Raw genomic sequence first — 72,089 nt, 5'->3', positions numbered from 1 at the left:
ATCTAACACCAGAAGAATCACTTTACTTCTACAATACTCTTGTGTTTATAGTATTTCTAATTCTCCCGTGTCTCTATATTGCTATCTGCATCGATATACACGGTTTGTAATTTTGGGGTTATTATCGGAGTTTATATTCTTCATTATTTTTCGGAGCTTCATGCTTTCGTTTTCTCTTCCCGACTTCGAGTCAAGCGAGTAATGGTCCGGAATTCGTAGATATGAAATTCAGAATGAACATAGCTAATGCTCTAAGAAGAAAATGGTAATAGAACGATTTTGATTTATTAAATTACCAGAATACCCTGGAGAAGACCGAGTCATCCAGAAAAATATTCTCTTGATATGTTTAGAGATTAGATAGAATGTAAGAGTCGTGTAAATGGCACATGATGACGGTACTGTGAATCATCATGCTTCATTAGAAACTCAGCATGACTTACTGTAATATAATGACGTTGATCAAGTGTCATTATATTATACTAATCCATGCTTCAGTTCTCAACACTACTTCAAAACATTCATATTTTAAACTCGAAGGTTTCAGAATTTAGAAACTAACACATTTTCTTTTATGTTGCAGATATTACGGAGAGATAAATGATCTTAGATAAGAATAATTGTGAAAATATCGCCAGAAATATGGAGGATATTTATAATAGAACATACGAGAATATCTTAGAATTTCTAATATCAATGGATGATGAAGAAGATTTGTCTGTGAAGGTTTAGAATGAGAAATAAGATGTTTGCTAACGATTTCAGCAGGCACAGAATAATTTAGATTCTTTGAAGGCAAACTTATTCTTTGTGATTTGTCCACGACTTTCTTCATAGTTTCGCATAATCCGCTTTTTGGTACTAAATTTTCTATCTAGCGTTCCTAACACTCCTTTCTTTATCATCAAACTTTTGGCCATTAAGATCATCTACAACATGCTGCTTCGTCAGCATTTTCAAAGTTAACTGATCTGGGTCATCGGTTATCAAACCGAGGTAGTTTCAGGAGAATTGTGTTTTTAGAATGATTAATCGCTGATGGTAATATTGTGGAATATAAAAGGTTCCCCAGTAACAATAAAGAGTACGCATATATATCGCGGTTATAATAAAGTTGTTTCGGATGAAAAGTCGAAGTTGACTTGCTGGAGCTGTGACAAAATTAGCTACTTTGAGAAGGGATTGCAAAACGATCTTCGGTAATAACAATGTCAAAGGAACTAGAACAGATACGTGTCAAACGTTTACTCAGTTTCCGAGGGTTTTTTTGCAGGTGCATAACTATATGCATCAATCTTTTCTTCCGTAGATGAAGTGCGGTTGGTTTATCCTCTCGATTGAGGTGTTTTTAAGAATCATGATAGATTTGAACGCTGATTGTAATCATCGAGATACAATGAGGTTTAAGATGAAATCAAGTGGCAATCGTGAAGAAATGTTTAGTTTCATATGTTATAATCAATATTTTAATTCATTTTAATTGTCCAATGTCATTAGTCCACAGTAACAGTCCAATAATTCATATATAGTTTAATATATAATATACGAATTAATTAATACGTGTCGTGACCCGTATACGTCTCAGACTCGATCACAACTCAAACTATATATATTATTGTAGAATCAACCTCAACCCTGTATAGAGAACTCGATCATTACTGCATATAGAGTGTCTATGTTGATTCCAAATAATATATATAGATGCGTCGATATGATATGTCAAAACATTGTATACGTGTCCCGATATTTAAAGTGCGTAAAATAATTACAGAAATTAAATGACGATAAATAAAAGTGCGATAATTAAATTGCGATAAATAAACTGCGATAAATAAAATGTAATCAGTTAGCTAGAAACAGTTAGCTGGAACAGTTAGCGTGGATTCTTAACAAAATTTTTCATAGTTAATTTGTTTGTTTCTAACAGATTTTATTTTGTCATATGTTTTCTTCATATGCCACTTGTTGGATTCTGGGAAGTCAAAATCCAAATATGAAATTGAATGAAAATGGCTATTCTGCGGTGAACGGATACGTATATCGGTGGTTGTAAGTAGGATAGTAAATGACTGTTGAATCAGCTTCGACGAATGTACAATGTAACTTATTAAGATGAAATCTAATTATTCCTCAGGTATTACCTACCCGTTAAAAAAAAAAATTTTCACCATTAATGTTTTGTACAAAAGAACTTTTAATTACAATCTTTATGAAAACATATATACATATATATTTTCTTCAGATGAAATCATGAATTTAATGAGTTAATATGATATTAATCTCATTTGCTTTTCGGTTTGAGCTAGAATAAGAAATCTCTAAAACTTTTTGAAACCACATATTTTTCGCAGAATATCAATGAAGTTATGGATCAATACTTCATCGTTCATTATTGTTGGTACTCCTTGGTATCTATGGTGCGTATGATGTTGATGTTTGTGGGACAGATTATGATGTCGAGACGTGTGATGCGGATGTTGTTTGTTAGTGGTGATGATGGTATTGTTGATGTTATTGATGGTGGTGCTGATTATGCTGCTGGTGCTGCTGCTGGTGTTTGCAACCTTCGTACCATGTTCTCCAAAGCCGTCACGCGAGCGCGAAGTTCGTTAACTTCTGCTAGTACACCGGGATGATTGGCGGTTGGAGCGAGCGAATGAACAAGATTTGTAATATGGGATAGTATATAATCGTGACGAGATACTCTAGAAATGAGAGAGAAAATGGTGTTTCGAATAGGTTCGCCGGTAAGTGCTTCAGGTTCATCGCCAAGAGGGCAATTTGGTGGATGGAATGGATCACCTTCTTCTTGTCTCCAGTGATTTAGTATATTACGAACCCATATCCAATTCATCCAGAATAGATGATGGGAAATTGGTTGATCCATTCCGATGACGCTGCTTTCGGAGCCCGAATGGAAATCCATATCGGCATAACTGTCGGAATCTGAAGAATTCGAACTAGATGCGGAATCCATCTTGTATAATGGGGAAAATGAATTTTTGGTATGGAATAGATTATAGGAGTTAGATTTGGTACTCTTCAATACATAATTTACATATGTATATATAATACCAAAATCCCGTAAATTAGGGAGAATCTTTGAAAAGATATCAGTCAAAGTTCGCAATAACAGATATGCTAAGATAAGAATTCGTCTATACACTATCAATGCAGTAAATGCAGTAAAACGTGTCTAGACTTATGAATGATAAGCAGGTAATTTCCTATGGATGATAAGCAGATGATTTCTGACTAGAAATGATAAGCAAAACTTTTGACATGTAGACACGGTCGAAGTCCAGACTCATTAATGCATCCTAACAACTACTAGTTAGACACACTAATGCAAGACCTGGTTCGCTACGACCACCGCTCTGATACCAACTGAAAGGACCCGTTCATATACATTATAAACGATTCACAATAGTTGATTACATCGCGAGGTATTTGACCTCTATATGATACATTTTACAAACATTGCATTCGTTTTTAAAAGACAAACTTTCTTTACAACGAAAATTGACGGTATGCACACCATTTCATAATATATCCAACTATAATTGACTTAATAATAATCTTGATGAACTCAATGACTCGAATGCAACGTCTTTCAAAATATGCCACGAATGACTCCAAGTAATATCCTTAAAATGAGCTAATGCACAGCGGAAGATTTCTTTAATACCTGAGAATAAACATGCTTTAAAGTGTCAACAAAAAGGTTGGTGAGTTCATAGGTTTATCATAACAATCATTTCAATATATTAATAGACCACAAGATTTTCGTTTATAAATATATGCACACTCGCAAGTGTATAAAAGTATTCTATAAGTTGTAGGCACCCGATAACAAGCCTTAACGTTTATGTTTTACCCTCTGAAGTACACCAGATCAGGTGTGTTTAAAATAATCTCGAAGTACTAAAGCATCCCATAGTCAGGATGGGGTTTGTCAGGCCCAATAGATCAATCTTTAGGATTCGCGCCTACCGTACATAGACAAGTAGTTTAATGTTACCAAGCTAAGGGTATATTTCTGGTTTAAACCCACGTAGAATTAGTTTTAGTACTTGTGCCTATTTCGTAAAACATTTATAAAAACAGCGCATGTATTCTCAGTCCCAAAAATATATATAAAAGGGAGCAAATGAAACTCACTTTTGCCTTGAAGGTATTTAATTCGACTTGGTCTCCGATAGATATCACGAACCTAACCATATATATAATATATCAACATATTTTCTTTTTAAGTAATCGTTATATATATATATATATATATATATATATATATATATATATATATATATATATATATACTTTTAATATTTTCTTAGTCCGTAGTTAGCAGTCCGATGTTAGTGGTCCACAATTAGTTGCTTAAATAAAATAAATAAAGACCCCATCGTATTCGTATTGATCAGAATTAATCTCGACCCATGGTACCATGTTGTCAAATGACGTGTTGCGTACATAAAGTACCGTGTTGTCAAATGACGTGTTGCGTACAATCATGAGGTCTTATGATTAATCTTCTCGTGTTGTTTACGGGTGGTCCTGAAATATATAAAATCAAATCATAAGTAATTATATATAAAATATCATATTAATTAGAAAAGATATGATTAATTTACTTTTTCTCCAAATATTTTCGTAGCTAAACTAGCTTCGGATACCCAATTTTATTTTAGTCGTAGTTTCTTCATTACAACTCCGTTTTTGTTGGTTCAACTTGCCACTTCCTTGGATCGAGTCAAATTTTAAGAATATGAACTTAAAATATCTTAGTTTGTATTCGAAATCATAGGTTATAGGTCAAACTTTGGTGAAACTTATGAAAGTGATCATTTTCCATCATAAAAATAACATTTAATGATCATTTTTCTAAAAATACTTACACTTTGAGTTAAACCATGAAATTTTTATGTGTTAACATATTCATAAGAAATATCATTTTTCCAGAACATGAACTTCCAATTCAAAGTTCAAGATGGTTTTTAATTATCCAACCCAAAACAGCCCCCGGTTGCACTCCGACGACGTAGATTCAGTTTTTAAGATGTTCTTTGTAAAACCAAGTTATATCTTGTTAGGTTAGCATATCATTATAATATATTACAGGTCTTGAAGTGTTTTAAAAGTCAAGTTAGAAGGATCTATTTAGTTTGCGAACAAGTTTGAAATCATTCAAACTATGTTCTTGTTGTTAAAATTTTATACCACAAAATAAGATAGCTATATGAATATGAATTGAATAAGATTATGAACAAGGTTACTACCTCAAGTTACTTGGACAAAGTTACTGCAAAAGATAAGAAATAATCTTGGAATCAAAGAGTGGTGGAGTTAGATCAAAAGGTTGGAAGTAAACTTCTTCAAATGGGTGGTTATTTTTATATGTTCTTGAAAGAGTTTTCTTATGGTGTTTAAGGCTTGTAATTGAAGCTAAATGATGGGGAAAATGCTTGGAGATGATCAAGTATGAAGTTAGGAGTATTTTGAGAGAGAAATGAGGGTGTAGGTATGAGAAAATGGAGTGAAGAAATGGTGTTCATTTATAAAAACGTTTTTAGTTTATAAAGAAAGAAAAGGATTCCTAATTTTGTTTTCTTACTAATAATTCATACTACTTGACAAATCCTAGTTACCTCATATCTAGGGCAGTAATAATGTTGATTAGGATGTTGATTTTATGTGTATATACCAATAGTAAATACATATAGAAGCTGGGTATGATACGGGTACATATACCCTAGATATACGTATAGAAATCTTGAGGAAACGGAACGAGAATTCAAATATAGCTATCTTTTGTGAATATACTTATATTGTTTTATGTATTTAAGTCCTTAAAAAGTGATTAAATACATTATATATATGATACATGTATAAGCATTATAGATTATAAGTATATATATCAGAGAATGTTACGTATAGTTATCGTTTTGAAAACTTAAGTTAGTAGTTTCAAAATATACTTATAACTCATTGTCATTAGTACACAATGAGATGTTAAACCATCCTTAGATCATGTTAAATATATATAAATACATATATATACACAAACGTATAATTATCGTATGTTATATAGTTCGTGATATCATCGGTCATATTGGACGGTCAAACGTTGTGTAAAAATCTTTTCAAAAACACAAGTTTCAACAATTTAGATTGCTTATCATGTTGGTATAGTTTAATTTATGTAAATATTAATCTCATAAGTATAATTTGGTCAGAAAATTCCGGGTCATTACACATAATATATTAGCATATATGTATTATACAATATAAGTTAGCTAGGATATGATTAATATAGATTTGTTACCAATTTTCACGTAGCTACAACAAGCAAAATTTTCCAATCTTGTTTTACCTATAACTTCTTCGTTTTAAATTCGTTTTGAGTGATTCAAGTTGCTATGGTTTCATATTGAACTTAAGTTTATGAATCTAAACAGAAAAAGTATAAGTTTATAGTCAGAAATACAGGTTACAATTCAATATTATAAGAGGTAGTCATTTCAGTCGAAAGAACGACTTCTTGATGACCACTTTGAAAAACATACTTCTACTTTGAGTTTAACCATGATTTTTGGATATAGTTTCATGTTCATAAGAAAAATCATTTTCCCATAAGAACAACTTTTAAATCAAAGTTTATCATAGTTTTTAATTAACTAACCCAAAACAGCCCGCGGTGTTACTACGACGACGTATATCCAGTTTTACGGTGTTTTTCGTGTTTTCAGGTTTTAAATCATTAAGTTAGCATATCATATAGATATAGAACATGTGTCTAGTTGATTTTAAAAGTCAAGTTAGAAGGATTAACTTTTTTTTGCGAACAAGTTTAGAATTAACTAAACTATGTTCTAGTGATTACAAGTTTAAACCTTCGCATAAGATAGTTTTATATATATGATTTGAATGATGTTATGAACATCATTACTACCTCAAGTTTTGTGGATAAACCTACTGGAAATGAGAAAAATAGATCTAGCTTCAAAGGATCCTTGGATGGCTTGAAAGTTCTTGAAGCAAAATCATGACACGAAAACAAGTTCAAGTAAGATGTCCACTCGAAATAAGATTGTTATAGTTATAGAAATTGAATCAAAGTTTGAGTATGAGTATTACCTTGAATTAGAAAGATATCTTACTGTAAATAAGAAAGATTTCTTGAGATTGGATGATCACTTGAAATGGATTTGCAAGATTGAAAGTAAGCTAGCAAACTTGGAAGTGTTGTTGGTGTGTTCTTGAGTAGTTATTTTGTAACTTGGTTTATATATGGATTTATGAACTAGATTGAGCTAGATTTTGATGAAGATGATGAAGAACACTTAGAACAATGGAAGAACACTTGAGAGAGTTTAGTTTGATGCATAAAAATTGAAAAATGAAAGTGTTTATGGTGATGATTGAAAAGTGATGTAGTTACTCCATATAAGGTCACATTAGTTTGTAATTTTGTGTAATCATTCATTCTAGTTGCCAAATTATGGTTCCCACATGGTTAGGTGACTCACATGGGCTGCTAAGAGCTGATCATTGGAGTGTATATACCAATAGTACATACATTTAGAAGCTGGGTATTGTACGAGTATGAATACGGGTGCATACGAGTAGAATTGTTGATGAAAATGAACGAGGATGTAATGGTAAGCATTTTTGTTAAGTAGAAGTATTTTGGTAAGTGTATTGAAGTCTTTAAAAAGTGTATGAATACATATTAAAACACTACATGTATATACATTTTAACTGAGTCGTTAAGTCATCGTTAATCGTTACATGTAAGTGTTGTTTTGAAACCTTTAAGTTAACGATCTTGTTAAATGTTGTTAACCCATTGTTTATTATATCTAATGAGATGTTAAATTATTACATTATCATGATATTATGATGTATTAATATATCTTAATATGATATATATACATTTAAATGTCGTTATAATGATAATCGTTACATATATGTCTCGTTTTGAAATTCTTAAGTTAGTAGTCTTGTTTTTACATATGTAGTTCATTGTTAATACACTTAATGATATGTTTACTTATCATTTATCATGCTTAAATATAGTGTATCAATATCTTAATATGATTCATATGTATTTAATAAGACGTTGTTATAACGATAATCGTTATATATATCGTTTTCGAGTTTCTTAATTCAATAGTCTCATTTTTATGTATATAACTCATTGTTAAAATACCTAATGAGATACTTACTTATCATAATATCATGTTAACTATATATATATATATATATATATATATATATATATATATATATATATATATATATATATATATATATATATATATATATATATATATATATATATATATATATATATATATATATCCATATATATGTTATCATATAGTTTTTACAAGTTTTAACGTTCGTGAATCGCTGGTCAACTTGGGTGGTCAATTGTCTATATGAAACCTATTTCAATTAATCAAGTCTTAAAAAATTTGATTGCTTAACATGTTGGAAACACTTAATCATGTAAATATCAATTTCATTTAATATATATAAACATGGAAAAGTTCGGGTCACTACAGTACCTACCCGTTAAATAAATTTAGTCCCGAAATTTTAAGCAGTTGGAGGTGTTGACGTATCTTCTAAAAATAAGTGCGGATATTTCTTCTTCATCTGATCTTCTCGTTCCCAGGTGAACTCGGGTCCTCTACGAGTATTCCATCTAACCTTAAAAATTGGTATCTTGTTTTGCTTAAGTCTTTTAACCTCACGATCCATTATTTCGACGGGTTTTTCGATGAATTGAAGTTTTTCGTTGATTTGAATTTCGTCTAACGGAATAGTGAGATATTATTTAGCAAAACAATTCTTCAAATTCGAGACGTGGAAAGTGTTATGTACAGCCGCGTGTTGTTGAGGTAACTCAAGTCGGTAAGCTACTGGTCCGACACGATTAATAATCTTGAATGGTCCAATATACCTTGGATTTAATTTCCCTCGTTTACCAAATCGAACAACGCCTTTCCAAGGTGCAACTTTAAGCATGACCATCTCTCCAATTTCAAATTCTATATCTTTTCTTTTAATGTCAGCGTAGCTCTTTTGTCGACTTTGGGCGGTTTTCAACCGTTGTTGAATTTGGATGATCTTCTCGGTAGTTTCTTGTATTATCTCCGGACCCGTAATCTGTCTATCCCCCATTTCACTCCAACAAATCGGAGACCTACACTTTCTTCCATAAAGTGCTTCAAACGGTGCCATCTCAATGCTTGAATGGTAGCTGTTATTGTAGGAAAATTCTGCTAACGGTAGGTGTCGATCCCAACTGTTTCCAAAATCAATAACACATGCTCGTAGCATGTCTTCAAGCATTTGTATCGTCCTTTCGCTCTGCCCATCAGTTTGTGGATGATAGGCAGTACTCATGTCTAGACGAGTTCCTAATGCTTGCTATAATGTCTGCCAGAATCTTGAAATAAATCTGCCATCCCTATCAAAGATAATAGAGATTGGTATTCCATGTCTGGAGATGACTTCCTTCAAATACAGTCGTGCTAACTTCTCCATCTTGTCATCTTCTCTTATTGGCAGGAAATGTGCTGATTTGGTGAGACTATCAACTATTACCCAAATAATATCAAAATCCCTTGCAGTCCTTGGCAATTTAGTGATGAAATCCATGGTAATGTTTTCCCATTTCCATTCCGGGATTTTGGGTTGTTAAAGTAGACCTAATGGTTTCTGATGCTCAGCTTTGACCTTAGAACACGTCAAACATTCTCCTACGTATTTAGCAACATCGGCTTTCATACCCGGCCACCAAAAATGTTTCTTGAGATCCTTGTACATCTTCCCCGCTCCAGGATGTATTGAGTATCTGGTTTTATGAGCTTCTCTAAGTACCATTTCTCTCATATCTCCAAATTTTGGTACCCAAATTCTTTCAGCCCTATACCGGGTTCCGTCTTCCCGAATATTAAGATGCTTCTCCGATCCTTTGGGTATTTCATCCTTTAAATTTCCCTCTTTTATAACTCCTTGTTGCGCCTCCTTTATTTGAGTAGTAAGGTTAATGTGAATCATTATATTCATAGCTTTTACTCGAATGAGTTCTCTGTCTTTTCTGCTCAAGGCGTCGGCTACCACATTTGCCTTCCCCGGGTGGTAACAAATCTCAAAGTCGTAATCATTCAACAATTCAATCCACCTGCGCTTCCTCATGTTCAGTTGTTTCTGATTAAATATGTGTTGAAGACTTTTGTGGTAGGTATATATAATACTTTTTACCCCATATAAGTAGTGCCTCCAAGTCTTTAATGCAAAAACAACCGCGCCTAATTCTAAATCATGCGTCGTATAATTTTACTCGTGAATCTTCAATTGTCTAGACGCATAAGCAATTACTTTCGTTCGTTGCATTAATACACAACCGAGACCTTACTTTGAGGCGTCACAATATATCACAAAATCATCATTCCCTTCAGGTAATGACAATATAGGTGCCGTAGTTAACTTTTTCTTTAACAATTGAAATGCTTTCTCTTGTTCATCCTTCCATTCAAATTTCTTCCCGTTATGCGTTAATGCAGTCAAGGGTTTTGCTATTTTGGAAAAATCTTGGATGAATCTCCTGTAATAACCAGCCAGCCCTAAAAATTGGCGTATGTGTTTCGGAGTTTTCGGGGTTTCTCACTTTTCAATGGTTTCAATCTTTGTTGGATCTACCTGAATACCTTCTTTGTTCACTATGTGACCGAGGAATTGAACTTCTTCCAACCAAAATGCACACTTTGAAAACTTAGCGTACAGTTTTTCTTTTCTCAGCAACTCTAGCACTTTTCTCAAATGTTCTTCTTGCTCTTGATCATTCTTCGAGTAAATAAGTATGTCATCGATGAAAATAATGACAAACTTGTCAAGATATGGCCCACACACTCGGTTCATGAGGTCCATGAACACAGTTGGTGCGTTAGTCAATCCAAACGGCATAACCATAAACTCGTAATGACCGTAACGCATTTTAAAAGCAGTCTTCGGAATGTCATCCTCCTTCACCCACATTTGGTGATATCCAGAACGTAAATCGATCTTCGAATAAACCGACGAGCATTGTAGTTGATCAAATAAGTCGTCGATTCTCGGTAATGGGTAATGGTTTTTGATGGTAAGTTTGTTCAACTCTCGGTAGTCGATACACAACCTGAATGTACCATCTTTCTTCTTGACAAACAGAATAGGAGCTCCCCATGGTGATGTACTTGGTCGAATGAAACCACGCTCTAAAAGTTCCTATAACTGACTTTGTAATTCTTTCATTTTGCTGGGTGCGAGTCTATATGGAGCACGAGCTATTGGTGCAGTTCCTGGTACAAGGTCTATTTGAAATTCAACGGATCGATGTGGGGGTAATCCCGGTAATTCTTTCGGAAATACATCGGGAAATTCTTTTGCGACGGGAACATCACTGATGTTCTTTTCTTCAGGTTTAACTTCCTCGATGTGTGCTAGAATGACGTAACAACCTTTTCTTATTAGTTTTTGCGCCTTCAAACTACTAATAAGATTTAATTTTGCGTTGTTCTTTTCTCCGTACACCATATCGCATTTTTGTAACAAACGACCTCTGCTCTCACCCTTTTCAACCAGTCCATGCCAATTATTACATCAAAACTCCCTAACTCGACTGGTATTAAATCAATCTCAAACGTTTCATCCCCCAGTTTAATTTCTCTATCCCGACATATATTATCTGCTGAAATTAATTTACCATTTGCTAGTTCGAGTAAAAATTTATTATCCAAAGGCGTCAATGGGCAATTTAATTTAGCACAAAAATCTCTACTCATATAGCTTCTATCCGCACCCGAATCAAATAAAACATAAGCAGATTTATCGTCAATAAGAAACGTACCCGTAACAAGCTCCGGGTCTTCCTGTGCTTCTGCCGCATTAATATTGAAAACTCTTCCACGGCCCTTCCCATTAGTATTCACCTGATTCGGGCAATTTCTAATAATGTGGCCCGGTTTTTCACATTTATAACAAACAGCGTTGGTATTACTTGCTCTGACACTATTCGTTCCGGCATTACTTGTTCCGACACTATTTGTTCCTTTATTTCTATTAAACCTTGGTTCGTAGACCTCACACTTTGTCGCGCTATGACCATTTCTTTTACGCCTGTTGCAAAATGTCATGCAAAACCCCGGGTGATTTTCTTCACACCTATGACATGACTGATTTTGGTTTTTGTTGCCGTTGTTGTTATAGAGGTTGTTGTTGGGATTGTTATTGTTGTTGAAACGGTTGTTGTAGTTATTGTTGTTGTTGTTGGGACGTTTGTTGTAGTTATTTTTAGGATTGCGGTTATTGTTGCGATTGTTGTTGTGGTTGTTGGGATAGTTGTTGCGATTGTGGTTGTAATTGTTATTGTTGTTGTACTGGTGACTCTTATCACCATTTTCCTCCCACTTTCTCTTGAGTTGTTTTGTGTTGGCTTCTTCGGCCGCCTGCTCTTTAATTCTCCCCTCAATCTGATTTATGATTTTATGAGCCATTCGACTTGCCTTTTGTATGGAAGCTGGCTCATGTGAACTCACATCTTCTTGAATCCTTACTGGTAACCCTTTTACAAACGCGTCGATCTTCTCTTCTTCATCTTCGAACGCTCCGGGACATAATAGGCACAACTCTGTGAATCGTCGTTCATACGTGGTAATGTCGAGCCCTTGTGTTCGTAACTCTCTAAGCTCTACCTTGAGCTTATTGACCTCATTTCTAGGACGGTATTGCTCGTTCATCAATTGCTTGAATGCCGACCACGGTAGTGCGTAAGCAGCATTTTGTCCTACCTGTTCCACCACCACGTTAACGCAGTACCTGTGAAGGTATGCGTAGCGTATTTAACTTTGTCATCTTCAGTACACTTACTTATGGAAAACACTGATTCGACCTTCTCGGTCCACCGTTTCAATGTAACAGACTGAAACTGGGGTTAGAAGTTAGATTACTTAATTGCCCTTAGGTTTATAGTTGTGTTTAAATATGCTTTTATTTTAATAATATGTGTATTATCAATTGATTATGTAGTTAAGACCAGTTTGTGACAAGGGTCACAGAACAGGTTCGTTTGTTTAATTTGGACTTCATTAGGGCCTCCTAACGAGGTACGAAAGATATTTGATAACTGGTAAATACCCCTGTGTTATGGGGTATGGGATTATAACCCATTTAGAGTGTAATATCTGCTTTATTCTTCTCATTTCTAAAGAATTCCCAAAATAAATACGTACCTTAACTCTTTCACTCTCAAACCCTAATCTAATCCAAAATAGAAATTGGATTGTAAGGCTTTAAGGATGGATTTATATCATCTTTGTGATCATTAATCCAGGTTTGTGTGCTTGAATTCGTGGTTTAATTCTTAGAAATTGGGTTTGGGGTGCAAAGTGAGTTTTTGATGAAATTAAGCTTGAATCTTCATATTATGTGTTTGTTATTCTTAATTGATGTTAGTGATAGTTGTTATATAGTTTATATGATGTTTTTCAAGTGGTTTTGGTGTTAGAACTTGCGAAAATCGAGTTTTTGGGCCAAAAACGCGAAAATCAGCGTGCAGGAGCTGTTCTTCAGGACCCACACTTTTGACAGGTCACTCGTATGAGTGACCACACTTTTGAGGCTCAACCATGCGTGTGAGGACTCACTCGTACGAGTGAGGCCTCTGTCACTCGTGTGAGCACGGGGTCAGATTTGTGGAAACTTGTTTTGGTCATAACTTTCAAACCGTAACTCCGTTTTTGATGAATCAAGTATCGTTGGAATCGTAATGAAAAATCCTTTCCAATGGTAAACTTTTTAGAAGCTATATCAGAATGTATTTGGTTCAAAAATAGAGATATTAGCGTGTGTGTCTAGTGTGCATGCGTTAATATGTTATTATGGGTTGAATTCTTGATATAGGCTTATGAATGATTGAATATATGATGAATATAGGTTGGAAAATGTTATTACATGTTGTTATTGATGTTCCTTATCACTCGTATAAGTGAGCCTTCACTCGCACGAGTGAGCTTTCACTCGTACGGTTGAGGCGGTCAACCGCATGGTGAACCGCACGAGTGAGTGACTACTTGAACTAGTATATTTGAAAGTTGGATCGTACATTTGAGATGTGACTCGTACGAGTCATATGTCACTCGTGTGGTCAACCGTACGGATCCACTGTTGTTTAATTAGATAATTGGCCAAGGATCAAATGTGCGAGTGAGGTGTCAACCGCACGGTTGAGGTTCCTCAAATGTGCGGGTGAGTGTCACTCGTACGGTTGATTGGTCGGGTGATTAAGTGTTCAAGTGTTTATATATTGATGTTATTGTCTTGATGCTGAGATGATATCAAGACATAATTACTGACTTGGTTATGTTTATTCTCAGGTGAAAAGGATAAAGAGAAAGCTCAGTAGTTAGAATCTGAGCCGTTGCTGGTAATTGGTGAGTGGGTCTATCTTCGAATAGAGTTTAAGTAGCAAATCATGCTACTGTGGATTACTCTGATTACCTCGTGTAGTGTAGTGATTGCCATGCTAGATAGATAGTTGCATGCTATGTGATCTATACATATTGTATATGTGCACTGTGCTTGACACCAGCCATGCCTAGGGCGGTTGGGGTCTTTCAACCATGCCTAGGGCGGTTGAAGTTCGTGTGAGGTCAACCATTCCAAGGGAGGTTGAGTCCAAGTCCTACAGTTTGTTAGTATAGCATAGAAGAATGCATGTGTTGTGTTTGGATAGTTATGCAGAGACTTGGTAGGAAGGACTATCGGTAGACTCTAGTTCGATCGGCTAGGATTCGTGTGCCCGTACAAGCCGCCGAGCCTCATATTGTCGTTGTTTGTATGCTTGATGGTTGTAAGCATGTTAGTTAACTGTTGTATGAGGGATTGCTTAAGCTTAATCTGTAGACAGATTCCATTCACTTAGCAATGCGCTAATCTCCCACATTCCTCCCCCTGCAGGTTTAGGTACTGTTGATGGGATCGGAACTTGATGTAAAAGACATGTTTGACTAGCAACTCTGATGTGGACATTTGTAACCGTGTTTGTAATAAAGTAACATCGTTTGTGAAAGTTAAACTTAAGCTTTTGTACTAATGTAATTAATGTGGTGTTTTATTAACTAACACTTCCGCTGTGTTATAAAAAAAATGGCCGGTGTTACAAGTTGGTATCAGAGCATAGGTTTGACAGCAAGTACATACGTGTATCTTGTTCTCAAACCCTGAGTGTAGTCAAACATGTCCGTGGGTGGGGTTAAGTGAATGCAGAATAGTATGTGCGTTAGTTGTGATTGAACTAACCTATTATCTACTAAGTTTTTGTGTGAAGTGATGCGATAAGACAGGTATGAAGATCGATCAAATCCTGCAGATGCCCCGTTGACCCTCAGCATTGTCAGAGATCCGTTGATGACATCAAGATTGATTTTGATTAGCCAGGAGTGTCGCATTAAAGTATCAAGTGGATAAAGATGGATATGAATTGCAGTGATAAAGGAAGTTACGAGATACAAAAAAAAAAAAGATAAATGACATGGAACAATGACAATTAAAATTGATTCTGGCTACCATTGCTGCAGTGATTGTAATCAATAGTAGAGTGGGTCCGGGGTGCAGGCGGGATCGATGTGTTGATAGATAAGAAGATGTCTTCTTTCTTATGAAGGTGCGTTCTCATTATATTGTTGTAATTAGTAGTGTAATATTGGATTGTAAACATGTGGTTATGTGTGCTTGTAATCTGTTGTAATTAGTGGGGATCATGGTAATGTAATTGTTATTTCTATAACAAAAATAGTCGATGGTTTGACGGTCCAGTTACCTTAGATATGTCTGGAGCTACCATCAACATTATCGGGATCTTGTTCCCTTTGATGTGGTTTCATGCTTTTTGTGATGGACATGTTCTCTGAGGCTTGTCAGATGTGATTGCATTAGACATGCTTACCATGATTAGTGAAAATTGTTGGTTTTATATTGGGATAGTACATTTTAATGGATGATTAATTTGAACATGGCGTTCCGTTGTTATGTTTTATGTGATTGCATGATATGTCGGTCGGAACTGAACTGCGATATGTGATAAGTGCCATGTTGTGTAGTTATGCATGGGATCTAATTTAAGTGACATGTTGCCATGCTTTTAGTAAATTGTCCATTAGTCTAAGCCTGACATATTGTTATGTGTGTCCTGATAAGTGTTGCATAGGGCTTATATGAAGTGTTGTTCCATTATAGTTGACGGGTGGGAAGTACGTAGTGACTCGTAGGGACTGATTAGGGTAGTAGTCCCCTTAATTGTTGACCAGTGATTGGGATTCTATTAGGTGACTTTATGAGGTGATTAGTCTATATGCTTAATAGACCGTGACTGAATCACTGAGTGTGACTAGTTTAGTGATATCATAGTATGATTGGGCTTATTGTGTAGGACCCGTAGGGTTGTCCAAAGGATATGTCTTCCTTTCGTGGCCTGATATGACCTTTCATGTGGTTCTTAGAATAAATGTGGGCGACTTTCTTGAATTGGTCTCTTGGGAAAATAGAGACGAACTTTGACCTAACTGAGGACCGAGTTTTTGGGTTTGTGTTGACCTTGAGTCTCGGGCGTGAGTTAGACTAAGATTAGGATTTGTGAGTAGTGTTCTGTGGGTTATCTTTAGATAACATGGAAACCCTTGATTTAATGGGGGTTGGTATTGGGTAGATGCTAAGACCCGAAGATAATGTCGAGTGTTTGACCCCGTTTGGAATTGTGATCAGTATGTCAATAAGCTGGAATGACTTGACATGATAAATTCTTATGTTATGGGAGTCGTGTAACAGCTTCAATTGATGGTTGAAATCTTTTGGAAATTAACTTGTAGTAACTGGTTAATTATTGCATTATTGAACCTTAAAAATCGGTAAATCTAGGTTCGACGATCATGGAATTATTGATGTGAGCGTGTGACTGCAAATAATAATTGAACCTATTTTGAGATAGTATATGTTTATGGGTTGATTGTGTTTTGAACTGAGAGTTCTTACAAATTGTCATATGTTGTCAGAGTGACCGATTCATTGTTGAAGTTAACCAAAGAAAGATTTGACCTTAGGTGGAACTTAAAACAGAGATTGACTCTTCCTGTACTGTATAGCTAAAAGTGATTTAAGACTGAGTTCTTGGGAACTGTTGGATGTTATCAGAACTGGTTATTATACAGTTGAGTTAGAAAGCGATGTTAGATATTTAATCTTCAGGATAGTTCATAGTTCAGAAAACCTGAGGTTGTAAGAAGCACTAGAGTGGGATTTTCAGTATGAACCCAGAACGGTGTGATAGTGAATGAGGTGTCAACAAATAGTAAGTGTTATAATTGTGTGTTAAAGTATAGGTTTGTCAACCTTGTGTTCTTTGGAATTGTTTATTGTTAGTTGGTTGTAACTAACAGTGACTCGTGAACGTAGTAATGGATAGACTGATGAACATGATTAGGATCTTGCTCCGAGATATTTGAAATGAAAGTATGATTTGAGACAATGTATTGCGTCTGGCCAACGAAAATACATTGTAGTAAATCATATAGTAGTTTTGAAAGTCGGAGAAGATATAGTAGGTGATGGATATGATGTTGTTTGACAGTGTTGTATGTTATGACCAGGTGGGATTGGATATATTAATTGGAAAACATTGTTTCAATGGGTTGAAAATTTTAAGTTACATTGAGATCAATATTATCTTCTCGGGGGAAACTTGATGAGATTTGACATATGATTATTTGTGGAATTTTCCTTAATGTCGATTTATTGCGATTTTCTGAAGAACTTGACAGGAAGTTAACCTTTCAGACATGGTAAAGATCGTTGTGTTGGATCTAGATGTTGATTTATTATTGGTAATCAGGGTTAAATTGCGAGTTCTGATGGAGTTTTAACTAAGTGATGACTTTACAAAAGCTGAGTGGGTGGTGTCAAATTCGTGTACCGATGTTATTTGATGGAAATAACTTGTTGATATTTGTACCATGGCAATATTAGTAAATGTCTGCTATCAGAAACCATTAATGGTATGATTTAAAGTGATTTGAAAATTGTGTTCGTAATAATACTTACTATTGACGGTATGATCAAAGACATGTTTTAGCTGATGGAACATCTGGTAAGTAACGACTTTATTGCGAGAAGTATGAGAAATTTCTTAAATACCGGGTTGAGAATGAGTAATTGATTATAGATTTGGGTAATTTCAATGAAATTAGTACTGTTATTGTAAGGAAATTAGTGTTGATATTGTGTTTTCATGTGAAACAATGGCATCAGATTGATGACATGGAACGACAAAATTGGAAAATTTGATGGAGTCATCTTATGGATGATCTCGAGAACCTGACTGAATGGTTTGGTTAGATAGTTTATAGGTGGATTACCGATGGTATCTATGAGAATTGGTGTGCAATGTCAGTTTTGACGTGGACTTTTCATAAAACACCATAGAAACCAGATTGTTGTTATAAATTGATGGGTTAAATAATGGACAGTCACCTATGATTCTAGAATTTAGTAGGTAAATAGAAACTAGATATGACTCACTTTGTGGAAATTTATTAGATCGATGACGGGTCAATATATTGTGTATGAGTTTTCTCATGTTGAAATGGTGCTAATCGTAATTGAAGTAGAATTGATGGATCGTTATCCTTTTAACTTAAACACTCGGGTAGAAAATGACTTGTGTAGTTTTTGGTATACGTCTGATTGTTGGTATGTGGTTACTTCGGAAAAGGACGAGTGTGATACTGTAGGCAATCGTGTGATAGATTGTCTGACTGTTGTGTTGGGTAAATGGAAATAGTGGACCAACTTATGTCAGAATTAACCATTTGATGGTAATCATAATTGAAAAGTTGGTGTTTGACTCGGTGACAGTAAGAGTTCAATTTGATAAATTTGGATGTTGAGTTGCTAATTGAGAAGACTTGTTGAGTAATGAACCTACTTAGGTAATGCATGTAGCTGTAATATGTGTTTTGATTTGGTTCTCGATGTGACCATTGGTGAGGATGGTTGCTACCTTTGACCCTTGTGCCTATGAATGACCAGATTCCGAGGACGGAATCTCTTTAAGGGGGGTGGATTTGTAACAGACTGAAACTGGGGTTATAAGTTAGATTACTTAATTGCCCTTAGGTTTATAGTTGTATTTAAATATGCTTTTATTTTAATAATATGTGTATTATTAATTGATTATGTAGTTAAGACCAGTTTGTGACAAGGATCACAGAAAAGGTTCGTTTGTTTAATTTAGACTTCGTTAGGGCCTCCTAACGAGGTACGAAAGATATTTGATAACTGGTAAATACCCGTGTGTTATGGGGTATGGGTTTATAACCCATTTAGAGTGTAATATCTGCTTTATTCTTCTCATTTCTAGAGAATTCCCAAAATAAATACGTACCTTAACTCTTTCACTCTCAAACCCTAATCTAATCCAAGATAGAAATTGGATTGTAAGGCTTTAAGGATTGATTCATATCATCTTTGTGCTCATTAATCCAGGTTTGTGTGCCTGAATTCGTGGTTTAATTCTTAGAAATTGGGTTTGGGGTGCAAAGTGGATTTTTGATAAAATTAAGCTTGAATCTTCATATTATGTGTTTGTTATTCTTAATTGATGTTAGTGATAGTTGTTATATAGTTTATATGATGTTTTTCAAGTGGTTTTGGTGTTAGAACTTGCGAAAATCGAGTTTTTGGGCCAAAAACGCGAAAATCAGCGTACAGGAGCTGTTCTTCAGCACCCACACTTTTGACAGATCACTCGTACGAGTGACCACACTTTTGAGGCTCAACCACGTGTGTGAGGACTCACTCGTACGAGTGAGGCCTCTGTCACTCGTGTGAGCACAGGGTCAGATTTGTGGAAACTTGTTTTGGTCATAACTTTCAAACCGTAACTCCGTTTTTGATGAATCAAGTATCGTTGGAATCGTAATGAAAAATCCTTTCCAATGGTAAACTTTTTAGAAGCTATATCAGAATGTATTTGGTTCAAAAATAGAGATATTAGCGTGTGTGTCTAGTGTGCATGCGTTAATATGTTATTATGGGTTGAATTCTTGATATAGGCTTATGAATGATTGAATATATGATGAATATAGGTTGGAAAATGTTATTACATGTTGTTATTGATGTTTCTTGTCACTCGTATAAGTGAGCCTTCACTCGCACGAGTGAGCTTTCACTCGTACGGTTGAGGCGGTCAACCGCATGGTGAACCGCACGAGTGAGTGACTACTTGAACTAGTATATTTGAAAGTTGGATCGTACGTTTGAGATGTGACTCATACGAGTCATACGTCACTCATGTGGTCAACCGTAAGGATCCAGTATTGTTTAATTAGATAATTGGCCAAGGATCAAATGTGCGAGTGAGGTGTCAACCGCACGGTTGAGGTTCCTCAAACGTGCGGGTAAGTGTCACTCAAACGGTTGATTGGTCGGGTGATTAAGTGTTCAAGTGTTTATATATTGATGTTATTGTCTTGGTCGGGTGATTAGGTGAGTCGATGGGATTTGTACTAGAGGTAGACATCTATCACACAATATCAAACACGTTAAGAGATTAATATATCACATAATATTTACATGTTACAATTTGTAGTTTCCAACAAAGAATATTAAGCAATCATTTTTTTAAAGAAAACACGGTCAAAGTCCAGACTCACTAATGCATCCTAACAAACTCGATAAGACACACTAATGAAAATTTTCTGGTTCTCTAAGACCAACGATCGGATACTAACTGAAATGTCCCGTTCATATCGATTATAAACTTTTCATATTAATTGATCTCTTTGCGAGGTTTTGACCTCTACATGAGACGTTTTTCAAAGACTGCATTCGTTTTTAAAACAAACCATAACCTTTATTTTATCGACAAGGTTAAAAAGACACCACCTAGATTATCAAGAAATGATAATCTAAAAATATCACACTTACAAACTACCAATACATATTGGTTTACAATATTAATATGTTACAACAAAGTAAATCTCGAATGCAGTTTTAAACAATATTATACAATCATGCTGACACCGAATCTTGTCCATATTTTAGCATGCAACAGCGGAAGCTCTTAATAATCACCTGAAATTAAACATGCTTTAAACGTCAACAAAAATGTTGGTAAGTTATAGGTTTAACCTATATGTTTATCAAATCGTAATAATAGACCACAAGATTTCATATTTCAATATACATCCCATACATAGAGATAAAAAACATTCATATGGTGAACACCTGGTAACCGACATTAACAAGATGCATATAAGAATATCTCCTATCATTTCGGGAAATCCATCGGACATGATAAAAAATGAATTCGAAGTACTAAAGCATCCGGTACTTTGGATGGGGTTCGTTAGGCCCAATAGATCTATCTTTAGGATTCGCATCAATTAGTAGATCGGTTTACTAATTCTTAGGATACCAAGCAAAAGGGGCATATTCGGCTTCGATCATTCACCCATATAATGTAGTTTCAATTACTTGTGTCTATTTCATACAACATTTATAAAACTGCATGTATTCTCATCCCAAAAATATTAGATTTTAAAAGTGGGACTATAACTCACTTTCACAGATTTTTACTTCGTTGGGAAGTAAGACTTGGCCACTGGTCGATTCACGAACCTATAACAAATATGTACATATATATCAAAGTATGTTCAAAATATATTTACAACATTTTTCTTACGTTTTAATGATTTGAGTTTATTAAGTCAGCTGTCCTCGTTAGTAACCTACAACTAGTTGTCCACAGTTAGATGTACAGAAATAAATCGATATATATTATTTTGAATCAATCCATGACCCAGTGTATACACGTCTCAGGCTAGATCATAACTCAAAGTATATATATTTTTGGAATCAACCTCAACCCTGTATAGCTAACTCAAATATTACTGCATATAGAGTGTCTATGGTTGTTCCAAATAATATATATACATGGATCGATATGATATGTCAAAACATTTGTATACGTGTCTATGGTATCTCAAGATTACATAATATATTAGAATATATGTATTATACAATATAAGTTAGCTAGGATATGATTAATATAGATTTGTTACCAATTTTCACGTAGCTACAACAAGCAAAATTATCCAATCTTGTTTTACCCATAACTTCTTCGTTTTAAATTCGTTTTGAGTGATTCAAGTTGCTATGGTTTCATCTTGAACTTAAGTTTATGAATCTAAACAGAAAAAGTATAAGTTTATAGTCGAAAATACAGGTTACAATTCAATATTATAAGAGGTAGTCATTTCAGTCGAAAGAACGACGTCTTGATGACCACTTTGAAAAACATACTTCCACTTTGAGTTTAACCATGATTTTTGGATATAGTTTCATGTTCATAAGAAAAATCATTTTCCCAGAAGAATAACTTTTAAATCAAAGTTTATCATAGTTTTTAATTAACTAACCCAAAACAGCCCGCGGTGTTACTACGACGGCGTATATCCGGTTTTACGGTGTTTTTCGTGTTTTCAGGTTTTAAATCATTAAGTTAGCATATCATATAGATAATGTGTCTAGTTGATTTTAAAAGTCAAGTTAGAAGGATTAACTTTTGTTTGTGAACAAGTTTAAAATTAACTAAACTATGTTCTAGTGATTACAAGTTTAAACCTTCGAATAAGATAGTTTTATATATATGATTCGAATGATGTTATGAACATCATTACTACCTCAAGTTTTGTGGATAAACCTACTGGAAATGAGAAAAATAGATCTAGCTTCAAAGGATCCTTGGATGGCATGAAAGTTCTTGAAGCAAAATCATGACACGAAAATAAGTTCAAGTAAGATTTCCACTCGAAATAAGATTGTTATAGTTATAGAAATTGAATCAAAGTTTGGGTATGAGTATTACATTGAATTAGAAAGATATATTACAGTAAATAAGAAATATTTCTTGATATTGGATGATCACTTGAAATGGATTTGCAAGATTAAAAGTAAGCTAGCAAACTTGGAAGTGTTGTTGGTGTGTTCTTGAGTAGTTGTTTTGTAACTTGGTTTATATATGATTTATGAACTAGATTGAGCTAGATTTTGATGATGATGATGAAGAACACTTAGAACAATGGAAGAACACTTGAGAGAGTTTAGTTTGATGCATAAAAATTGAAAAATGAAAGTGTTTATGGTGATGATTGAAAAAGTGATGTAGTTACTCCATATAAGGTCACATTAGTTTGTAATTTTGTGTAATCATTCATGCTAGTTTCCAAATGATGGTTCCCACATAGTTAGGTGACTCAAATGGGCTGCTAAGAGCTGATCATTAGAGTGTATATACCAATAGTACATACATTTAGAAGCTGGGTATTGTACGAGTACGAATACGGGTGCATACGAGTAGAATTGTTGATGAAAATGAACAAGGATGTAGTGGTAAGCATTTTTGTTAATTAGACGTATTTTGATAAGTGTCTTGAAGTCTTTCAAAAGTGTATGAATACATATTACAACACTACATGTATATACATTTTAACTGAGTCGTTAAGTCATCGTTAATCGTTACATGTAAGTGTTGTTTTGAAACCTTTAAGTTAACGATCTTGTTAAATGTTGTTAACCCATTGTTTATTATATCTAATGCGATGTTAAATTATTACATTATCATGATATTATGATGTATTAATATATCTTAATATGATATATATACATTTAAATGTCGTTACAACGATAATCGTTACATATATGTCTCGTTTCGAAATCCTTAAGTTAGTAGTCTTGTTTTTACATATGTAGTTCATTGTTAATACACTTAATGATATGTTTACTTATCATTTATCATGTTTAAATATAGTGTATCAATATCTTAATATAATTCATATGTATTTAATAAGACGTTGTTATAACGATAATTATTATATATATCGTTTTCGAGTTTCTTAATTCAATAGTCTCATTTTTATGTATATAACTCATTGTTAAAATACCTAATGAGATACTTACTTATCATAATATCATGTTAACTATATATATATATATATATCCATATATATGTCATCATATAGTTTTTACAAGTTTTAACGTTCGTGAATCGCTGGTCAACTTGGGTGGTCAATTGTCTATATGAAACATATTTCAATTAATCAAGTCTTAACAAGTTTGATTGCTTAACATGTTAGAAACACTTAATCATGTAAATATCAATTTCATTTAATACATATAAACATGGAAAAGTTCGGGTCACTACACGATGCGTCGTTTTTTGTGACGACCAGGAAATTTCTGACCAAATTTAAACTTAAACTTTATATGTTTCCAACACGATAAGCAAAGTCTGTAATGTTGAGTCTCGAAAATTTTGGAACTATGTTAATGTATTCAATTACCTTTCGACTATTCCCAACGATTCACGAACAATTATATGTAAAATAGATGTGCATATAATGTAACGACCCTGGAATTTCCAACATTTATTTATTAATAATTATTATTATTAATACATGTGATTAAACGAATGTACGTTATTACATTTACATGTTGCCATGATTGCCCGAACTTGACTTTAATGGCCCGAAACGTCTTTGTGACACCCGGAACTTTCACGAATAATATTTTTAGATATTATTTACATTCATGATTAAATTTATTAATCATTTTAATTAACTAAGGCTATTAGTTAGTTACTTGGGCTTTAATTGGTTTAACTTTTAATTTATTTGAACTTGGGCTTTGTTAGTGTAATGGACTCATGTTATTGGACTTCCAAGCCCACCCTACATTATTAATGGACTTAGTTAGCCCATGTCCTACACTTGTAAGTATCAATTAGATGGAGACTACTTAGTTTAATACTTGAAAGAATCTAGTTAGCTTGTTATCCCCATGCATGACCATTCATTAACCACCTTTATGAAGCTTTACATTCTAGTGACCACAAAACTTCTCCCTTTGCCCCATTTTCTGCTGAAAAACTGCAGCCCCTAAGCTCCCTTTAGGAGTGTTTTGTTTCATTTTCTTGTTTACTACTTCACTCACAAATCCTCTCATTTTCACACACATTCATTTGCTCTCAAACTCCTTCTCTCATTTCTCTCTCAAGTTGTAAGTAGCAAGCTTTAAACTTCTCTTCTTTTCTTCAAACAAAACCGATTTCTAGCACCCTTAAATCATCATCATTCTTTGATTGTTATAATCTTTTGTTACTTGTGTTGATTACTAGTTGTTATTATCTTTATTTACTTGCATGTTTTCAAGAATCAAACTTCTTAGTTTAATTCTTCTTTTATCTTGAATCTTTAAGAACATACAAGACATAAACTCTCTAATTTATGATCTCCACTAAATACTTGTTCAAAGTTTATAAAGTTCATGGTTGAAAGACATACTTGAAGTTCATGAAGTAAACTTTAAAGTTTACTTTCTAAAGATCAAACCTTGGTTTGAATCTTTAAAGTATGAACAACCATGAACCTTTTCTTGTTTATTTAAGTTTACTTCTTCAATTTATGCACTTTAATTTCATGTATTTAGTTTATATGGTCAAGTACTACAAGTTAGTCTTGATCTCATATCTCTTGAACAAATTAAGTTAACCTTGGAAGTTCAAGAACACACAAATAAGTTTTCTTTAAATATAACTTTGGATCTAGACTTTTGAGTCTTGGATCTTCAAGATCAAACTAAGAACTATGTTCTACTACTTATGATCTTGATTAGTTAGTTAACTTTCAAGTTTATAGTTCAATATTTCTTTTAAAGTTCATGTATATGTTAGATCTAAGACTTTGATGTAACTTTGGTTCATCAAACTTCATACAACTCTTAAGTGAGTTGTGCTTCATGTATTAGACCTTCACTAGGGTTATGATGGTCAAGACTTGGTTAAGATGATGTAGATACATCAATGAGTTGTACACTTTAAGCTATATGCATCAAGGATGAGAACCATGATGAACATCAAGCACCAAGACCACCGGAACCCTTTTAAACTCACTGCTTCTGTCCAAAACCTACTGACCTGATGCTTCTGGAACAGACCAGTAGACCTGGGATGTTCTAACCTTGATTTTTAGATAGAACTTTTCGAGTAGATAACTTTTCATATAGGACTCGTCTCAATCCGAGTTACGGTTTAGGATTTATGGCCCTCCGATCGTTACTATGTCCTTTAACGTTGTGCAGAAATTTCTGACCTACTCGCACTTAGACAGTCGCCACGGTCAAACCAAGACGAGTTTGCTTCTGTAAACTTTACCACACTTAAGGGACTCACATACAGAGCCATGGACACTGGTCTCACCTTAATTCAGTAAGGTTAGAGGCCGTGGTGACTGACTGAATTCAGACTTTGTTTTAAACTACTTTCATAAACGAAACCTACCTTACGCCTTTTGTTTAATGATGAATGATGATGACCCTTAAGACCTTAAATACATACTTTTAAACCTATTAAGATGATTTACTGACTTAGTACTATTTGACTTAGGTTGAGGACTTTCGGACCGTTTACTTGCACACCTTTACCGGACCGACTTTACGACTACATTATCATTGTGAGTTATAGCATTCCCTTTTTACTTTAACTTATTTTGGGAACTGAGAATACATGCGGATTTTATGTTTTACATACTAGGCACGAGTACTTAAACTTATATATGTGTGGGTTATACAACGGCATAAACATTCCCTTTAGCTCGGTAACGTTTAATCATCGGTTTTTGAACCATGAACGCGAATCTTAGATATGGATCCATAGGGTTTGACATCCCCACTCGGGCTAGTAGCGCTAGCATTTAACGAGTGTTTAATACTTCGTAAACATACGCACTTGCCAAGTGTACTTTCAGGGGGTATAAACGTTAAGTTAGTTACCAAGTGCCCACGGTTAACATATACTTTATCATACTTTTGAAACGCTCGTTGTAGCACTGAAATCTCGTGGCCTACTTACATTACTGTTATACTTAAACTATAGCTCACCAACCTTTGTGTTGACGTTTTTAAGCATGTATTTCTCAGGTGCTTGAGGTTGCTTCCGCTGTCTTACTTGTTGTGCTGTAGACACCCGCTGCTTAGAGTTGTCCACGCATGAACTACTTTACTTTGCATTCAAACATTCGTACTTTTGAACTATGACTTGTAACGACCATTGTGGTCACATACACTTATTATTTGCTTCTACTTAGTGAAGCATGCTTTTGAAATGTAAAACATTTGATGTCGATTATGACATCACCTTTTTATCGTGAATGCAACTTCTTTAATTACATCATATAGTACTTAACCTTGTAATGATCCTGTTGTTGATGATTCGTACACGATGGTTTTGTACGGGGCATCACATATAATATATATATATATATATATATATATATATATATATATATATATATACACATGTATTTTGTAAACGATAGTGATATTCGTTTATTAATTCGATTAATATTTCTATAAGTTAATTAGAACGTTTGAGAAGTTAAAATAAATGTTGGTACATAAATGAGTTATATCGATTTAAGTTTTAAAATGTAAACGTTATGATTTAAATAATTTTAAAATATAATGAACTTTAAATATATTTAGTTTTGAAACACTAAACGATTTATTGTTAAATAAAGATTACGATATTATATATAAGGTGTACAAATTTTTATTTTTTAAATTATATATATATTTTATGATGTGATAATATATAATAGTAATTTAGATATAAAACGTTTTGATATTATTAATTATATTTTAATTGGTAACGAGATGTCGATTTAAGGAAGCAAATGACCAAAACACTCGAACGTACAAGATACACTTCGGATAATATAGATATTGATAAATTAAGTCTATATTTTGACAAGAGTATGAGTCATGAAACGTATAATGCAAATTATCTAAGCGTACGAAGTAACGTTCGAAAAACCGGAACCGAGACATAAACTAGGCATCAACTGTAATGACCCAGAATTTTCCGACCAAATTATACTTATGAGATTAATATTTACATAAATTAAACCATACCAACATGATAAGCAATCCAAATTGTTGAGACTTGTGTTTTTGAAAAGAGTTTTACACAACGTTTGACCGTCCAATATGACCGATGATATCACGAACTATATAACATACGATAATTATACATTTGTGTATATATATGTATTTATATATATTTAACATGATTTAAGGATGGTTTAACATCTCATTGTGTACTAATGACAATGAGTTATAAGTATATTTTGAAACTACTAACTTAAGTTTTCAAAACGATAACTATACGTAACATTCTTTGATATATATACTTATAATCTATAATGCTTATACATGTATCGTATATATAATGTATTTAATCACTTTTTAAGGACTTAAATACATAAAACAATATAAGTATATTCACAAAAGATAGCTATATTTGAATTCTCGTTCCGTTTCCTCAAGATTTCTATACGTATATCTAGGGTATATGTACCTGTATCATACCCAACTTCTATACGTATTTACTATTGGTATATACACATCAAATCAACATCCTAATCAACATTATTACTGCCCTAGATATGAGGTAACTAGGATTTGTCAAGTAGTATGAATTATTAGTAAGAAAACAAAATTAGGAATTCTTTTCTTTCTTTATAAACTAAAAACGTTTTTATAAATGAACACCATTTCTTCACTCCATTTTCTCATATCTACACCCTCATTTATCTCTAAAAATACTCCTAACTTTATACTTGATCATCTCCAAGCATTTTCCCCATCATTTAGCTTCAATTACAAGCCTTAAACACCATAAGAAAACTCTTTCAAGAACATATCAAAATAACCACCCATTTGAAGAAGTTTACTTCCAACCTTTTGATCTAACTCCACCACTCTTTGATTCCAAGATTATTTCTTATCTTTTGCAGTAACTTTGTCCAAGTAACTTGAGGTAGTAACCTTGTTCATAATCTTATTCAATTCATATTCATATAGCTATCTTATTTTGCGGTATAAAATTTTAACAACAAGAACATAGTTTGAATGATTTCAAACTTGTTTGCAAACTAAATAGATCCTTCTAACTTGACTTTTAACACTTCAAGACCTGTAATATATCATAATAATATGCAAACCTAACAAAATATAACTTGGTTTTACAAAGAACATCTTAAAAACTGAATCTACGTCGTCAGAGTGCAACCGGGGGCTGTTTTGGGTTGGTTAATTAAAAACCATCTTGAACTTTGAATTGGAAGTTTATGTTCTGGAAAAATGATATTTCTTATGAATATGTTAACACATAAAAATTTCATGGTTTAACTCAAAGTGTAAGTATTTTTATAAAAATGATCATTAAATGTTGTTTTTATGATGGAAAATGATCACTTTCATAAGTTTCACCAAAGTTTGACCTATAACCTATGATTTCGAATACAAACTAAGGTATTTTCAGTTCATATTCTTAAAATTTGACTCGATCCAAGGAAGTGGCAAGTTGAACCAACAAAAACGGAGTTGTAATGAAGAAACTACGACTAAAACAAGATTGGGTATCCGAAGCTAGTTTAGCTACGAAAATATTTGGAGAAAAAGTAAATTAATCATATCTTTTCTAATTAATATGATATTTTATATATAATTACTTATGATTTGATTTTATATATTTCAGGACCACCCGTAAACAACACGAGAAGATTAATCATAAGACCTCATGATTGTACGCAACACGTCATTTGACAACACGGTACTTTATGTACGCAACACGTCATTTGACAACATGGTACCATGGGTCGAGATTAATTTTGATCAATACGAATACGATGGGGTCTTTATTTATTTTATTTAAGCAACTAATTGTGGACCACTAACATCGGACTGCTAACTACGGACTAAGAAAATATTAAAAGTATTAAAAGTATATATATATGTAACGATTACTTAAAAAGAAAATATGTTGATATATTATATATATGGTTAGGTTCATGATATATATCGGAGACCAAGTCGAATTAAATATCTTCAAGGCAAAAGTGAGTTTCATTTGCTCCCTTTTTAATTGCTTTTGCAATATATATTTTTGGGCTGAGAATATATGCGCTGCTTTTATAAATGTTTACAAAATAGACACAAGTACTTAAAAATATATTCTACGTTGAGTTGTACCACTGGCATATTTCCATGTAGCTTGGTAACTACAATTTACATGGGTATTGTAAACGCGAATCCTGTTGATAGATCTATCGGGCCTGACAACCCCAACCGGACTGGACGACCAGTATTCAACGGTTGCACAGTACTTCATTTTGGTGACTACACTTGGTACGGTGTAGTGAGATTTCATAATAAAGGGAATATGCGACGTTGATTAAATGTTAAGTATGGTTACCAAGTGCTCAACCACTTAGAATGCTTTATATACACTTGCGAGTGTATTATGTTTATGATTATGAAATCTTGTGGTCTATTAACATATTAAAATGATTGTTATGATAAACCTATAAACTCACCAACCTTTTGGTTGACACTTTAAAGCATGTTTATTCTCAGGTACGAATTAAGTCTTCCGCTGTGCATTTGCTCAATATAAGGACATTACTTGGAGCCGATCATCGCAATGGGACCAAATGTTGATGACTTCGTCCAGGTAGATTAGGACGGGTCCTTTCATCAACGTACATGACAACGGAACTAAAGTTACAAGTCCACTACGCACGAGAATATAATATAATATATAATTAATTAATATAAATTATATATATTATATATAATTAAAATAATATGTCGACGAGGATGGAGCCAAACTTGTGCATGAGCTGGAGGGGACTGCTCCACGATTGCGGAGAATATACACACACCTACATCACGATCGCGGAGAAACTAAAATGGTCTGATATTATGCTCCATGCGATCGCATGGAAATAAGGCACAGGACCCATGCGATTGCATGGGTGTCGGTTCCAGCAAACTTCTATAAATTGAAATCGAATTCTGTTTGAAACACACACATATAATTCACTTCCTCCGTATTATTATTATTATTATTTATATTATTAATATTATTAATATTAATATTTAGATTATTATTAATCATAATTTTATTATTGTTATTAGTATTTGTATTATACATAAAATATTACGACGAGGTGATGCCTAAACGATTTCAAAACAAGTTTTCAAGTAAGTTAAAGCTAAGGAAATTATGGGTTATAGCTATGGAGGTTATGGGTAATGTTCGTGGTTATTGTTCGAGAGGCCAACCTAGCGTTTATCATTTCAGTTGCGTCTACGTACTTTCCTGCAATATTGAATCACAATATTGATACGTGAGCATTCATATCTTATCTTTTATATATTAATAGTGTATCCATATCTAGTGCTCGAGTATATATGTTTATACATGCTTGTATGCTAAATTTCGTCGTTAGATAGTTTTACGATGAATCACAAATTTAATACATATACTACTGATATAAGGTATATGATATGCATGTTATTGGAAAGCTGACGAAAACTTAATAACTTTTCATTTAGAAATCGCGTGATTTCGATGAACGAATTAAAAGATATGGTCAACTGAATTATAGTTAACGTTAATTGAAATTGTGTTTGAAACTGTAAATTAATATTTAAACAACTTGTCTATGAGAGTATAAATTGAATTTTTAGATATTACTAATCGAGTAAATGAATTTATGTATAAGGCACGTTTTGTTTTGTTGATAAATTGTCAAAATTGACTGTATTATCAGGTTTTAAAGCTTTATAAACACTATAATCTGATTTTTACGTGTATTGGAAAACTATGTGAAATAATAAAATATTTTCAATTGCCATGATAATTCAAATATAATATAACTCATGAAATAAGTAATATTTTGAGTTTGATAAACTATAAATTCGTTCAAATATCAAGACTTATACTATGTTAATAAACATGTATAGATTTAAAGATCATATTGGGTCAGGTTAACTTTTGAGATGACTATTGTTAACTTTTGCATGTCGGTCTCGAGCATTAGGATTGTGATACACTATGACCCGACCTAGCTTGTTAGACATTTATTGACCAACATATGTTCTCTAGGTTGAGATCTACGATTATTTTGCATTCCGAGCTTCGGTCACATTTCGGTGAATGACCTTATGTGCTGCTAAGGTGAGTTTATAGATCCCTTTTTAATTGCTTTTGCAATCTATATTTTTGGGCTGAGAATACATGCACTTTATTTTAAACGCAATGGATACAAAGTACATACTAAATTTTACACCGAGTTTGAACCGAAAATCCCTTAGTTAATGTAACTAGTAGCTGCTGGTTATAAGAACTGGTAGGCGCGAGTAGTTATATATGGATCCATAGGGTTTGACATGTGACGACCCGGAAATTTTCGATCAAATTTAAACTTAATCTTATAATGATTCCGACACGATAAGTAAAGTCTATTAAACCGAGTCTCAAAATGTTGGAACTATTTTTTTCGTAAATGCATTTGACCTTGACTATTCCCAACGATTTACGAACAATTGTGTGTAAGTAAAAACATATATATACATATATATATACATATATATATATATACATATACATATATATATATACATATATATATATATATATATATATATATATAATTAAATATAAACAAAAGTAATATTTAGTTGTAATTTAGATATTAGTAGCCAATATGACTAATACATGTATCATATATTGATTATTAGTAATATTATTATTATTATTAGTATTACAGTTATTATCATAGTTATATATCTCATAATCATTTTTATTTAACATTATTAATATCACTATTCTTAAATAGTAGTAGTAATATATTGTTATTAATATTATTATTATTAATATAAATATTATTATTAGTAATTTTATTAAATAATTATCTGTATTAAATTATTAACACAAATATACTTCTGAATCAGTAATAATCAGATGGAAAAAAAATTATCAGATATCGGGATCATCAATCATACGAAAGTTGTTTCCCATCTCTATCTATTCTATTCATTTTTTTTTTGTTTCTCTTGTTTTGTCCTCCTGCTCAAGAATATGTTGTCGACCACCATCACAACCTTACAAATTTGATCAAATCAATTTTTCTATTTCAAATATTCGATTACAGACATTATTATCACATATATACATTTTCATACGGTCTGCTAAGGAAAAGAAAAGCCATATACTACAATTCATGCTGCTGCCACGACTGGTTCAGTTGAAACCGAATCCACAACCACCAATTGAAACACCATAATTAACCGACACCCTCCAAAAACAACCTTGCAAATTCATTCCTGTTTGAACCATCGCCATGCTTCTCTATATCTCTCTCTCTCTTCTAAACTTGCTTACCAATCAAATTGTGATCAAACACTATCGCCCGTTAACTAATGTCACCATATTATTCTGTTTTGTCGAACGCCAACAACAAACCAATATAGTTGCTTCTGCTTGTGATCCAATTCGCCACTACATCAACCACCAATACCACTATACAACTACAACCAAAACCATAATCATCACCAAACCATCCGTCACTTTCAAGACCTCAAACATGACCACTTGTTCCTACTTTAATTTCTGTCGTGGCTACAGCTTCTGATTGATAGGATCCCCATCAACCGTCACATAGCATTAAGACCCATCTTGTATCTGTTGGCGAGCTGATTCCAAAGTCTATTTCTGGTATGGTTCGATTACCACCAAAGTTGCACACATCCCACTCGATCATTTATAAACTGAAATTGCTATTCTTGTTGCTACTACCTTGTTATTGTATGTGAACCACCTTCCTCTTCATTCATAAGCTACCATCATCATATAAGTTACTGCTTCGCTTTCTTGTAATAATTGACATATAATGAAACGAAGAATTGATAACATATGAATGAGTTTGGCAACTTGGTTATAAAGGAAAATTTAATATACATATGTATTATGTAAAGGTAATGCAAGTGGGATTAGTATCACTAAATGGCGGACAAAGGAAATGGAATAATTGATATTCTTTTATGATGAAGATAAAGGGGATGGCCTGTACATACTTGTGTATCTATATCTTTCGAAAATTCCAAATCACTTTGCATGTCTCCTTCTTTACTTTATGACCAACACTTAATAAGTTAATAAAGTAAATGTACCCACCCTTACCACTTGTTAGTTCTTTAATGATATGTGACTAGTATCATCATGTTTCTGTTCGAGTTTGTCAAAAACACCGAACCCTACAAACCTACTTGTAATATTTTTTCTTCGTTGATTTGTCCAACAAAGAACCATCGATTTATAAAACTCGAATATTGCATCAATGAGTGTTTTCCAGTTGGTATCTATCTAATATAATATTGGTAAAGGAATGTGACATTGGGTTAGAGGTAGAGCCGTGAATTTGAAATCCAAAGCCAACGAGTTTCTTTTACAGCTTCTTATCAAATCACTGACTTGGGCCATGATCTTCGTTTTGCTGTTGGACAGTTTACTTAGTTAATTAGTTGGGCCGAACATTTTAATTAAATTGGGCCGTTAAGTTTGGGTGTACTGGTGGGCCGAAATTGCAAATATGAAGATAAAATGTTGTGTATTATGATGCATAATAAGGATTCGGTGATGTTACGATTATGATTATAGTGTTATATTATGAGCATGATGATGACGAGATACAATATATGATGATCGAATGATAATGATAAAGGTGATAAGATGATTTCGAAGATGATGATGGTGAAATAATGATAAATGATGAAACGAGTGTGATGATTAGATGAGGTTGGATAATGTTAGGATCATATTAATTAGGATGATGATTATGTTAAGAGTAAAATGATGAAGTTAATGATGATGATTATGTTATATGGTGAGCATGATGATGACGAGCTAGATGATGATTTAAATGATGATATTTGAAGATAAAAATGTTAAATGGGTTGTTTATAAGAAAGAAACGGATACATTAGGGATAAATAAATTTAAGTGGGGAATTGAATCATAAATGAAGTAACAGAGGCATGGTTAGGAGTATTATCGGGTTAGCGGGACGTCGCGGGTTCAATCCCGGACTTGGGCATTTTTTTTAAGGACTATTTCTTTGAGGTAGTTTACTTATAACTTATTATTATTATTATTATTATTATTATTATTATTATTATTATTATTATTATTATTATTATTATTATTATTATTATTATTATTATTATTATTATTATTATTATTATTATTATAATTAATATTATTATCATTAGTATTAAAATGATTAATAAAATTTTTGTTATTATTATTAACATTAGTATTAGTATTAATATTATTATCAATTTATTATAAATGTTATCATTAGTATTATTAATGACATTATTAGTATCATTATTATTAAAAATACCATTTTCATTTTTGTTATTAGTATTATCATTATTAATAAAGTTATATTATTATTAGTAGTAAAACAATATTTTCAAAACTATCATTATAATAAATAAATATTTTGTATATTAATTATACATATTACATATACTAGAATTATATTAATATTTCATATAACTATATATCAAAAATAATAACATTATTTACATATATACTTACATATAACAAACTAATGATATTTTATTTATATAACTAAATGTAAAGGTATTAATAATTTTAAATATATATACAAAATAAATATATATAACATATAATTTAAGATATAATAAAAGTATACGTTTTTAAATGGAATTTAGTATAAATTCTATATAACTACAAATATATAAATAATATATGTTAATAAATAAAATTACGTAATTTCCATTATATGTGTTAATAAATATATAACTGATATAGGTTCGTGAATCCGAGACCAACCCTACACTTGTTCAATGTCGTCATATGTATTTTTACTACAAAATACATCAGGTGAGTTCATTTGATTCCCTTTTACTCTTTACATTTTTGGGACTGAGAATACATGCGCTGTTTTTATAACTGTTTCCTAAATGCTTTTGAGATATATTTTTGAACTGAGAATACATGAACTGCTTTATTAAATGATTGACGAAATAGACACAAATATTCAAAACTACATTCTATGATAGAATTATTTGGATTCAGAGGTTCGATTTAGTAGTTAACGGAGAGATGATTTTGCATTGCGTACACATTAGCTCCCGTTTTAACTACCATCGGCGGGATGATTTTGCATTGCACGCACGTACTAGCCCCCGATGTATTGTATTGTATTATAGTCGACTTTGTAGTTGGTAACGGAGGGATGATTTTGCATTGCGTACGCATTAGCCCCCATTTCAGCTATCCTCGGAGGGATGATTTTGCATTGCGTACGCATTAGCCCCCGTTGTAAGAATTATATTGTATTAACTATCACGGTGAGATGATTTTGTCATTGCACTACGCATTAGCTACCGTTGGTGAGTTGTTTGAAAGGTTCCGGTGTTCTTCATATGAATGATTTTACAGCAGGAATAGACCTGCACAGATTGTTTTTCTAATTATGGGTATCTTGTGGTCTATTAAAATGATGAATTTTATTGTTTATGATAAACTAATGAACTCACCAACCTTTTGGTTGACACTTGAAAGCATGTTTATTCTCAGGTATGAAAGAAATCTTTCGCTGTGCATTTGCTCATATTAGAGACATTACTTGGAGTCATTCATGACATATTTTAAAAGACGTTGCATTCGAGTCGTCGAGTTCATCAAGATTATTATTAAGTCAATTAGAGTTTGATGTATTGTGAAATGGTATGCATACTGTCAACTTTCGATGAAAAGAAAGTTTGTCTTTTAAAAACGAATGCAATGTTTGTAAAATGTATCATATAGAGGTCAAATACCTCGCGATGTAATCAACTATAGTGAATCGTTTATAATGTATATGAACGGGGCATTTCATGACATCCCCGTCTGTTCCAGGTATAGAAACCCTAGCCTGAACTATAAAATAGACGTATGCTATTTGAGTTTAGTACACGTTGGATTGCGTGTATTGTACATGTTGGTTGCATGTATGTTAAAACATGGGTACTTATTATATATACGTTAAAGTTTAGTTACCAGAGTGCTCAATCTTATAGAATATTTTGATAAACGTTTCTGGATGAAACAACTGAAATCTTGTGATCCACCTTTATATACAGATTATGCGCAACATTAAAACTATGAATTCACCAACCTGTGTGTTGACACTTTTAAGCATGTTTATTCTCAGGTTCCTAGAAGTCTTCCGCTATTTGCTTATATGTGATACAAGCTATGTGCATGGAGTCATACATGCTTTATTCGAGAAAACATCGCATTCACAAAATCATCAACATGTACCTTATTTTGACTGCATTATCAACGGATGTAGTATTGTAAACTATTAATTACGGTGATTTCTATATGTAGAAATCATCAAACGTCAAAAACCTTGAAATTTGATATTCAATTATGGTGTGCCTTTTCAAAAGAATGCAATGTTTACAAAACGTATCATGTAGAGGTCAGTACCTCACTGTGAAATCGATGAATGATGTATTCGTCCAAAGGGATTTGGATGGATCGTCACATTTTTTAAGCATGGCCGATGCGTCGTTGCTAAAAAGTCATTCATAGGTAAAAAGTCGGAAAAAGTCGGTCAAAGTCAGTCAAATTCGGTCAATTTTTTTCTTTTTATAATAATATTGTTAATAATTGTTAATTGTTCATGTTTATTGTAAATATAGTTTATATTTTAAGATTCGATCTATATAATATTATATATATATATATATATATATATATATATATATATATATATAATAAAACTATTTTAAAAAGTCAACGTTAGTCAATGCCCGTTGCGTCACTGTTGCGTCCGACGCGTCATTTTTTAGGCATGACCGATGCGTCCCCGACTCGCGTATTTTACAACTTTGCCCCTTATCTCTTTGTATGTGGAGGCTGATCATTGTAAATTTCGCGATATATATCTATTCATCTTGCTTAAAAAAAAAATCAAATTCAGTTTAATTTTCTAACTAGTGAAATCACCCGTGAAATCACGGGTTTGTTTAAACGAAACAGTTTAATGATAGATATTAAGTGAACGTAAATGCTAAAGTTATTTAGTTTAATGACCCGTAGAACCACATAGTTCGACTAAGAAACTCGTCAAATGAACATTTCATCAAACACCTAAAATGCATATTTAACAATCCACGTTCAATCATAAGAGATAATATTGGTTGTCATTTTATTTTAAGAGTGTATATTAAAATATAAATGTAGAATTGGTTTCCTTCTGCCTAACTTTTATAAATAATTTAAAATAATTTAATTTTAATAATTAAAATAATTATTAATAAGATTTAATAATAATAATTAATTAATAAAATTAAATTTTAATTAAAAATTATTTAGATTAAGGACATCATCCACCATGCTTAGATTTTTTTCTTTCTTTTTGATTTTTTTTTCTTAACAAAGGAATTAGCCTAATAATGACATCATCATTTTAGCAATATAATCATGACCCGTAGAACCACATAGTTCGACTAAGAAACTCGTCAATTGAACATTTCATCAAACACCTAAAATGCATATTTAACAATCCACATCCAATCATAAGAGATAATATTGGTTGTCATTTTATTTTAAGAGTGTAAATTAAAATATAAATGTAGAATTGATTTCCTTCTGTCTAACTTTTATAAATAATTAATTAAAATAATTTACAATAATTTAATTTTAATAATTAAAATAATTATTAATAAGATTTAATAATAATAATTAATTAATAAGATTAAATTTTAATTAAAAATTATTTAGATTAATGACATCATCCACCATGCTTAGATTTTTTTTTTTTTTTTTGATTTTTTCTTAACAAATGAATTAGCCTAATAATGACATCATCATTTTAGCAATATAATAGAAACCATAGATAGATACATAGATACATAGATTACACGATTTAAAATGGATTATTGAACCTTCTGGAACGCGAAATCCCGACACCAAACGGAACGTAAAATGATTTTTTATTTTATACGGAGTATATTATTTTATTTATTTTATTTTATAAAAAGGGAATTGATTCTCACACATCAAGAATTGATCCATACACACTTTTTTGCACCAAATTTACATTTATATCCCTAAATTTATCTAGGAAATTGAATCTTCATAATTACAAAGTAAGGGTATAATAGAATGTTTGTGTGTATAGATCAATTCTTGGTGTGTGAGAATCATCTCCCCAAATAAAAAAGCTAGCTTTACTAATTTAAAAAAGAAAAGATTCAGCTGGCACTCCATTTTCTCATTCATTCCCTCCAAAATTAAACCCAATTCATCGCAAACCCTAATTTATGTTCTAAAATTCGTCAATCGACAATAGTCTTCTTGACAGTCTTCTGTACCTCGTTCGTCTCCTGAAGAAAGAAATCTACTTTTTCTGAAGGTATAATAACTTACTTCAATTTTCATTGCATGTTAATTTATTTAAAACACACCCTGTGTGATGAAGATGCTTTAGTTCAATGATATACCAATTTGATTCTCATAGAAAATTCTGAAGATACCGCCCTAATGTGAATGATATTTGATCTAATAGCACTGTATTAATGAAATGAATGTTTGTTATATTAAAAAAAACTCAATAAGACAATGACTATCAAATTTTCACATGTTGAAAAGAAGTTAAAATCTGCACTTGTAATTGGTTTGCGCCATGGGTAGTAATCATTTTCTATACCCATGTGGCAATAACTTATGGTAATTTGCACAAATGTGCCCTGATATTCACCTCTTTTTAGTCTAAATTTGTTGACTTATATGAGCCCTGAGATGACTTGACGATATGAGCCAACACTTACGAGCTGACTCATGATTCGTACAAGTCTAGCTTTTCATGTATATAAAACACGCTAACAGATAATAATATGAATACTGTGTTAAAGTTCTCGTAATATGATTATGAACTGAATTTGTAAATTTGAGACAGTGCTTTGATGTTGTTTTGATTGTCTTTCTGCTTTAAAGAACTAATAAGTTCCACGCAGGTCGACCTGAAGTATCACCTAGGTCGCCTTTAGCTTAGTGCGGGGGCAGCGGGGAGGGGGGTTTTATCGGCCATGCCCTCGGATTGGTACGGGTTTCCTCCAGGGCAGTAGTTGGGGGCAGGTTATCCAACTACGGGAGATGAACGCGTGGGTGGTTAAGTCCCTCTGGGTGATCCCAAACTGATGTCCAAAATAAGAACTAATAAGTTCACCTCGATTATATCGTATACAACTAATAGTAATAATAATTGCTAGTAATTCTCTTTATTCACTGTAGCTTTTGCCGTTCATTGAGATAACAGAACACTGTTATACAGGCTGACTGCATACTCAGTCAGTCAGATATGAATACAAATAGCAAGTTACGAACTTTTTCGATGTCATATCCCGTGCATCATATAAGAATCTGCATTATGATACTCTTAGTAGTCACTAACAGTTGTTTTTATGTCTCCCAGGCTACATTCATAATCTGTCAATGGCTAGTGAAACTTTTGTGGGCGTGTGCAATGACACTATCAACATTCCTACTGATCTTCAGAGGACTTATCAAGTTGTCGTTGCTGCTACACAAACTATGGGTATTGGCAAGAACGGGAAGTTGCCTTGGAATTTGCCTTCGGACCTCAAGTTTTTTAAGGACGTAACCTTGACTACATTTGATCCAACAAAGATGAATGCTGTTGTAATGGGAAGAAAAACATGGGAAAGCATACCACTATCGCGTCGACCTCTGACTGGTCGACTCAATGTTGTTTTAACACATTCCACGAGTTTTGAATTTACAACTACTGACACTGTTATAATGTGTGGGAGTTTCGACTCTGCTTTGGAAGTATTAGCATCATCTCCCTATTGTTTATCCATTGAACGGGTCTTTGTAATTGGTGGTGGCGAGATCCTAAGGTTTGTACATATAAGTGCTTTTATTTCATTTAATCTACTTAATTTGAGGTAACAAAATGTTGACCCATTTACATATGAATGGTTCGATTTGAACGGTTACTCAGCTACTAGCTTTATTGCAGGGAGTCGCTCAATGGTCCTCGCTGTGATGCTATCCATATTACTGAAATCGAAGCAGACATTGATTGTGATACTTTCATCCCGACTATAGATACTTTGAAATTTCAGCTATGGTACTCATCGTTCCCATTGGTAGAGAACGGAATTCGGTATTGTTTGACTACTTATGTCCGTTCGAGGATATCTGCAGTTGATTCCCCTATTAAACCTAAAAACCTGTACTCTTTCTTGCCCAAAACGATATTTGAGAAGCATGAGGAGTACCTTTATTTAAAGCTGGTGGACGACATTCTTTCTCATGGTGCGTTGAAGGGTGACCGCACCGGGACTGGTACCTTGTCAAAATTTGGTTGCCAGGTATTATCACAAACACCTTAATTTTCATAAAAAGGTTCAACGAACTTATACTTATGAATGGATGCTTCAGGTCATCTGTCCTATAAATGTAATCGTTTTATTTTAATTTATAACAGATGCGGTTCAATCTTCGGAGGTCTTTTCCGCTTCTTACAACCAAGGCATGTTCATTTCTCTATTTTATATTTGTAGCTATCAATTTCTACTCTTTATATGTAATAGATTTCCATTATTTATTCAACAGAAAGTGTTTTGGCGTGGAGTTGTAGAAGAACTTTTGTGGTTCATCAGCGGATCAACAAGTGCTAAGGTAGTTTTTTTTATTACTTGAACAATTAATGGATCTATTTCACTTGTCAACTAGAAATTAATTTATTCCAGAAATATATTATATTACGTTATAGAAGTAACACGCGTGGTACTCATCGTGCTTTATGCTATTTAGACAACTTCTACATCAGTTTGCTAATATGATGGTCAAAACTTGTGTATTTATGACCAAAAAAGCATTATTGATATATTTATCTTGTCTCTGCACGTTTGCTATGTCTCAATAAAGTTATAACTTGAATAATCGTTCTTTTGTGAAACCAGAAAGTACCATTCTTCACTCGTGAGTTCCAGACACCCATAATAGTGAAATTATAAAATTCTGCGTTTGTGTGTACAGATGTATGAATTTTATTTAAATCTTCACGTCTATGGTTATCAGGTCTTACAAGCTAAGGGCATTCATATATGGGATGGTAATGCGTCACGAAACTACCTAGACAGGCAAGTTCACATTTTTCTACTGTGTTTGCCATGAAACTATCTATCTATATATATATATATATATATATATATATATATATATATATATATATAAAAGTTTGTTGTGTATTGCATTCATACTACAGTATTGGCTTGGTGGATAGAGAAGAAGGTGACTTGGGACCGGTATACGGGTTTCAGTGGAGACACTTTGGTGCAAGGTTGGGGGTTGGAAATTATAATTAAATATCTTGAATAAAAAATGTAAATAAATACTTATGTTCATATTCTTGATTACAGGTACACTAACATGCATGCTGACTACTCTGGCCAGGGATTTGATCAATTGCTAGATGTTATTGACAAGATAAAAAACAATCCAGATGACCGTCGGATAATTCTTTCAGCATGGAACCCATCAGATCTCGATCAGATGGCACTTCCACCTTGTCATATGTTTGCACAGGTTTGCAAAAGGATGGTTTGATGTCTTTTTCAAGTTTTTATCTTTGTTAATTCCTAAGTAATACGTAGCTGAATACGTTCTCTGCAGTTTTATGTAAATCAAGGGGAGTTATCTTGCCAAATGTATCAGCGATCTGCAGATATGGGTCTTGGTGTTCCATTTAACATAGCATCGTATGCTTTATTGACATGCATGATCGCCCATGTTTGTGGTATGTACAGTTTAAATCCATTAACTCTAAACATGTTGTTATATTGAGTCTTTATTTATGTATGGATAAGGATTTGTTCTTACGTATATTTGTTGGCCAGATCTTGTTCCTGGTGATTTTGTCCATGTTCTTGGTGATGCTCATGTATATAGCACTCATGTCAGACCTCTGCAGGATCAGCTTCAGAAGCTGCCTAAACCTTTTCCAGTAAGCACAATTTATTGAACTGGGCAGATTGGGTAATGGGTTATAATGTGTTCGGGTAAAAATTGACCTTTTTTGTGCATAATATTTTCTTTTATTATTTTTCATCATTTACATTCTAATAACATGATCCATCAAGTTACCTGAGAGGACCCTAATCCACTAATAAATCTTACATTTTTTAGATCCTTTTTCATCGCTAAAGTAAATTCATTCATTTTTATAATTATAATAGTGTGTTTAAGACTTTCATAGTTCTAGAGTATAATGAAAACATGCTAAAAAAATGTTAGCATTTCCACTTAAACCCAATATTAGAGGTTAAATAACCAAGCACTTTGTTTAGTTCTCATTTGGATATATATTTTTTCCTTAACAAACCCAAAATATAAAAAGAGTCCAAATTAACCCAATTTCGTTCATTTTGCCATTTGGGCCAAGTTGATCATTACCATCACTAGATAGCCCAGTGGTTGGGACCTGAGTTCTTTGCAAAAGGTCCCAGGTTTGAATCCCGTCTAGGACGAATTTATAGTGATGGCCAGGGATGAGTTGGAACAGCCAGAGAGTAATCCTGCTGGGCAGCGTACATCTGAGTATGGGGCCTGATTACTCGCCCTCCCGGGTAGCCCGAACAGGGAAAACCTTCTGCATTTTTACCTTTTTTTGATCATTCACCTCTAGTGTCAAGTATTGCTATTCACTGCTTATGTACTGATTAGTATATTTTTCTGGTTTTATGTTTTTATGGGCGTGTTTAAAAAAAGACATGTAATTAGTTAATACCAAAATATGCAGATATTGAAGATCAATTCCGAGAAGAAGGATATAGATGCTTTTGTGTCTGATGATTTTAAACTTATAGGCTACGATCCTCACCAGAAAATAGAAATGAAAATGGCAGTATAGAGCTATTGTTATCTTCCGATTTGGTAAGCAAAAATATGAACGGTAGTCGTCCTTTGTGACCCTATGTAACATTGAGTTTTAATAGTGGTGTAAAATAGGCGGGTTAGGCTGGTTGGGTAGCATGTTAAGTTCTTTGTTGTCGAATAGCTTCAGTACTAATCGCTTATTCATGTATTGATGAACCTTAATCAATACTGGTGGATTTCATATTACAATCTGTTGATTTATTATTTAAGCAAAAGGCTATCTACCAAGTTAGATTGATCTTCATCCAGAATTTGGATGGTCTGGATTTGTTCATTTTGTAATACCGTTGTCTTCTCCTGTTTTTCTTTTAGCTCTTTGACATCTTCAGCTTTACCCCATAGTACAACATACAACCCAGTTATGATCGCAAATGCACCTATAATGCTGCAGTTTACCATAAAAAAACGAGGTTACATTAATTAATATTATTAATATATTTATATTAATTTACCACAACAAAAATATCTGCCAATATGTTAGGATGCAACTATAAATACTATTGATTTTTTAAAGTTTTTTTTTTTTTTTTTTTTTGTGTCAACTTTGACTGTAAATATTTTTATTTGTAGGATTCTTATAGTGATTTAACTAGTCCGGATCGGCCCGCGCGATGCGGCGGGAGCTTTCGGCTGGCGTATTCATATTTAACGCAGTTTTATTTACAGAAAGGAAAACGGACCATCTGTTATGCATCCTTGTTGGTGTCGTCGTCTTTAGTGTTTTTTAAAATCTGTCCGGTTCGAACGTAGTTAGTTTCGTTTTGTTGATAAAATTATTTCGAGCCTAATGGTGCCGGCGAAAAAATTTAATTTGCGGCGAGCAGGAAGATACGTGCTGTCGTTGTGTTTAGCGTTTTTTTTAAAAAGTGTCCGTTTCGAACGTAGTTAGTATCGTTTTGTTCATAAAATTATTTCGAGTCTGACGCTGCCCTCGAAAAAATTTAACACGTGCCGAGTGGGAAGATACATGTTGTCGTTGTGTTTAGCGTTTTTTTTAGAAGTGTCCATTTCGCGTGTAGTTAGTCCCGTTGGGTTCGTAAGATTTTTTCGAGTTGAACGGTGGTCTCTGAAAAATTTAACTCGCACCCAGCGAGAAAATAGGACCCGTTATAAATTCGGGTGGAATAAGTTTCTTATATTTTAATTAAATTATATATTTACACTTTTTACCCCTTAAAAAGTGTGAATTTGAGGGACCATTGTGGAAATATAGACAAATTTGATAGACCGTTTGTAATGTGAACGCAAATTCAAAACTACAAACAAATATAATTAAAACTACAACATTTTTCATCTCTTTTAGTATATAAAAGGTTAAGGTTAATAATTAATTAATTAATGTCTTATATAAAATAAATAAGTCACTTGCCTTCCGGTGTATATCTGTTCTTGGAGGAACATAGAAGCGAAAATGGTAACTATGACCGTTCCTATTGGATAGAATATTGCTGAAAACACGGGACCTTTCCTTTCAATGATCCATGATTGGAAAATTATACAAATTGCAGAGCCAAAAATACCCTGATCAAAAAACATGGCAGAATGAAGTTTTAACATATGCTTTTAGACACAAACGCAAACATTATAACAATCACAAACACGCAAAGTGTCTGAACAAATGTATTACCGCAAATAAACAAGATCCTAGTTGTAAATATGATTTAATCTTCCAAGCTTCTAAGTACGGATCTGTAAACAATCCAATAGTCACAGATTGCACCGTCCCTATAAAGCACATCCAAGCTGATAACGATAAGTGATCAGGGTACATTCTACTAACTGGTACCTGCAATATTTTGTTATAACAAATTACATTACCTCAATATAACCAAATCATAATATATTTTTTCTCCAACATATATATCAAAAAAATTGTGTGAAAATTAGATACCTGTAAAAGTAACCAAAATGACCAGCAACAACAACCACCAATGAGATATAAACAACCCAAAAGCCATTGATTATCACTTCCAATTGAACATATTGACCACAAGGAACTAGATGAAGGCAACTGTGCATTTAGAAGCTTGGGGCCTTTTATTAGTGTCATAATAACAGCGCCTGTCACGCACACAATCGTTCCTGCTATTTTCGCTAAAGTTCTTAAGCTTCGAATGTTTATTGGTTCTAGCCTAAAAGGAGTAACATATAAAAATTGTAAATTGTATTTTGTATATAATTTAATATCGATTCGATTCGTTTTTAGTAAAAATTAAAGGCAGTATATACCCAAGGATGGATGCTCCAATAAAGGTGATGGCAGGAATTAGATTATTCAAGACACTTGAAGCAGAAGATGTGGCAAAGAATATGCCTTCGTATTGCATCATTTGAGTCCCTATTAGTCTGCATCATTTCACTCCCCGTTAGCCTATATTTAAGGCATACAACATCAAACGTGCTTTAAAGCATTGTACTGTATAATACTCTAAAGTATGTACGATTAGTGATGTACGGATAACATGATGCCTAAATAATCAATGACCATTTCATCAGGACTGGCGTACTAAAAAAAATATCTAATCAATGGGATGCATTAAATAACCAGATTTATTGTTTCACATTTTGGTCCTAACAAATGTATATGTATTATGACCAATTATTTCAACTCATCCACATGTGTTTATATAAGCTTTCTAAGCAACATTAACTGGCAACTAAGGTTGTGTCCCTACCGACACACTTAAAATCTGAGATTTTGTCACAATGTCACTTGTCACCAATTTATAGATATTTCAAGAGCACTTTCTATATACACCATAGACACGAATTTGTCATAGGTGTTAGTAATGTCATTTCTCAAATGCAGAGAGAAATAGATGATATGTATTCAGGATTTTTTTTTTGAAATGGTAGTTTTTGAAAAAATGTTTACAAAACTAGAAATTTCGAAATATTTTTTACAAAACTAGTAAAACCGGAGTTTGAAACTCCGGTTTGCCACTTGTAATCCCAAACCGGCGTTTGAAAGTTCGGTTTGTGTCCATGTCAACCCAAACCGGAGTTTGAAACTCCGGTTTGCCTAGATGTATTTTTTTTTTAATTATGAAAAAAAAAAAACTGGGTACTCCACCCCGTTTCAAACTCAGGTGACATCTTTAGACAGTGTCCTTCACGACGGCAGAGAGGCGGTGTGGAGTTAACGACGAACAAGGAAGCGGCAGCGGAGTAGGGTGGATGGGGGCGGCGTAGGGTGGGCATCAGTAGCAGATAAGGAGGGAGCTGTGGGTATGATGTGAAAATGGAAGGTGGGTTCTAACTTTTAAGCATATAAGAGAGAAGCAGAGAGAGAAATTCATATTATTAGTTATATTTTGAATTACGAATTAAATTAAATGGAAGAAACATAATCATTAAACCTATTGAAAACTAGTGGGTGAAGAAAAATTGTGACAGAAGTTAAACTTTTTTGTGAAATTCAAGAAAAAATAAATTATTATAAAATAAAATTAAAAGAAGAGAGAGTTGTCTTTATAATCTAGCCAATCAAAGTGTTTGGATGAAATTAACTGTAGCTGGAGCTTATGGACTAGAGCTGGAGCTGGAGCTTGAGCTTATTTTTAAAGTTGGTAGCTGGAGCTTATTATTTTTTATAAGTGTTTGGTAAACTAGCTGGAGCTTATTTTCTAGTTCATAAGCTCTACTTTTTTTCGTAAGCTACTAGAAGTAGCTTATTTTTCTAGAGCTTATGATTTTCATAAGCTCTACTTTTTATGTCTGCCAAACAAAACTTATTATTTGGAGCTTATTAAAATCATAAGCTCAAGCTCCTATAAGCTTTCATAAGCTTCCATAAGCTCCTCTACCAAACACACCCTAAAACTAATAAAAGGCTGACTTTTGTGTAAATCGATACCCGAATAAAATGATGGTTTCACTAGGATGGTTTTTATAAGTACACAGTTTCTTTCAAATTTTCATAACTGGAAAAAAAAAAATGACACCTAAGCAAACCGGAGTTTCAAACTCCGGTTTGGGATGACATGGAAGCAAACCGAACTTTCAAACGCCGGTTTGAAATGACAAGTTGCAAACCCGAGTTTCAAACTCCGGTTTTACTAGTTTTGTAAAAATAAATTCGAAATTTCTAGTTTTGTAAACATCTTTCCAAAAACTACCATTTCAAAAGTATTAGCTTTAATAACTTGTACTTTGAGTTTATGTATTCAGCTTTAATAACTTGTATTTTGAGCTTATAATGTTGTATTTTAATTTTAATATATCAGTATAATGCATGTAAATTTAGTTATGAGTTAATTATTATAGTATGTGACGTCTACATGGCACTTAAGAGGGTTAGTTTTTTAACCACGATAGAGAATGATCTAGCGGTGAATATCAACTAGATTATTGTTGTTTAAAATGACAGATTCAGGGGTTTAAAAACTAAAAGTTTTTGGATATATATATTTTTTTAAATATATTTTGAAAACTGGGTTTGGAATCACTGACGGGATAGCGACCAGCAACCTGATCATTTTCCACGCACACACGTGTTTTCTGTCGGAAATTCGTACCGCATAACAAAGACCTGATTTATCAAATTTATATGAGCATGTGGGCATGTGAATATTATAGTTAATGGACAAATTGTTGTATGTTCGTTCTATCAACTTTATTTAAGTAATACGTTAAACTAAACCAATTCAAACTTTTGTTAGCATAAATGCATCATAAAATGTAAACTTCTTGTTTACAAACAACTCACACGGCCAACACTTATTAATTCACCACATGCCCACAAAGGGGGCTTGAACTCTCGACTTCTTTGGTTAAAAGATTCCTCAAATATTGATACGTTATAAACCTTTTCGTCGTAAAAATGAAAGGCTCATATTTAGCAATGTGAACAAACCTTATACTCCATAGTTATTTGTGTTTTTGCTCACCAATTCGTGTATCTAATCCCAACTCCCCTATTATACCTATATATCTAATAGACATACTTGAAGTGAATAGCACCCAAAAGGGTACTTCCGACTTTTCACTTTTTTTAAACATTTAAATTTTATTTCACCAACAAAAACCCAGCCTTCTTTCAAAAATTCAAATCGACCTCCCAAACAGGGGATAAAGTGTCAAATGACCATTTTCATAAAAATCTTAAATAAACTCCCCCAAATCTTCAATGGGTGATATCTTCTCGCTCGCAACGAGTTAAATTTTTCCCACACCATCGTTAAACTCGAAATAATTTTAGGAACACAATGTCACTAACTATATGCAAAACGGACGTTTTTTAAAAAACGCTAAATATTTGGAGTACTTTTCATACACGTTGATTTTGCGTTAAATTTTTAAAAGTACATATATTGTTAATTTAACATAACATTTAATCGTTAAACTCGAAATAATTTTAGGAACACAATGTCACTAACTATACGCAAAACGGACGCTTTTTAAAAAACGCTAAATATTTGGGGTACTTTTCCTACACGTTGATTTTGCGTTAAATTTTTAAAAGTCGACAATTCCATAGCGAAACACGGAGATGTACATATATTGTTAATTTAACATAACATTTAAATCTCTCACGAGCTATACATTTTAGTTCGACTCGAGTTGCGCTTCAACGACATCATCGTTAGCCACGAAATAATTTTACAAACTAAACTCAATAAAATACATTGAAAACCGAACCCCCGGCGCGAAGCGAGGGTTCGAAACCTAGTTACTACTATATCAGACTATAAAAGTACTGTATAAATAATATATATAGAGTCTAGTAATAATTAATATTAATAATTATATTTATAATAGTAGCAAAAATTCATGTACTAACAACATCTAAACATTAGACGAATATAAGATGTATTTACCCAATCAAAGCTGCAACGAAGATTAACGAAAAGCTCTTCCATCCCATTTTACATCTATGGGTGTTACTCCTACAATAGATTGACAAAAGTCATACAACCGAATCCCCGCGAAGTCGTTATTGAACCTTCAGGAATCAGGCACATATAATCATCCTTACCGAGTATAAAGAGACTATTTCCGTAAGGACATATGACTAAAAAAATTAGATACGGTTTGTATCTTGCGATCTTTTTGGAACATACCTTGAAAAGTAAGCAATAGGAACAATGAATATAGTTCCAAAAGCTTGTCTATAAACAACAAAAATCCTAGGACTCATGCCTTGCAAAAGAGCCGCTTTAACTAATAGTGATATTCCTGCATATATTGTTTGTAACACCAACATAACTAATACTGCCTTTGTGTTTTCTGTTCTCCCCATTGAACCTTAATTATTATTTTTGATTTGTTATTTGTTTAGTGCTGCACAGGTTAAAAACATGGTTGCTCCCAAAGGAACATTTAAATACAAGATTTCAAAACTGAGGGCTTGACACTTAGGTACTTAATATTTATGTTGTCACAACTTCAACCCTCTAACTTTTAATCTGAACCTGATCTTACCCCCACTCTATCTACGAACGTTGAACCGAAGTTTTGATGTGGTCCAGCGGTTGGTGGCCTGCCTCCTTAAGGGGAGATCAGGAGTTCGACCTCCGTTGGGCTACATATTAACCCACAATTTCATCCCTGCCATGAAATATCCACCAATGTTACCTTTCCCACATTGCATTGGGGGTGAAGAGGAGGGGGTTTTACTGTCCATGCCCCGTATGGGATTGGTGCGGATTTTCGTCTGGGCATGCAGTTGGGGGAGGGTGTAACTGTGTAGGAGATGAACGCGTGAGTGGTTAAGTACCTTAAAGTGAGCTGTCAAAAAAAAAAAAAAAAAAAAAAAAAAAAACGTTGAACCAACCAATTTGAACTTCCTTTTGTAAATATCTTCAGGTAAGTCAAATCATTCAACACACACTTTGACTTTTTTCGATTGCCAAGTATGCTTGCTTGACATATTTTAGGAAAACAAAAAAGTGTTACAGACAAATAAACATAAATATAAATATAAGTATTTCTAGAACTAATACAGGTTTTCAATACAAATACGTACCTACACTAATGTCTTTTAATAAGTTTTAAATCATAAGCTTAATATATTTGTTAGACAATAAAAAGCAGAGCTTATAAATCTCACAAACTCTTTACAACAGTTCGAACTTCACCCACGTTCATGCCCACGAAATCTAACTTGATCCACGCTCTACGCGACTTGCGGATTGGATACTACACTATCCACGCTCTATAGATTTGCTACCATGCAAACTGTGGTATTTGACTTTAGACCTGTTATCAGCATTAGTCGCACAACATGCCCGGTACTTTTGGTCAAGCATCAAGTCAACGAAAGGATTCCAGAGCCGCGGTTCAACGTCCAGTGGTAGTAGGGAACGAACGGTATCAGGATGATCTTTATAGACTTCTTCAAAATAAGCTTTCTGTTCACTTTTTGAGTTTTTCCATCTATCCCCCGACATCTTTTGAACAGTGGCTCAAACTTTATTTTCTTTATCCCTACCGTCTAGCCAACTATTAATGTTACTCTTTTCCGGACTAAATCCAGTCGTCCGGGAAAGTCGGTCAATGATTTTCAGAAAAAAGTGGGTCAGAGAAGCATATTTTTTGTCGTTTGGTAAATTATCCCGGACGACCAATATCGTCCGAAAAAGCCGTCATCCGAAATAAACGAATTTCTAGTAGTGTATGGGGCATAGTTTTTCGGGAAGCGTAGGTAAAAAGGTAATTAACCTTCCACTAAACTTCCTCAATCATATGCACATCTTATTAGGTTAATCCATCATTATGGCTGAAAACCCGTCTACAAAATACATGACATTATGCACATCATTATTAGTCAAATAAGTTTCAAGTACTTCACGAATCAAGTTTAAAAATAATAAGTTTCAACTTTCAGCTTCAAAAATAAATTTCAACTCAACACTTACTTTATGTATAAGCTCCAACTCTAATTGGTTTTGTCCAAATACACTTCTAATATAAATGAACTAGTAAAATGGGCCCGAGCGATGCCGCGGGACCTTTCGGGTTGTATATTCATAGTTAATGGAGCGTTATGTATTTACAGAAGTAAAAACGTTTTGCTACGGGTGTTTTTAAATAATGTAGTTAGTATCTAATGTACCTAATGGCTTTTTTAACGGCAGGAAGATCGTGTAAAAAAAAAAGGAAACAAAATTATCGATATGATGTAGTTAGTTTGGGGAGTTTATTATAGGTTATGGAACACAGATCTAAATACACGTAATTAGCGTTTTTTTAGAAGTGTCCGTGTCGCGTATAGTTAGTCTCGGTGTGTTCGTTACATATTTTTGAGTTGAACGGTGGGTTCGAAAAAAATTAACGCGAGCCGAGCGGGAAGATATGTCCCGTTGAGTATTGAATATAATCCAAGGTATTTGGCGTTTTTTTAGAAGTGTCCGTTTCGCGTATAGTTAGTCCCGGTGTGTTCGTTAGATTTTTTTGAGTTGAACGGTGGGTTCGAAAAAATTTAACGCGAGTCGAGCGGAAAGATATGTCCCGTTGAAAATATGGGTGAAGTTTAATTAAGATTTTTTGTTAAAATGTTGATTTTACATTTGATACCCCTGGTTTGAAGGTTGGGGTGTAACTTGTCACATTTTTTAGGGGGCGATTTGTAATTTTTCCCTTTTTTCCTTATTGTCGTTTTTGACGGAATTTGGGTGGGGGTGGGATAAAACGACTAAAAATCTTGTCTTGATTATATGGACAATGGACAATGCCATCTTACAATTTGAAAATGCCTCTATTCTACTTTTTCAATATATAGCCTTTCCATTTCACTATATATACTATCAAAAATAATATATTTTATTCTTTTGTTTCTCTAAACAAATTTACAAGTTTTTAACTTTAAAAACTCATCATACTCTTACATTTATCATCATTATATGAAATTACTTAGTTGTTAACTAACACTTCGTATACGTGTATACATCCCTCTCGTACATTAAAATAAAACCACTATTGAAATATATAAAAATAGTTACAATCGATAACAACCATTAGATCAGATTAATTACAACGAATGCCTGGCAAACGGGTTAGGTTAGGTCGGTTTGGGTAACGAGTCAAAATGGTTTTGGTTTGAAATGGGTCACAGGTCAAACGGGTCAATTTTTTAAACCGGTCAAAACGGGTCAGGTTGGGGGGTCGGTTTGAGTAACGGGCCGATACAGGTCACATGTCAATTTGGTCAAATGGGTCAAATGAGTTACATCGCTTTTTTTTTCTTTCTTTTTTTACATTTATTACATTATTTTAGTTAATATTATTTATTATATATACATAAGAAATACGAGTATTAATATACATAATAAATGATATAACCATAAATGTGAAATGTCCCGTTCTTATTGATTAAAAACGTTCCATATTAATTGATTTCGTTGCGAGGTTTTAACCTCTATATGAGACGTTTTTCAAAGACTGCATTCATTTTTAAAACAAACCATAACCTTTATTTCATAAATAAAGGTTTAAAAAGCTTTACGTAGATTATCAAATAATGATAATCTAAAATATCCTGTTTATACACGACCATTACATAATGGTTTACAATACAAATATGTTACATCGAAATCAGTTTCTTGAATGCAGTTTTTACACAATATCATACAAACATGGACTCCAAATCTTGTCCTTATTTTAGTATGCAACAGCGGAAGCTCTTAATATTCACCCGAGAATAAACATGCTTTAAACGTCAACAAAAATGTTGGTGAGTTATAGGTTTAACCTATATATATCAAATCGTAACAATAGACCACAAGATTTCATATTTCAATACACATCCCATACATAGAGATAAAAATCATTCATATGGTGAACACCTGGTAACCAACATTAACAAGATGCATATATAAGAATATCCCCATCATTCCGGGACACCCTTCGGATATGATATAAATTTCGAAGTACTAAAGCATCCGGTACTTTGGATGGGGTTTGTTAGGCCCAATAGATCTATCTTTAGGATTCGCGTCAATTAGGGTGTCTGTTCCCTAATTCTTAGATTACCAGACTTAATAAAAAGGGGCATATTCGATTTCGATAATTCAACCATAGAATGTAGTTTCACGTACTTGTGTCTATTTTGTAAATCATTTATAAAACCTGCATGTATTCTCATCCCAAAAATATTAGATTTTAAAAGTGGGACTATAACTCACTTTCACAGATTTTTACTTCGTCGAGAAGTAAGACTTGGCCACTGTTGATTCACGAACCTATAACAATATATACATATATATTAAAGTATGTTCAAAATATATTTACAACACTTTTAATATATTTTGATGTTTTAAGTTTATTAAGTCAGCTGTCCTCGTTAGTAACCTACAACTAGTTGTCCACAGTTAGATGTACAGAAATAAATCAATAAATATTATCTTGAATCAATCCACGACCCAGTGTATACGTATCTCAGTATTGATCACAACTCAAACTATATATATTTTGGAATCAACCTCAACCCTGTATAGCTAACTCCAACATTCACATATAGAGTGTCTATGGTTGTTCCGAAATATATATAGATGTGTCGACATGATAGGTCGAAACATTGTATACGTGTCTATGATATCTCAAGATTACATAATATACAATACAAGTTGATTAAGTTATGGTTGGAATAGATTTGTTACCAATTTTCACTTAGCTAAAATGAGAAAAATTATCCAATCTTGTTTTACCCATAACTTCTTCATTTTAAATCCGTTTTGAATGAATCAATTTGCTATGGTTTCATATTGAACTATATTTTATGAATCTAAACAGAAAAAGTATAGGTTTATAGTCGGAAAAATAAGTTACAAGTCGTTTTTGTAAAGGTAGTCATTTCAGTCGAAAGAACGACGTCTAGATGACCATTTTAGAAAACATACTTCCACTTTGAGTTTAATCATAATTTTTGGATATAGTTTCATGTTCATAATAAAAATCATTTTCTCAGAATAACAACTTTAAAATCAAAGTTTATTATAGTTTTTAATTAACTAACCCAAAACAGCCCGCGGTGTTACTACGACGGCGTAAATCCGATTTTACGGTGTTTTTCGTGTTTCCAGGTTTTAAATCATTAAGTTAGCATATCATATAGATATAGAACATGTGTTTAGTTGATTTTAAAAGTCAAGTTAGAAGGATTAACTTTTGTTTGAGAACAAGTTTAGAATTAACTAAACTATGTTCTAGTGATTACAAGTTTAAACCTTCGAATAAGATAGCTTTATATGTATGAATCGAATGATGTTATGAACATCATTACTACCTTAAGTTCCTTGGATAAACCTACTGGAAAAGAGAAAAATGGATCTAGCTTCAATGGATCCTTGGATGGCTCGAAGTTCTTGAAGCAGAATCATGACACGAAAACAAGTTCAAGTAAGATCATCACTTGAAATAAGATTGTTATAGTTATAGAAATTGAACCAAAGTTTGAATATGATTATTACCTTGTATTAGAATGATAACCTACTGTAAGAAACAAAGATTTCTTGAGGTTGGATGATCACCTTACAAGATTGGAAGTGAGCTAGCAAACTTGAAAGTATTCTTGATTTTATGAAACTAGAACTTTTGGAATTTATGAAGAACACTTAGAACTTGAAGATAGAACTTGAGAGAGATCAATTAGATGAAGAAAATTGAAGAATGAAAGTGTTTGTAGGTGTTTTTGGTCGTTGGTGTATGGATTAGATATAAAGGATATGTAATTTTGTTTTCATGTAAATAAGTCATGAATGATTACTCATATTTTTGTAATTTTATGAGATATTTCATGCTAGTTGCCAAATGATGGTTCCCACATGTGTTAGGTGACTCACATGGGCTGCTAAGAGCTGATCATTGGAGTGTATATACCAATAGTACATACATCTAAAAGCTGTGTATTGTACTAGTACGAATACGGGTGCATACGAGTAGAATTGTTGATGAAACTGAACGAGGATGTAATTGTAAGCATTTTTGTTAAGTAGAAGTATTTTGATAAGTGTATTGAAGTCTTTCAAAAGTGTATAAATACATATTAAAACACTACATGTATATACATTTTAACTGAGTCGTTAAGTCATCGTTAGTCGTTACATGTAAGTGTTGTTTTGAAACCTTTAGGTTAACGATCTTGTTAAATGTTGTTAACCCAATGTTTATAATATCAAATGAGATTTTAAATTATTATATTATCATGATATTATCATGTATGAATATCTCTTAATATGATATATATACATTAAATATCTTTACAACGATAATCGTTACATATATGTCTCGTTTAAAAATCATTAAGTTAGTAGTCTTGTTTTTACATATGTAGTTCATTGTTAATATACTTAATGATATGTTTACTTATCATAGTATCATGTTAACTATATATATATATCCATATATATGTCATCATATAGTTTTTACAAGTTTTAACGTTCGTGAATCACCGGTCAACTTGGGTGGTCAATTGTCTATATGAAACATATTTCAATTAATCAAGTCTTAACAAGTTTGATTGCTTAACATGTTGGAAACATTTAATCATGTAAATATCAATCTCAATTAATATATATAAACATGTAAAAGTTCGGGTCACTACAGTACCTACCCGTTAAATAAATTTCGTCCCGAAATTTTAAGCTGTTGAAGGTGTTGACGAATCTTCTGGAAATAGATGCGGGTATTTCTTCTTCATCTGATCTTCACGCTCCCAGGTGAACTCGGGTCCTCTACGAGCATTCCATCGAACCTTAACAATTGGTATCTTGTTTTGCTTAAGTCTTTTAACCTCACGATCCATTATTTCGACGGGTTCTTCGATGAATTGAAGTTTTTCGTTGATTTGGATTTCATCTAACGGAATAGTGAGATCTTCTTTGGCAAAACTTTTCTTTAAATTCGAGACGTGGAAAGTGTTATGTACAGCCGCGAGTTGTTGAGGTAACTCTAGTCGGTAAGCTACTGGTCCGACACGATCAATAATCTTGAATGGTCCAATATACCTTGGATTTAATTTCCCTCGTTTACCAAATCGAACAACGCCTTTCCAAGGTGCAACTTTAAGCATGACCATCTCTCCAATTTCAAATTCTATATCTTTTCTTTTAATGTCAGCGTAGCTCTTTTGTCGACTTTGGGCGGTTTTCAACCGTTGTTGAATTTGGATGATCTTCTCGGTAGTTTCTTGTATAATCTCCGGACCCATAATCTGTCTATCCCCCACTTCACTCCAACAAATCAGAGACCTGCACTTTCTACCATAAAGTGCTTCAAACGGCGCCATCTCAATGCTTGAATGGTAGCTGTTGTTGTAGGAAAATTCTGCTAACGGTAGATGTCGATCCCAACTGTTTCCGAAATCAATAACACATGCTCGTAGCATGTCTTCAAGCGTTTGTATCGTCCTTTCGCTCTGCCCATCAGTTTGTGGATGATAGGCAGTACTCATGTCTAGACGAGTTCCTAATGCTTGCTGTAATGTCTGCCAGAATCTTGAAATAAATCTGCCATCCCTATCAGAGATAATAGAGATTGGTATTCCATGTCTGGAGACGACTTCCTTCAAATACAGTCGTGCTAACTTCTCCATCTTGTCATCTTCTCTTATTGGCAGAAAGTGTGCTGATTTGGTGAGACGATCAACTATTACCCAAATAGTATCAAAACCACTTGCAGTCCTTGGCAATTTAGTGATGAAATCCATGGTAATGTTTTCCCATTTCCATTCCGGGATTTCGGGTTGTTGAAGTAGACCTGATGGTTTCTGATGCTCAGCTTTGACCTTAGAACACGTCAAACATTCTCCTACGTATTTAGCAACATCGGCTTTCATACCCGGCCACCAAAAATGTTTCTTGAGATCCTTGTACATCTTCCCCGTTCCAGGATGTATTGAGTATCTGGTTTTATGAGCTTCTCTAAGTACCATTTCTCTCATATCTCCAAATTTTGGTACCCAAATCCTTTCAGCCCTATACCGGGTTCCGTCTTCCCGAATATTAAGATGCTTCTCCGATCCTTTGGGTATTTCATCCTTTAAATTTCCCTCTTTTAAAACTCCTTGTTGCGCCTCCTTTATTTGAGTAGTAATGTTATTATGAATCATTATATTCATAGATTTTACTCGAATGGGTTCTCTGTCCTTCCTGCTCAAGGCATCGGCTACCACATTTGCCTTCCCCGGGTGGTAACGAATCTCAAAGTCGTAATCATTCAATAATTCAATCCACCTATGCTGCCTCATATTCAGTTGTTTCTGATTAAATATGTGTTGAAGACTTTTGTGGTCGGTATATATAATACTTTTGACCCCATATAAGTAGTGCCTCCAAGTCTTTAATGCAAAAACAACCGCGCCTAATTCCAAATCATGCGTCGTATAATTTTGTTCGTGAATCTTCAATTGTCTAGACGCATAAGCAATCACCTTCGTTCGTTTCATTAATACACAACCGAGACCTTGCTTTGATGCATCACAATAAATCACAAAATCATCATTCCCTTCAGGCAATGACAATATAGGTGCCGTAGTTAGCTTTTTCTTCAATAACTGAAACGCTTTCTCTTGTTCATCATTCCATTCAAATTTCTTCCCTTTATGCGTTAATCCTGTCAAGGGTTTTGCTATTCTGGAAAAGTCTTGGATGAACCTTCTGTAGTAACCAGCTAGTCCTAAAAACTGGCGTATGTGTTTCGGAGTTTTCGGGGTTTCCCACTTTTCAACAGTTTCTATCTTTGCCGGATCCACCTTAATACCTTCTTTGTTCACTATGTGACCGAGGAAATGAACTTCTTCCAACCAAAATGCACACTTTGAAAACTTAGCGTACAATTCTTCCTTCCTCAATACTTCTAACACCTTTCTCAAATGTTCACCGTGTTCTTGGTCATTCTTTGAGTAAATAAGTATGTCATCAATGAAAATAATGACAAACTTGTCAAGGTATGGTCCACACACTCGGTTCATAAGGTCCATGAACACAGCTGGTGCATTAGTTAAACCAAACGGCATGACCATAAACTCGTAATGACCGTAACGTGTTCTAAAAGCAGTCTTTGGAATATCATCTTCTTTCACCCGCATTTGATGATACCCGGAACGTAAGTCAATCTTTGAATAAACAGACGAGCCTTGTAGTTGATCAAATAAGTCGTCAATTCTCGGTAGTGGGTAGCGGTTCTTGATGGTAAGTTTGTTCAACTCTCGGTAGTCGATACACAACCTGAATGTACCATCTTTCTTCTTGACAAACAAAACAGGAGCTCCCCACGGTGATGTGCTTGGTCGAATGAAACCACGCTCTAAAAGTTCTTGTAATTGGCTTTGTAGTTCTTTCATCTCGCTGGGTGCGAGTCTGTAAGGAGCACGAGCTATTGGTGCAGCTCCTGGTACAAGATCTATTTGAAATTCAACGGATCGATGTGGGGGTAATCCCGGTAATTCTTTCGGAAATACATCGGGAAATTCTTTTGCGACGGGAACATCATTGATGCTCTTTTATTCAGTTTGTACTTTCTCGACGTGTGCTAGAACAGCATAGCAACCTTTTCTTATTAGTTTTTGTGCCTTCAAATTACTAATAAGATGTAGCTTCGTGTTGCCCTTTTCTCCGTACACCATTAAGGGTTTTCCTTTTTCTCGTATAATGCGAATTGCATTTTTGTAACAAACGATCTCCGCTTTCACTTCTTTCAACCAGTCCATACCGATTATCACATCAAAACTCCCTAACTCTACTGGTATCAAATCAATCTTAAATGTTTCGCTAACCAGTTTAATTTCTCGATTCCGACATATATTATCTGCTGAAATTAATTTACCATTTGCTAATTCGAGTAAAAATTTACTATCCAAAGGCGTCAATGGACAACTTAATTTAGCACAAAAATCTCTACTCATATAGCTTCTATCCGCACCCGAATCAAATAAAACGTAAGCAGATTTATTGTCAATAAGAAACGTACCCGTAACAAGCTCCGGGTCTTCCTGTGCCTCTGCCGCATTAATATTGAAAACTCTTTCACGGCCTTGTCCATTCGTGTTCTCCTGGTTCGGGCAATTTCTAATAATGTGGCCCGGTTTTCCACATTTATAACAAACTACATTGGCATAACTTGCTCCGACACTACTTGCTCCGCCATTACTCGTTCCGACACCATTTGTTCCTTTCGTTCTATTAACCCCTGGTCCGTAGACCTCACACTTCGCCGCGCTATGACCATTTCTTTTACACTTGTTGCAAAATTTGGTGCAGAACCCCGAGTGATTCTTTTCACACCTTTGGCATAGCTGCTTCTGATTGTTGTTGTTGTTGCGGTTATTATTGTTGTTGGGATGATTGTTGTAGTTGCTGTTGTTGTTGTTGTTGTTGTTGTTGTTGTTGTTGGGCCGTTTGTTGTAGTTGCGATTGATGTTGCGATTGTTGGGATAATTGTTGCGATTATTGTTGTAATTGCTGTTGTTGTTGTATTGGTGATTCTTATCACCGTTTTCCTCCCACTTTCTTTTGACTTGCTTCACATTGGCCTCTTCAGCAGTCTGTTCTTTAATTCTTTCTTCAATTTGGTTCACGAGTTTGTGAGCCATTCTACATGCCTGTTGTATGGAGGCGGGCTCGTGTGAACTTATATCTTCTTGGATTCTTTCCGGTAATCCTTTCACAAACGCGTCGATCTTCTCTTCCTCATCTTCGAATGCTCCCGGACACAATAGGCACAATTCTGTGAATCGTCTTTCGTACGTGGTAATATCAAATCCTTGGGTTCGTAACCCTCTAAGTTCTGTCTTGAGCTTATTGACCTCGGTTCTGGGACGGTACTTCTCGTTCATCAAGTGCTTGAATGCTGACCACGGTAGTGCGTACGCATCGTCTTGTCCCACTTGCTCTAGATAGGTATTCCACCATGTTAACGCAGAACCTGTGAAGGTATGCGTAGCGTACTTTACTTTGTCCTCTTCAGTACACTTACTTATGGCAAACACCGATTCGACCTTCTCGGTCCACCGTTTCAATCCGATCGGTCCTTCGGTTCCATCAAATTCCAAAGGTTTGCAGGCAGTGAATTCTTTGTAGGTGCATCCTACACGATTTCCTGTACTGCTAGATCCAAGGTTATTGTTGGTATGTAGCGCAGCCTGTACTGCGGCTATGTTTGAAGCTAGAAAAGTACGGAATTCCTCTTCATTCATATTCACGGTGTGTCGAGTAGTCGGTGCCATTTCCTTCAAAATAGTTAAATGGAACAAGTTAATCATACAGAATATTAAGAGTAGTTAATAGTATTTCGTAGCATAATATGAACTCATTTATAAAAGCTTTTTCTTCATATTAGCGTTTTATAAGTTTAAATTCGGGTAGTACCTACCCGTTAAGTTCATACTTAGTAGCTAATATACAATTCAACTACTACAATTCTATATGAAAAACTGATTATAATAATATTTCGCGTTCAAACTTTTATACAATATTTTATAAACTTACAATACCGTTTATTTTACATAAAGCATGAAATATAGCACACAATAACTTTGATACAAGATAGTTGTGAAGATAATTCTAGCTAGTACACAAGTCGTTCAGCAAAGGCAATAAAGACACGTAATTCATACGTCCAGAAACAAGTCATGCATTCTGGTTTTACTAGGACTACTTCCCATCCTTGGTCTTGTGCAACATAACCGTTATGGCCGTTGATAAGACAGCGTGTTGTAACGTCGTCAAAGGGACGAGGGTTACGTAATGTCCAACAGTCCCGTAATAATCTAAAAACCTCATTTCTTACCCCAATTACCGACTCCGTCACTTGTGGAAACGTTTTGTTTAATAGTTGTAGCCCGATGTTCTTGTTCTCACTTTGGTGAGAAGCGAACATTACTAATCCGTAAGCATAACATGCTTCTTTATGTTGCATGTTAGCCGCTTTTTCTAAATCACGAAGTCCAATATTCGGATATATTGAGTCAAAATAATTTCTTAACCCATTGCGTAAAATAGCATTTGGGTTCCCCGCAATATATGCGTCAAAGTAAACACATCGTAACTTATGGATTTCCCAATGTGATATCCCCCATCTTTCGAACGAAAGCCTTTTATAAACCAAGGTATTCTTGGAACGTTCTTCGAATGTCTTACAAACTGATCTCGCCTTAAATAGTTGTGCCGAAGAATTCTGACCAACTCTAGACAAGATTTCATCAATCATGTCTCCGGGTAGGTCTCTTAAAATATTGGGTTGTCTATCCATTTTGTGTTTTTATACTGTAAAATAGACAAGAGTTAGATTCATAAAAAAAATACTTATTAATACAAGCAATTTTTACATATATCATAAAGCATAAGCACACTATATTACATATATTACACCACACGAATACAACTATCTTATTCCGACTCGCTTGTTTCTTCTTCTTTGGTTTTGGTTCGTTTTCCCAAGTTTCTAGGGATATATGATGTTCCCCTAATACGAGCCGTTATTTTCCACATTGGTTTAGAAAAACCTGGTGGTTTAGAGGTTCCCGGGTCATTGTTACAACTTAAGGACTTCGGGGGTTGACGATACATATAAAGTTCATCGGGGTTGGAATTAGATTTCTCTATTTTTATGCCCTTTCCCTTATTATTTTCTTTTGCCTTTTTAAATTCAGTTGGGGTAATTTCTATAACATCATCGGAATTCTCGTCGGAATCCGATTCATCGGAGAATTGGTAATCCTCCCAATATTTTGCTTCCTTGGCGGAAACACCATTGACCATAATTAACCTTGGTCGGTTGGTTGAGGATTTTCTTTTACTTAACCGTTTTATTATTTCCCCCACCGGTTCTATTTCTTCATCCGGTTCTGATTCTTCTTCCGGTTCCGATTCTTCTTCCGGTTCCGACTCTTCTTCCGATTCCTCTTCGGGAACTTGTGAATCAGTCCACGAATCATTCCAATTTACATTTGACTCTTCATTATTATTAGGTGAGTCAATGGGACTTGTTCTAGAGGTAGACATCTATCACATAATATCAAACGCGTTAAGAGATTAATATATCACATAATATTCACATGTTAAAAATATATAGTTTCCAACAAAATTTGTTAAGCAATCATTTTTCAAGTAAACACGGTCGAAGTCCAGACTCACTAATGCATCCTAACAAACTCGATAAGACACACTAATGCAAAATTCTGGTTCTCTAAGACCAACGCTCGGATACCAACTGAAATGTCCCGTTCTTATTGATTAAAAACGTTCCATATTAATTGATTTCGTTGCGAGGTTTTGACCTCTATATGAGACGTTTTTCAAAGACTGCATTCATTTTTAAAACAAACCATAACCTTTATTTCATAAATAAAGGTTTAAAAAGCTTTACGTAGATTATCAAATAATGATAATCTAAAATATCCTGTTTACACACGACCATTACATAATGGTTTACAATACAAATATGTTACATCGAAATCAGTTTCTTGAATGCAGTTTTTACACAATATCATACAAACATGGACTCCAAATCTTGTCCTTATTTTAGTATGCAACAGCGGAAGCTCTTAATATTCACCTGAGAATAAACATGCTTTAAACGTCAACAAAAATGTTGGTGAGTTATAGGTTTAACCTATATATATCAAATCGTAACAATAGACCACAAGATTTCATATTTCAATACACATCCCATACATAGAGATAAAAATCATTCATATGATGAACACCTGGTAACCAACATTAACAAGATGCATATATAAGAATATCCCCATCATTCCGGGACACCCTTCGGATATGATATAAATTTCGAAGTACTAAAGCATCCGGTACTTTGGATGGGGTTTGTTAGGCCCAATAGATCTATCTTTAGGATTCGCGTCAATTAGGGTGTCTGTTCCCTAATTCTTAGATTACCAGACTTAATAAAAAGGGGCATATTCGATTTCGATAATTCAACCATAGAATGTAGTTTCACGTACTTGTGTCTATTTTGTAAATCATTTATAAAACCTGCATGTATTCTCATCCCAAAAATATTAGATTTTAAAAGTGGGACTATAACTCACTTTCACAGATTTTTACTTCGTCGAGAAGTAAGACTTGGCCACTGTTGATTCACGAACCTATAACAATATATACATATATATTAAAGTATGTTCAAAATATATTTACAACACTTTTAATATATTTTGATGTTTTAAGTTTATTAAGTCAGCTGTCCTCGTTAGTAACCTACAACTAGTTGTCCACAGTTAGATGTACAGAAATAAATCAATAAATATTATCTTGAATCAATCCACGACCCAGTGTATACGTATCTCAGTATTGATCACAACTCAAACTATATATATTTTGGAATCAACCTCAACCCTGTATAGCTAACTCCAACATTCACATATAGAGTGTCTATGGTTGTTCCGAAATATATATAGATGTGTCGACATGATAGGTCGAAACATTGTATACGTGTCTATGGTATCTCAAGATTACATAATATACAATACAAGTTGATTAAGTTATGGTTGGAATAGATTTGTTACCAATTTTCACGTAGCTAAAATGAGAAAAATTATCCAATCTTGTTTTACCCATAACTTCTTCATTTTAAATCCGTTTTGAATGAATCAATTTGCTATGGTTTCATATTGAACTGTATTTTATGAATCTAAACAGAAAAAGTATAGGTTTATAGTCGGAAAAATAAGTTACAAGTCGTTTTTGTAAAGGTAATCATTTCAGTCGAAAGAACGACGTCTAGATGACCATTTTAGAAAACATACTTCCACTTTGAGTTTAATCATAATTTTTGGATATAGTTTCATGTTCATAATAAAAATCATTTTCTCAGAATAACAACTTTAAAATCAAAGTTTATCTTAGTTTTTAATTAACTAACCCAAAACAGCCCGCGGTGTTACTACGACGGCGTAAATCCGGTTTTACGGTGTTTTTCTTGTTTCCAGGTTTTAAATCATTAAGTTAGCATATCATATAGATATAGAACATGTGTTTAGTTGATTTTAAAAGTCAAGTTAGAAGGATTAACTTTTGTTTGCGAACAAGTTTAGAATTAACTAAACTATGTTCTAGTGATTACAAGTTTAAACCTTCGAATAAGATAGCTTTATATGTATGAATCGAATGATGTTATGAACATCATTACTACCTTAAGTTCCTTGGATAAACCTACTGGAAAAGAGAAAAATGGATCTAGCTTCAATGGATCCTTGGATGGCTCGAAGTTCTTGAAGCAGAATCATGACACGAAAATAAGTTCAAGTAAGATCATCACTTGAAATAAGATTGTTATAGTTATAGAAATTGAACCAAAGTTTGAATATGATTATTACCTTGTATTAGAATGATAACCTACTGTAATAAACAAAGATTTCTTCAGGTTGGATGATCACCTTACAAGATTGGAAGTGAGCTAGCAAACTTGAAAGTATTCTTGATTTTATGAAACTAGAACTTTTGGAATTTATGAAGAACACTTAGAACTTGAAGATAGAACTTGAGAGAGATCAATTAGATGAAGAAAATTGAAGAATGAAAGTGTTTGTAGGTGTTTTTGGTCGTTGGTGTATGGATTAGATATAAAGGATATGTAATTTTGTTTTCATGTAAATAAGTCATGAATGATTACTCATATTTTTGTAATTTTATGAGATATTTCATGCTAGTTGCCAAATGATGGTTCCCACATGTGTTAGGTGACTCACATGGGCTGCTAAGAGCTGATCATTGGAGTGTATATACCAATAGTACATACATCTAAAAGCTGTGTATTGTACTAGTACGAATACGGGTGCATACGAGTAGAATTGTTGATGAAACTGAACGAGGATGTAATTGTAAGCATTTTTGTTAAGTAGAAGTATTTTGATAAGTGTATTGAAGTCTTTCAAAAGTGTATAAATACATATTAAAACACTACATGTATATACATTTTAACTGAGTCGTTAAGTCATCGTTAGTCGTTACATGTAAGTGTTGTTTTGAAACCTTTAGGTTAACGATCTTGTTAAATGTTGTTAACCCAATGTTTATAATATCAAATGAGATTTTAAATTATTATATTATCATGATATTATCATGTATGAATATCTCTTAATATGATATATATACATTAAATATCTTTACAACGATAATCGTTACATATATGTCTCGTTTAAAAATCATTAAGTTAGTAGTCTTGTTTTTACATATGTAGTTCATTGTTAATATACTTAATGATATGTTTACTTATCATAGTATCATGTTAACTATATATATATCCATATATATGTCATCATATAGTTTTTACAAGTTTTAACGTTCGTGAATCACCGGTCAACTTGGGTGGTCAATTGTCTATATGAAACATATTTCAATTAATCAAGTCTTAACAAGTTTGATTGCTTAACATGTTGGAAACATTTAATCATGTAAATATCAATCTCAATTAATATATATAAACATGGAAAAGTTCGGGTCACTACAAAATGCTTTTATAAATTTTTGACGGATGAAACTTTTTATGCTCTACCCATTAGACCCATTCATCAAACCCATTAGACCTATTTCTATTTATTGATCTTTGAGTATTGATACCCATTAGGCCCGTTCCTTCATTTTTTGTATAGAACCTAATAGGTTAGAGAGAAACTCATTTGGATCTTTTTTTGAGTTCTGATTTACATTGTTAGGCCTAATTTTTCTCAAAACCTAGTTGAACCGAAAACTTGACCCATTTGACCCAAATTTAAATGTATGAGTCGCAATTGCCAGATATACTTACATTAGACTCGCGATCATACTCCGTGTATCACGGTTTGGTGATATTTACAAAAACAAAGAACTACGATCCCTCAATTTACATTAACAAATAAAGTGTTTCAGATTGAAGATTTAATCAATGTACCAAGTTTACCAAGACCCATTTTGAGATGGAATCGAATTCAACAGCAAAAATGACACACAATGATAAACCAAGTTTGGCATGAAGGGTTTGATGAGATATCTATACAACCAGGTTTCACAATCTCAGTTATACTTGTTCCATTATGTTTATTTTCATCTTTCCTATTTTTGTAAAAACCTTGTAAATATATACTCTTTAGGCATTAAATTCACTCGTTAATACTAAGTATATACTTGCACATTTACATTATACCTTATATCTAATTGAGATAGTCCAGTACTATTTGGACTATCTAATCTCACACTAAGGCCCTCAAACTTTATCTAACGTACGAATCGGCCCCCTCCCCAATACTACTATTTTGAACTATTTCAATCTCACACTAAGGACCCCAAACTTTATCCAATCTAATTGAGATAGTCCAAATGAATAGTACTATTTGGACTATCTCAATCTCACACTAAGGCCCTCAAACTTTATCCAACGTACGAATTGGCCCCCTCCCCAATACTACTATTTTGGACTATCTCAATCTCACACTAAGGACCCCAAACTTTATCCAAAGTATGAATCGGCCCCTCCCCAATTTTCCTAAAAAAACCCCACGCCCTCGAGAAAATACAAAACACCCCCAACCCTACCCCCTTACCCCGACCTGACCCGACTCCCTGTTATTATAACTATAATAATATTATATAATATATTTCGTCCTTTCACCTTTTTTTTATTTTTTTTATTTTTTTTTGTTTTCACGTTATTTTTCCTTTTTCCAAAAAAAAAAAAACCCCTATTCAAGAATTAAAACCGCCCCCAAACAGGGGAGTAAAGTGTCAAATAACCATTTTCATAAAAAATCTTAACTAAACTCCACCAAAATATTCAACGGGTCATATCTTCTCTTTCGCAACGAGTTAAATTTTTCCGACACCATCGTTAAACTCGAAATAATTTTAGGAACACAATGTCACTAACTATACGCAAAATGAAATCTTTTTATAAAACGCTAAATATTTGAGGTACTTTTCATTCACGTTGATTTTGCGTTAAATTTTAAAAAGTCGACAATTCCATAGCGAAACGCGGAGATGCACATAGCACATATATTGTTAATTTAAAATAACATTTAAATCTTTCACGAATTATACCTTTTAGTTCGACTCAAGTTGCGCTTCAACGACATCATCGTTAGCCACGAAATAATTTTACAAACTAAACGCACTAAAATACATTGAAAACCGAACCCCCGGCGCGAAGCGAGGGTTCGTAAACTAGTATTGACTAATAGACAAAAGTTATGAATAGTAACCAGGGGCATTTTCGACTTTTCACCTTTTTTTTTTTTTAATTTTAACTAAATTTCATTTTACCAACAAAGCCCCCCAAACTTTTTTGAAAAATTCAAATCGACCCCCAAACAGGAGGGTAAAGTGTCAAACAACCATTTTCATAATTTTTTTAAAATAAACTCCACCCAAATATATTCAACGGGTCATATCTTCTCGCTCGCAACGAGTTAAATTTTTCCGACACCATTTTTTTTTTAAATTTTAACTAAATTTCATTTTACCAACAAAGCCCCCAAACTTTTTTGAAAAATTCAAATCGACCCCCTAAACAGGGGGGTAAAGTGTCAAACAACCATTTTCATAAAATTTTTTAAATAAACTCCACCTAAATATTCAACGGGTCATATCTTCTCGCTCGCAACGAGTTAAATTTTTCCGACACCATCGTTAAACTCGAAATAATTTTAGGAACACAATGTCACTAGCTATACGCAAAACGGACGCTTTTTAAAAAACGCTAAATATTTGGGGTACTTTTCATACACGTTGATTTTGCGTTAAATTTTTAAAAGTCGACAATTCCATAGCGAAACATGGAGATGCACATATATTGTTAAATTAAAATAACATTTAAATCTCTCACGGGTTATACCTTTTAGTTCGACTCGAGTTGCGCTTCAACGACATCATCCTTAGCCACGGAATAATTTTACTAAACGCAATAAAATACATTGAAAACCGAACCCCCGGCGCGAAGCGAAGTTTCGATAACTAGTTAAAAAACCATAAGATATTAGATAATTGAAAATGATAAATATTTTATTGTTACATATAAGTGAACTATAAAGATTGATAATCATTTTAGTAAACATATTACTCGTAATTGTCAAGTCACTGTATAATTATATCTCAACTTAGATTTAGATTTAGATTTAGATTTAGATTGAATCATCAATATCAATATTGATTTTATTACTGATTTTATTACTGTATTTATTAGGAAGAAAAGTAAAAACGAAACAGCAACCAAATAATTTACTATTGGGCCACTAAAAAATTGGACCAAGATTGATATTGATATACAACATTAAAACGTGTAAATGTGTCAGTGATTTGAGTGTGAGCTGGTGTCCCGACATTGATTGGATAGTAGCATCCTAGCATTCATCTATAAGTCCAATAATTTTTACAAAATATCTGCATAACAATTTATCACCTACCTCGTTGGAGATGCACTCATAAGTTATTAATGATGCGTTTGTTTACCTCTTAATGAAATAATTTAGCGCTGAATGTTGAACTATTCAGCATTCAGCGCGTTTGTCTGAATGACAGATGTGTTGAATGATTCAACATTCAGTACTGAACCATTCAGAAATGGAGTTATCTCTTAACCATTTCGAGCATAAATTTTATGTAATATGCTCTTTAAATTATATCAAGAACACGTATTAAACAACTATATTGTGGTTTTTATTAATGTCAAAGATTAATAAGGTATTTTAACACCATTCAAATTATTCGTTCAAAATTATTATTAAACAGGTTATTTTTATTCAGAAGTAACTTAATTCAGAACCTTTTAATCATTCAGATTATGAACCATTCATGGCTAAATCATTCAGTTTAATCAAACGCACCCTAAGTTTTTGTCTCTTTTTTTTCGCGAAAAAGAAAAATATATTAATAACCAAACAGACCATCAAAGCAATGACCGAGACACAAGATACACCCATAAGCAAAACAAACATGACATTACAACAACCGTGAATTGACAAAAATAAAAAAAACATTGGAGTCCCAAATATAAAACTCATGTCGTAGGCATAACTTTGCAAAAGACACCCAAAGAAAAATCTTCATCTTAGACCAGAACCAACGAGTGTGTCTTTCAATCCATCTTTTTTGAATTGTGAAAAATGCTATAGGCTTTCTATGTCTTTAAATGTCTTTTCAAGCAAAAATGGTATTTTGTCATTGTGGAGAAGTTAGAAGATGAAGGTGTTTTTTCAAGTGGAGAGAAATGCTATAGGTGTTTTGTCATTGTGGAGAGAAATTGGGATGGTTCGGGGTGCTTCGTAGTTGAACTGCCAACATTGTGCTTCGTTCCATCGCAGCTTGTCTTTTCAAGTTAAATCTCCTCCTTAATGATAATGAAAATAGTAAGGCGTTTTCCTGCGAATGGTGGTCACTCTTCCCTCGAATATTATCATCCTTGTATCTGTGTAGATAGTTATCGTTTTTTGTTTTATCGACATAGATATTCTCGATTTTGGGGGGACTTTGGTCTCCCATCATTTATATATGTTTCATTGATATATAATAAAATCCTTTTTTGATGTTAAAAAAAAAAGATGAAGGTGTTTAATATAAGAGAAGCCTCAAATATTGAGATGACAATGGATTTAAAAAAATCCGGGGTTCACAAGTATTCGCGTCCGTGATAGGCGGATATAACAAATCTTTACCCGCGGGTGGGCGATGGATGTAATCTTGTACCCGCGAACGGGTCGTGGGTGAGTGATAGATGTAATAGATCCATTGCGGGTAAAATTCGATCCGAAAATCCGTAACACCCGTTTGAATAATTCGCGGCTATACCCGTTCTAAATGGTTAGAAATCGCCACTTTGAATAAATAGCCAATAGGTAATAAATTACTCCGTATAAGTTTCGACATTCCTCATATCATTTTGGTATCGAACTTTTTAGTAACTAGAGCATCTCAAAACTACACATTACATATATTATATAGTCAAAACATGTTGTTTGTTTCATTTTTTAGACTATCTTAATAAATGTGCTTCTTATATAACAATTTAGTAATTCGTCAACCTACTGTATTATTAGTTTTAGCAACTAAATTTTGATTGTTAATTCTAAACATTGTAGCTTCGCATATATTAACAAAAAAAAAAAAAAATACTAATTAATATGTGTTTTCTCATTTTATAATCATAAATATGGGTATAAGATTGGATGTTGTTTTTTACTTTTGAATTATGTAATGATATTTATTTTTGAATACTTTAATTTACATAAACTTCATGAATAAGATCCGCGAGTAAACTCGTGACCCGCAAATATCCGTGGGTACGGGATGGATCTAAAAATAAATTCGTCAACCAAGATCTGCGGGCTAATGGATCATAAAAAATCCACAAGTGCGGGTGATGGATGTAATGGATCCGCGTCCACGTCCCGCGAGAGTCATCCCTACTTAAACAAGTTAATTTAAGGGAAATTGGTCAATATGACTCCATTTCTAGAATTGTTTAACAATATCCTCTCAAAATTTTAAAATATGCCCCCTGATCACGCATCACGTACTACACATGACGCGTGATGTGTGTCACCGAACATACTTGCTGGTAATGCTATTATACTAATCAACATGCATCACGCATAAGGACACACTCACAATACGTTTTTGTTCGTGCGTGGTGCGTGTTGCAAGGTATAAGATCAGGATAGAATTCCCTGACTTTTTTTTTATTTTTTAATTTAGTCGATTACCAATATCTTAGAAGGAAAAATGGGGGTCTCCATAGTTAGGGGCCTCAATGTTAAAAGTGCATAACTATCACTATCACCATAACCAACATTTTCATTACATTACAGACCATCAATACCTACATCATCACCACCAACCACATCATCACCACCACCGTTTCATTAATAAATGTCTATACCAACATCATTACCACCCTCGCTCATCACCATATGTCTATACCACCATCATCACCACCTTTTTCGAATATTTCATCGACTATCACCAGGATGACCACCACCACCATAACCTCCATCGTCGCCATCTCCGCCACCATCACCACCCCGTATCCACCACCGTCATCACCACCACCATCACCAACATCACCACCACGATATCCACCACCATCACCACCTCCATATCCACCACCATCACTATCACCACCACCATTATGTTTCATGTACATGTATTAACAGTGGCAAAAGAATTGATCA

The 72,089-nt window shown here is 33.6% G+C and overlaps 2 protein-coding genes across 3 annotated transcripts; one reads left to right on the top strand and one right to left on the bottom strand.

Moving 5' to 3' along the window:
* The first annotated feature begins 39,320 nt into the window (after positions 1–39,320).
* On the top strand, positions 39,321–44,208 carry LOC139904121 (bifunctional dihydrofolate reductase-thymidylate synthase 1-like). The gene is made up of 11 exons (XM_071886050.1): positions 39,321–39,449; positions 40,509–40,956; positions 41,079–41,433; positions 41,550–41,594; positions 41,678–41,743; positions 42,146–42,207; positions 42,333–42,407; positions 42,487–42,652; positions 42,740–42,863; positions 42,964–43,070; positions 43,866–44,208. Exons 2-11 carry the CDS (start codon positions 40,529–40,531, stop codon positions 43,974–43,976), a joined length of 1,539 nt encoding a protein of 512 aa, XP_071742151.1. The 5' UTR covers positions 39,321–39,449; positions 40,509–40,528; the 3' UTR covers positions 43,977–44,208.
* On the bottom strand, positions 43,896–50,279 carry LOC139904119 (WAT1-related protein At4g30420-like). 2 transcript variants are annotated; one of them, XM_071886048.1, is made up of 7 exons: positions 50,065–50,279; positions 49,822–49,890; positions 46,232–46,348; positions 45,894–46,134; positions 45,630–45,788; positions 45,372–45,523; positions 43,896–44,387 (listed from the first exon to the last, which is right to left on the bottom strand). In XM_071886048.1, exons 1-7 carry the CDS (start codon positions 50,241–50,243, stop codon positions 44,204–44,206), a joined length of 1,101 nt encoding a protein of 366 aa, XP_071742149.1. In that variant the 5' UTR covers positions 50,244–50,279; the 3' UTR covers positions 43,896–44,203. The 2 variants fall into 2 exon arrangements, with proteins under 2 accessions (XP_071742149.1, XP_071742150.1); XM_071886049.1 differs by having other exon boundaries at positions 49,822–49,946; positions 50,065–50,150.
* Positions 50,280–72,089: the final 21,810 nt, after the last annotated feature.

The sequence above is a fragment of the Rutidosis leptorrhynchoides genome, chromosome 4, assembly GCF_046630445.1.
Source record: "Rutidosis leptorrhynchoides isolate AG116_Rl617_1_P2 chromosome 4, CSIRO_AGI_Rlap_v1, whole genome shotgun sequence".
NCBI lineage: Eukaryota > Viridiplantae > Streptophyta > Magnoliopsida > Asterales > Asteraceae > Rutidosis > Rutidosis leptorrhynchoides.
The sequence above is the reverse complement of the archived record's forward strand: the minus strand, read 5'-3'. Positions and strand labels throughout refer to the sequence as shown.

Bases quoted from the DNA above. Each gene is read 5' to 3' on its own strand.
- LOC139904121 (XM_071886050.1), top strand. From the start codon at position 40,529: ATGGCTAGTGAAACTTTTGTGGGCGTGTGCAATGACACTATCAACATT. The intron at 40,957-41,078 runs GTTTGTACATAT...GCTTTATTGCAG, and splicing joins GGTGGTGGCGAGATCCTAAG to GGAGTCGCTCAATGGTCCTC. The intron at 41,434-41,549 runs GTATTATCACAA...AATTTATAACAG, and splicing joins TGTCAAAATTTGGTTGCCAG to ATGCGGTTCAATCTTCGGAG.
- LOC139904119 (XM_071886048.1), bottom strand. From the start codon at position 50,243: ATGGGGAGAACAGAAAACACAAAGGCAGTATTAGTTATGTTGGTGTTA. The intron at 46,349-49,821 runs GTAAATACATCT...GAAATGATGCAG, and splicing joins TTCGTTGCAGCTTTGATTGG to ACTAATAGGGACTCAAATGA. The intron at 45,524-45,629 runs GTAATACATTTG...TTTTTTGATCAG, and splicing joins TAGGATCTTGTTTATTTGCG to GGTATTTTTGGCTCTGCAAT.